This window comes from Palaemon carinicauda, chromosome 37 (assembly GCF_036898095.1).
Source record: "Palaemon carinicauda isolate YSFRI2023 chromosome 37, ASM3689809v2, whole genome shotgun sequence".
Classification (NCBI taxonomy): domain Eukaryota; kingdom Metazoa; phylum Arthropoda; class Malacostraca; order Decapoda; family Palaemonidae; genus Palaemon; species Palaemon carinicauda.
In genome coordinates this window covers 31,342,129-31,414,039 of record NC_090761.1, presented here as the reverse complement: position 1 = coordinate 31,414,039, position 71,911 = coordinate 31,342,129, and the positions used below count along the sequence as shown (strand labels likewise).

General features: G+C 43.0%; 1 long non-coding RNA gene across 1 annotated transcript; it reads left to right on the top strand.

Annotated features, from left to right (window-relative positions):
* The first annotated feature begins 12,559 nt into the window (after window positions 1–12,559).
* Window positions 12,560–59,092, top strand: LOC137629551 (uncharacterized). The gene is made up of 3 exons (XR_011041534.1): window positions 12,560–12,751; window positions 41,564–41,732; window positions 56,460–59,092. It is a non-coding gene; the product is annotated as an uncharacterized lncRNA (long non-coding RNA).
* Window positions 59,093–71,911: the final 12,819 nt, after the last annotated feature.

Below are 71,911 nucleotides of genomic sequence, written 5' to 3'. Positions count from 1 at the left end.
GTTTTTTTTGTTGGTGCAACTTGGACAGTTTAATTTAACTTGATTTTCAAGATGGCTCCTCTGTTGTTAGATTTTGTATGTAGGGCTGTCAAGACTGGCTTCCAAAAGCTGCTCTTGATCCCCACACAGTATGTATAAATGCAGAGGGCATGTGTGTATTCTTCTTTTAAAATATGATCACTATGTTCGTAAGCTTGAAATGGATAGGATCAAGGAATTTTTCCCCCTACTTTAAAAAACTAACGAACGACTCTTAAAGTTATGATGGTGGAAGGAAAAATACTATGACGTCACAATCATGTGACGTAAACTCTTAGCAGGGTGAGATCTGAATACCTTGAAGGAAATCAGTCCGCCATAGCTATGACGTCACAATCATGTGACTAGAGCGGGGTGAGATCTGAATACCTTGAAGGAAATCAGTCCGCCATAGCTATGACGTCACAATCATGTGACGTAAACTACGTAGTATGACTTGCAATTATGTAAATTCTTTTCTTTTTCTTGCAAGAAATGTAAAAAATACCAACTTACTAAGCATAAGTATTTTAATTTTATAATGTAGGGAAATATATTTTTAAGTAAATATTTGTCCTATAAGTATACTTCCTTTAGTTTTTCATCGATTTATTTAGAGATTTCACTAGCGTACAGTCAATTTACGCTATGTAGTACTCTTGACGATCGTTAAAGTTTCACAATACAGTATAGTACTTTGTATCGTTATTTAATATTTCGATATTGAGAATACTGATATTAATCGTATAGCCTATTGTATTTTTTTTCTAGCCCTTGGAGTAAGAGTATACAGTGAACCCTCGTTTATCGCGGTAGATAGGTTCCAAACCCGGCCGCGATAGCTGAAAATCCGCGAAGTAGGGACACCATATTTACGTATTTAATTAACATGTATATTCAGACTTTTAAAACCTTCCCTTTACGTAGTACTGTTAACAAACTACCCTTTAATGTACAGAACACTTAATGCATGTACTACAGTACCCTAAACTAAAACAGGCTTTGGAATCTGTCGGGAGAACAGTCAATAGACCTCTTTGCGACGCAGAGAACAGGAGGTTACCCGTTTACTGCTTTCCAGTCCCAGATCAGGAAGCAGTGGCAGTGGATGCCTTCTTCATGGAGTGGGAAGGACTAGACACGTACGCCTTTCCCCCATTCAGGACCCTAGACAGGGTCATGAAGGAGTTCAGGGAGTCGAACAACGCCCGCATGACCATGATAGCTCCGTTTTTTGGGCCCATGAGACCCTAGATCACAGAAGTGATGGAGTGGCTAGTTGACATCTCCAGGTTGTTATCCTGTTGGAACGATCTTCTCAGACAGGCACATATAGAGAGATTCCTTCAAATCTCCTCGCTCTCATCTAACTGCCTTTCGACTATCGGAAAAACTGGCAAGAGCGAAGGGCGTTTCGAGGAAAGCTACAAGAGCAATCGCGGGATCGAGGAGAACGCCCACAATCAAGGTGTACCAATCTAGTGGGATGTGTTCAGAGAACCATCAAGGGATACCGCAGCATGCTAGCCTCCGTTTCCGTCATAGACATATTGATGTGTCAGGAGACAAGGATCTCTCAGACCTTATAAGATCCTTTGAGACCGCTTAGAGGAAGGACAACCCAACCCCATCTTGGAATTTGGATGTAGTCCTGATGTTTTTAACCTTGAGCAGGTTTGAACCTCTTGACAAGGCTCCATGGAAGGATCTTACTAAGAAGAGCCTATTCCTGGTTGCGTTGGCGACAGCCAAGGGAATAGAAGAATTGCAAGCCATTAGCAAAAAGATGGGCTTCAATGGAGAGAATGCAATCTGCTCTCTACGACAAGGTTTTCTCCCCAAGAATGAGAATCCTTCGCAACCATGGCTCAGATCCTTTACCATTCCAGGGTTATCTCATTTAGTAGGATAGGAAAAGGAGAGAGACCTTTGTCCAGTCAGAGCCCTAAAAGATTTTATCTGCAGAGCACCAGAAACCTGAGAGGACAGGCAGATAACCTCTGGTGCTCGGTAAAGAAGCCTTCACTACCCTTCTCAAAGAATGCACTGGCGTTCTTTATCAAGGATTTGATAAGGGAAGCTCACCAGAGTTGTGACGAGAAAAGCTTCCCATTCCTCAAAGTCAAAGCACACGAAGTAAAAGCTGTGGCAACTTCGATGGCTTATAGACACAAGTCTATGAAAACAATTTTGGAAGCGATATTCTGGCGAAGCAAATCAATCTTCGCAGATTGTTACCTAAATAGGTATAGACCCAATATGAGGATTGTTGTTCCCTGGGTCCGTACGTTGCCTCCGGCGCCGTACTTGGAGAAGGTACTATTGCCTCTAACCTATAACCTTGTTTTTTTACCCTTATCTTTTCTTGAACTTGTTCTCATAGGTCGTCTGTGAAGGTGTTGCAACCTTCCACGGCCTGGGATGCAAGTCTAGGTTAGGTTTTATGGAATGTGTTTTTTAGTGTGTTAATGAGTCAGGTGGTCAGATCATTGTCCATGGCTATGCCAGGATGGCAAGGTTGGTGGTCTAGTCATGTTAAGGTCAAGGACTGTGTGACAGCCCCACAGAGACTTTCTACAGCCCCCTGGGTGGATCCCCGGGTCGCTCAAGGAATGCAGGCAAATGAGGCATAAAAACCTATGAAGCCAGCTTCCTTATCAGGTATGCCAGGATAACAAGGGTGGAGGTCTAGCCACGTTAAGGTCGAAGACCTTGTGGCAGCCCCACAGAGACTTTTACAGCCCCCTGGGTGGATCGCTGAGTCTTAAGGAATGCAGGCAATGAGGCAGGATAACTATGAAGCCAGCTTCCTTATCAGTTACGAACCAGATTATTAGTACAGCTAATTTGTAGCTATTAATAATTATACGAATTCCCGACGGGGTTGAGGTTTTCTAACCCGCCACCAATGGTGTCAATCAGCTATATATATGTAACTACCAGGGAAGTTACATATTTAAAAATGATATTTTTATTTTAAAATAAATTTTTTAATATACTTACCTGGTACAGTAGTTACATATATAAAAGGTCCCTCCCTCCTCCCCTCTGAAAACAGGGGCATGAAATTTCTGAGGACTTATGGGAATGGTTCCGGTTACCTAGTTAGAGGGCACACAGGTATGACCACCTGGCCACCTGGTTGGCGATTGCCGCGAAATTTGAATTTCTGCCGTGCGCGCGACGAATCGGCGGGATTAAGCTATATATATGTAACTACCAGGTAAGTATATTTAAAAATTTATTTTAAAGTAAAAATATCATTTTGGTCTTCATTGCTAGGAATTAATTATATTATGCTGATAGTATTAGTGTTAGTTTCGGCAATTCAGGTAACCGAACCTTGTTTATGCTAGGCTTCCTAGCCTAGGCGTTTTAGTTTACTTCATGCATGATATAATAAGCACTCCTAGTATTATTAAATTTAAATGAAGCTATTAGGCAATTTATACATGTAAGATATGTCGATTGCATATAAGTATTTCCTCTTCTAAGATAGTATATGAGAGAGCTTCGATGATTTAGGTAGTCGATTCTCGCTGTCACTGGGCTAGTAGCCTAATCAATTCAGGCGGGGATAGATATCTCCTAGAATTATTATTTAAAGCGATACTCGCCTCCAGTGGAGATCTAAGGGTACAGTAATCCCTCCTTCCCTCTGAGTGTAGCCTTAGGCTACAACCCTAGTTGGTCGTGCCTCGAGTTGTCATTCAGGCAGGACGAGGCTAGGGTTTTTCTGCCCCTTCCCTTAGCTGCAGATGGCAAGCTTTGGGTTTAGGTCAGAACCTCAGAGTACATAGTCGTGTGCTGGCAGCTGGTTGGCAGGGTGAATAGTTATTCCCCTGTCGGATTACGCTGCCGGCATAGGAGGCTAGACCTCCCTAGACTGCACTTGAAAAGGTTACATGATTTTACCCCCTTCTCCCTGTGGTCTAGTAGACTAGTCCTGTGCTTGCAGACCCTAGGCTGAAGAATAGATATTCTTCTGCCGCCTAGGATGGCGCCAGCACTGGAACTCTGTTTCTCTCTTCTTTAGGGGTGGCAGCTAGATGGCTGCCGGCCCCTTAACTGTATTGGCAGACCCTAGGCTGGAGAATAGATTCTCTCCTACCGCCTAGGATGGCGCCGATACCGAAAAAGAGTTTCCTTAGGGTGTGATAGGACCGGCAACCAGCCGGCTCCTCTCGCACCTTATACAGGACCCTTTTCCCTCCCCCCTCTGTCCTTTAGTGATAGCCTAGCCATCACAACCCTTTGGCCATCGTCCTACAATCTTACCGCTTGCCGGCAGGATGTAGGGCCAGTTTGGGCTTCTGCTTGTAGTAGCCTAGTCGCTCAGCTTTCCCTTATGGACGCAAGGCTCCGGGAGAGCTGTGCCGGCTGGACCAGCTGCCAGCAGAAGATCCCTTTGCTATAGAGTGTTCTTCAGTCCTCTCTTGGACTGCCATTTACAACCTGTGTCCAACAGAGACCGACAATGGTGGTGGATGGGTGGAAGCCTGAATATCTTATATTCTCCCCTTCCATTTGAACCCTCATTCCGGAGGAAGGAAGTGAAACAGAGCTCTTACATCATCCTTGCTTTTTCTCTCTCTATCGGCTAGTGCCGGCAAGATGCTGGCTGGACTTGTGCGCAGCAGCCAATGAGCCGCTGGCACAAGTGACTTGGCCGGCAAGAGCCGGCCGAGTTTTGCTTACCGGCCACTACCCTGTCTGGTAAGATGCCGACGGAACTAGTGCGCCAACAGCCGGGGACCCGCCGGAACTGGCAAGCCGCCGGCCACCATCCCAGTCGATGATGTGCCTGCTGAACTGTGCCCTAGTTGCTAGCCTTGCCGGCAACATGCCGGCTAGAACTACAGTATATGACTATACAGTAGCCAGTATATTTGCAGTTTAGATTATACTGCAAACAGAAAACTATGGTATGAAAGTACTGTATACAGTTGTTAAATTTCCAACATACTCTGTGTCCAGGCGCAGTCTATTGTTGAGACCATACTCGATAAGGAAAGTATTTCTCTTTCCATATACTGATAGATGATCAGTTACGAATGACCCTCATTATTAATCCTTTTGGAAGTTGGTGTTAAGTTACACTTATCTATCCTTATAGGTTAGAACTCTTCCAATGGGCCTCTTGAAGAGGATAACCCTAGGCTCTAATCTTGAGTGAGGTCACAGCAATTGGCTGGGCAGGAAACACACGTATGTGTCTTTCCTAATTCATTTCTAGCTTACCTATCCTAAGCTATATGCAATAAAGTAAAATGAAAAATATTATTAATAATATTAGTTTATCTAGTGAGATTAACTACCTTATACTCATTTTGTTTTCCTCTCTTTACAGGAGGACCATGTGAAGTGCCGTAGTGTCTTCTGCAACGTCCGGAACAAGGACTTCTACGGCTACGAGGAGTGCAGGACGCACTCCCACTGTTCCATCGCCAAGGGACCTCTCAAGTATTGGGACCCCCAGGTATGTAATGTGTGCAAAGCCTTGGTTACTGAGGCCTTTACCCCAAGACAACGGAGTCAAGGGATGCAGCTCGGAGTAAGCTGCGTAGATGGGTTCGTGGCTTCCAGAAAAATGCCACGGGGCCTTACCTCCCGAATGAGCGAATGAGGGCCTGTCTATTCCCTAAAGCATCTGCGGATGCTGTTATACCACAGCCTCACCCTGAGATCCCTTGTGTCCAGATTTCCGTAGATACAGATGTCTCGGATGCGATGAAGGACATCCATCTAGATGAGAGGATGTCAGAGGTGTCAGAAGACACCAAAAAGGACCTTCTTGCGGAAGGTCAGGAAGAGGAGTCTACATTGGCTCTGGAAACGGAAAAGGATGAAGTCGAAACGGTGTCTGTTTCGTCGGTTCCAGCCTCAGAACCAGTGCCCTCTACATCCTCTGCTCCTCCATCTGATGAAACAGGGAAGACCCTGTCTACCCTTATGTCTATGATGGAGAGGTTCCAAATGCAGAGCGAAGAAAGGGAAGCTACATTTGAGAAAGGAAATTCATCAGCTTGCAGCGTCCTGTGGGTCTCATAGGAGACTCAATGTAAAAGATCTTCCCCCGTGCTCTGAGGTAAACCCATAGAGGCATGCAGAGTACATGCCAATCACGAATGGGAAGATTTTCATCTCAGAAAAGCTGAGAGCTGTCCTTATCGAGGACATCGAATTCTGGCTCAGCTTTGAGTCTTATCCAGAGTGCTTCGTCCGTCTAAAGGCGGAACCCGTATCCAAAGAGGAGACAGAGCCAAAAGAGGTCATAGTGCTTGAGCATGCAAAGGCTCAAGCTTTATTGGCTAGCAGTCTGAAGGACAGGGACTTCACTAATTCTAAGGTGCCAGCCCTGAGTAAGAAACACCCTTCCTTTCTTGCTCCAGTTACAATGGCCTTTCCCTTTGCGGAAAAAGGGTTCAAGGCGGTGATGAAGGCAGTGGAAGCTGGGAAACCTTGTCCTACACTTGAGGAGTGTAGGCCCCTTTCCCTAGCCCTGCCTACAGATCACAAGGACTGGAAGGATATACAGCTTACTTTCTCTGTCGGGAAGTTGGAGGCAGATATTGCTGGACGTGAGTTTAGTGAAAACCTCCCTAAGTTGTCTGACTTTCTCCTGCGCAGGGAGCAGGAGACAAAGGAAAGGCTTGCTTGCTGCCTCTCTGTCCCTCCAGACCACCTTGGAAGCAATAGCTAGTGAACATAGATCCCCAGATATATTTATGGTCGTGGTCAAAACACATTTGGCAACCCTGATCAAAGACTTCTATGGTTTTGTTAAGGCTAGGAGGGCTTGCAGGGAGTTCGTGTTTGCTTCGGCTGCGGTAAAACACGAACCTAGGAAGCTGATATCTTCCAATATCTGGGGAAAGGACCTCTTCCTGAGTGAAGTGGTCAAGGAGATAGTCGACAAGGCCGCCACGGAGAACAGGACCCTTCTCCAAAATTGGGGTATGTCGGCTAAAAGGAAGTCTTCCCTGGATGAGGGTCCCCAACCGAAAAGAAAGACAAAGAGGCCAAGGTTGCCCTCTCACCCCGCAACACAACAACAACTACTTCCCATGATCGCGGTGCCCTAGATGGTGGCACAGCCCCAACCCACCTACCAGATAGTACCCCAGCAGGTGGTGACTCAATCACCAGCCTTCACTCCCGCCTATGAGAGGCAGACCACTACCTTTCGCCCTAAAGGTAGAGGGTCAAGTAGAGGTTCCTCTAGACGTCCCTCAAGAGGAATAGGGGTTAGGGAAGGACGCGGTCAAGGAGGCAAGCCCTCCGGACACCAGAAGCAATGAGATGCTTCCGGTAGGAGGAAGACTCCGACTATTCCGGGATCGCTGGACCTTCGATCCCTGGGCCCACAGCCTGATCAAGAACGGACTACGTTGGAGCTGGAAGACAGCTCCACCATCATTTCCTCAATTCTTCCAACACTCCACCCTGTTCTGGAAGAATATACCCGAGAACTCTTGAGCAAACGGGTGATAAGGAGGGCAAAGTCCATCAAATTCCAAAGATGGCTGTTTTGTGTTCCCAAGAAGGACTCAGACAAACTCAGAGTTATTCTGGACTTGTTGCCACTCAACAAGTTCATAGAAAACGACAAGTTCAGGATGCTGACCCTTCAACACATAAGGACCCTATTACCCAATAGGGCAGATGCCTATTGGCCAATTCCGATCAATCGCCAACTCTCCTCCTACCTAGGATTCAGGCTACAAAAAAGAAAGTACGCTTTCAGAACCATGCCCTTCGGACTAAACGTAGCCCCAAGGATCTTCACGAAGCTTGCAGATGCAGTAGTTCGTTCAACAACTATGCCTAGAAGGTGTCCAGGTGATGACCTACCTGGACAGTTGGCTAGTGTGGGCAGCATCCGAGACGGAATGCATGCAAGCATCCAAGAAAGTGATCCAGTTCCTGGAACTTCTGGGATTCAAAATTAATATAAAAAAGTCTCGACCAACTCCAGCTCATTAGTTTCAATGGCTAGGTATACATTGGAACTTACAGTCACATCGCCTCTCCATTCCATTAAAGAAGAGGAGAGAGATAGCGGGATCTGTCAAGAGACTAATAAAATCTGACAGGATATCAAGACGCCAACAGGAGAGAGTGCTGGGCTCCCTTCAGTTTGCATCAGTGACAGACCCAGTGCTAAGAGCGCAGCTAAAAGATGCATCAGGAGTCTGGAGAAGATACGCATCAAACGCTCGAGAGATCTAAGAAGACCGATACCGACTCGACTCGACTACGATCACTTCTCAAGCCATGGTCGAAGGCCAAGAACCTGAAGAGGTCGGTGCCTGTGTAACCGCCTCCACCCTCAGTCATCATCCACACGGATGCATCAATGGAAGGATGGGGAGGTCACTCTCATCAACGAAAAGTCCAGGGAACTTGGTCCTCTCTATTCAAGACCTTCCACATCAACATTTTGGAGGCCATGGCAGTCTTCCTTACATTGAAGAAATTGTCCCCTCGCCCTTCAGTCCGCATAAGACTGATTCTGGACAGCGAGGTGATAATGAGATGTTTGAATCGTCAAGTTTCGAGATCACCTCAACTCAACCAAGTGATGTTAGCCATCTTCCGCTTAGCGGAAAAGAAGAGATGGCACCTATCAGCAGTTCACCTTCAAGGTTTCCGCACTGTGATGGCGGACGCTCTATTCAGAATAACGCCGATAGAGTCAGATTGGTCCCTAGACGCAAGATCATTCTCCTTCATCGTACATCAAGTCCCAGAACTGCATATTGACCTCTTCGCGACAAGCGACAACAAGAAACTACCTCGTTATGTGGCCCCATACGAGGACCCTCTAGCGGAAGCGGTGGACGCCATGTCCCTCGACTGAAACAGATGGACCAGGATTTACCTGTTCCCTCCAACCAACTTGCTGATGAAGGTCCTGAACAAGCTGAGATCTTTTCAAGTAACAGCAGCCCTAATGGCTCCCAAGTGTCCGAAGAGCAATTGGTTCCCTCTGGTATTGGAATTGCAGCTGAGGCTGATTCCTCTGCCGGACCCAGTTCTGACTCAATAAGTACAGAAGTCGACTGTCTTCGCTTCATTACGGAAAACCCAATACCTTCATCTCATGATTTTCTCTCCTTAGCAGTAAGGTAAAGGTTTGGGATCTCGAAAGAAAGTATAGACTTCTTAGAGGAATATGTCTAAATCTACCAGAAGGCAATATGAGTCGTCTTGGAAGAAGTGGGTTGCTTTTGTCAAGGCAAGAAAACCAAAAGAAATCTCAACAGATTTCTGTTTATCTTTTTTTATTCACCTTCATGAACAAGGTTTAGCAGCCAACACGATAACTATGTGTAAATCTGCCTTGACTAGACCATTGCTTTACGCTTTCCAATTAGACATTTCTAATGAAATCTTTAACAAGATTCCCAAGGCCTGTGCTAGGCTTAGGCCTGCAGCACCTCCAAAGCCCATCTCATAGTCCTTGGATAAGGCTCTACACTTTGCCTCAATGTTGGACAATGAGAACTGCTCTCTGAAAGATTTGACTCAAAAAGTTGTTCTTGTTTGCTCTAGCCTCGGAGGCTAGAGTTAGTGAGATAGTGGCCTTTTCTCGGGAAGAAGGCCATACTCAGTTTACGGAAGTGGGAGAACTGAATCTCTTTCCTAACCCAACGTTTCTCGCCAAGAACGAGCTACCCACCTGGAGGTGGGGTCCCTGGAAAATCTGCCCCCTGAAGGAAGATGTCTCACTGTGTCCAATGGAGTGTGTAAAGGTCTATCCTCGTAGAACTTCAGACTTCAGGGGAGGACAGCTCTTTAAAGAGGAAACATCGGGCTCAAACTTATCCCTGAAACAACTAAGGGCGAAGATCACCTACTTCATTCGCAGAGCGGATCCTGACAGTACACCCGCAGGTCATGATCCTAGGAAAATTGCTTCGTCATTGAATTTTTTCCAATTCATGGATTTCGAGCGTCTTCGCTTGTATACTGGATGGAAGTCATCCAGAGTGTTTTTCAAGCACTACGCGAAGCAAGTGCAAGAATTTAAAAGATACGTGGTGGCGGCAGGTAGTGTTCTAAAACCTGTCGCTTAGTGCTGCGAGGAACAGTGAATTAATTGGGACTATATTCTATAGGGTGTACATGTTAGCACCTTACAGTGCAACATGGTGAGTGAAATGTCACCAAGGTGACATTATGGACTGTTCCAGTGAGTAAAGGTGAAGTAACATAGACTTAACACGAGTACCATGTGTTTTTACGCAGTGTAAAAGACAGACTTTCTCAGAAATGTATTAGAAAATTATTGAATTTTCAATTGAGAGGCATGAACAATTGTTTTCTTTCAGATGAAACAAGTATTTCTGGTCTGGCCTGCATTTTCTATGTTTATTATTATTCACTTGCATTTTTGTGTTATTATGAAATGTATGCTGAATTACTATCTATTGATTGCCAATAAAAAACTGATTGATATTTGCGTCTTATTTCGCCCCAAACCTATATAAATAAAATGTACGAGCATTACTTTTTTATTCCTTATTATTCTGCATAATAACATAGAACAACTGAAGTAACTTGTTCCTAAATGTATACAAACCTTTTCTGCCCATGCATACCTTGTTTCGACTTGGATATAAATTTGTCTGTTGGGGTATACAGCTGAGCCGGTATACCTTGGATGCTACGGTGGCTTATGTAAACCTTTGTTCGTTTTGAAAATACAAACTTCGACTGGTTGGGTATACAGAGAGACCTGTATGCCCTTTTGTTGCTAGGTTGGTCATATGAAATATGCAAGCTTTGAGACTTTTCCTGAGTCTAGTATGACTCTTCCCAGTAGGGGGCAGGAAGCACTAACATAATTCATGATTACAGTAGAAGCAATGACGTAAAACAGTAACGTCATAGGTCTCTAAGGTCTAAAGCGACCAAGGAAATATTGTCTTGAGGTTAAGGTACAATTGGAAAATCCACAGATACATTAATGCTCTGGTAAACTTCCATCAGGACGACATGGCCTGAGCCCAAAAAACGGATTTTGAGTGAAGCGAAAAATCTATTTTTGGGTGAGATAGCCATGTCGTCCTGATGGACCCGCCCTCCTTTTCTATAGAAAAGGCCTAGGCAGGATCCCTCCCGAAACAACTGTATCTGTAGCACCTGCTCAACACTACAAGGAATAAAGATGGCGGCGATGATGGCGCCATCTAGGTACTCAAACAGTAATGGAGCCTTAATGACGGCTAATCTTTTATTCTTGCCACTTTTCCCCCTTGAAGCGTAAATGCTATGGGTGAAAATTACTATGTGGCTTGTCAAGAATACATCCCCTGATATTATGCGATGTCCTTAAAGGAAACTTTAAGAATATTTGCGCCAGGAGTTAGAATTCTGGAGTCCTTAAGTTAAATTCTCTGGGAATATCACTGTAGTCAAATATACCCTAGGAAGCTACTTAAAAGAACCTTCCATCAGGACGACGTGGCTATCCCACCCAAAAAGATTTTTCGCTTCGCTCAAAATCCTTTTTTCTTTGTGGTCATTTTAGACCTTGTTATATATTGCTATCCCCACTAGGCAACTAGATCCCATCACAAGTGTCAATACCAACCAAGAGAACTTATTTTCTATTAGAATATACTATTCATAAAAGGTAGTCATGTGCTGTAGTACTTTAGTGTCTGGAACCAGCGCTTCTACAATACTAAGGGACCAATATTGTAGCAAACATCTTTATCTTGAGCAGACATTGGTAGCAGGTTTAAGGTGGATGAATGTATGGTGTTAAGGTCTAAAGCTTAAGTACCAAGGCTAGTCTGTCTGTCACATAAAGTTAATATGGCATAACTTGTTTGTTCATCCAGTAAAAAGTAGCATCAACAGCTTTCTTAATTGAAGCATCTTTCAATCTGTAATTTTCATCACAAAGTTACAAATTTTTATTGTTTATATTTTGATTTTATTTTTGTACAAGGAGTTTGAGTAGATTTATAATGTTGATATAAAATGCTTGGAGGTGTAGTATACTATTTTAACAAGGCTTCATTTATAAACTTGGGGTGTATAATATAGTAAACTTAATTGCTAGATCCAGTTAAAATACTTCACCGTTTCATTAAAATGTAATGAATTCTGTGTAAGTGTGAAAAATTCCACCTTAAATAGAAATTACTTTCTCTCACATATCAATATTCTTTTACAAGCATACTCTTGTGAATAGGAAAAAAATGCTGAGAAAATACAGTACTCGACAAGGATACTACTGTATATAGAAAATGTAAATAAAAGAAGGTTTTATTTTTATTAAAACATTAAATTAATGGAATGTCAATGATATTTTAAAATAATATGAATTTATTGTCTTGCTTCCAGGTACAGTACAGTTTTACCATTTCAAATGTTTTTTTTTATCTTAGTTCATTAATGAATGTCAAGTAAAAATAAATAAAAATTAATGAAAGCATTTCAAATTTTTTAGATTATTAGTAATAATTCATCATTTCTAAATATGGATGTTAATTTTATAATGGGAAACCACAGGCGAATAATGAAAATCAACTCTAAAATACTTTTCTACAGAATGATGAGTTGCCATTAGTTCGAACATGCTATACAGCCATACGCCACAAAGAAGGAGACATTGTTCGGGTACGAGACTGTGTTTTGTTGAGATCTGGTACAAAGAAAACTGACTTACCATTCGTTGCAAAAATTGCCTCCCTATGGGAAGATCCTGAAACTTGTAAGTATTTGCAATTTTTATCATTTTAAGTAGTTTACGTAAAAAAGAAAAGGCCTTAACGTTAGGTACAATCCCATTTACCATGCATTGTAGTATATTGTACCGAACATATAAATGCAAGTTTCACGGTCTTGGAGAATCTATTTCTTCAGTATAATTGCGTCTTTTTGGTAACTTGGATACAATCTTTGGTCCAAGAATGCAGTCTAGTGGAAGATAAACAGTAAATAGCTCAACCATTAATGTGTTCACTGATCCTCGGAAAATTATAAATTAATAAAATATATATTTAAAAGTCTGTAGGGGACATAGTTTAATAATTTTCAGGCCTTTTTTGTGGAATGCTATAAATCAGTACATTTGATAAGTCAGTCATTACAGTACTTGGATACCGAGTGATATAGAAATGATCAGTAGTTAGATGCAGCACAGAGCAAGACTTGAACACTACAGTATCTTTTTAATTATGCAAATATTCTTGAGACGAGATTTAAATTAGGTTAGCACGGGAAAAATATAATGTAGAATTTGTCTTTGTTCCTACACGAATACATGCCCTGTCATTTATATGGTGTTTACCTGTAAGTCATTTAATTACAACCAAAACTGAAGAAGTTGTGGGATTCTGGTAACATTGTATGGTTACCAACTATCCCATCCCCACTAGAGCGGAGTAGCTGAATCAGTGAGACAGCTTCACTCATCTGGTTTGTTGTAGCAGAGGTGTGTTTATGACAACTTCCACACTGTGCTTTTATGCTTGTGCTGTGCTTTGTGCTTTTCATTTTGTATGAGTGATCATGAGTGCTGTTCAAGGTAGTATGAGAACCTGTCCCAGTCTTGATTGATATTTGTGGGGCACCTTCATGAGGCAGGTTGAGGATTCCCATCCTGTTTGGCCAAGTTGTTAAGATAAGCACTTGTATTCCTTCATCCACTTGTGATTTTTGCAGGAAATGGTCATCTTCCAAGTAGGAGATATATATTGCAAGGCATAGAAAGAATGCTAAATGAGATTGTTTACCATCTGTTTCTCCCTCCTTTAGTAGTTCATGAAATCGCCCTTTTAGATCCTTCCTTTTCTGAGTACAGACAGTCCTTAAGGTCTGAACATCTAATTTGTGAATTTCAAGATTTACTAACGCAAATTAGCACAAGTTAAAAATTATGCTCAAACTCCGTGAAGTTTCAATTTTGAAATTAGCACCACTTTCGACTTGGTCCCGATATCGCTGCCATGCCACCGACCCTCTTTATTCAAAATGAATGGTGTTCACTATTGTGATTGTTGTGGCTCTTTCTGTGTGTTAACTAAGCCATATTTTTGCCTTATTTTCATAAATTACAATAGCATCAACTATGGCTGAAGATTAGTGGTAGTAGTGTAAAGTAATGTCAAGCTATTTCAATGGAAATGAAAATGGCAAATTTTGCATGTTCATATCAAGTAAATTGTTCATCAATTGGTACGATTTATAAGACAACACCGATTTATTAATGATGGAGAATTATCCTTGGTGTCGGCCAACTCGTCTCCCTTCATCATATCTCCGTCACTGCAGGAAAATGGTTTGAAAACATTTTATTGTTTTCTTTATCCAACAATTACATTTCAATTCACTGTACTATATATATGAGAGAGAGAGAGAGAGAGAGAGAGAGAGAGAGAGAGAGAGAGAGAGAGAGAGAGAGAGAGAGAGAGTGTGTGTGTGTGTGTGTGTTTGTATATTATGATCTTGTCTAATTTATTCCTGAACTCATTTTACGTGTTACTGTTTACTACATCCGCTGAAAGTCTATTCCAAGTATTTGCTATTTTGTATGTAAAGAAATTGCCACATTGAGTGTTGTATCTTTTCAATTCCAGTTTGTATCCGTCAACTCTGACTGATTTGTGATAAGTGTGAATAGATTATTGTAATTTATATTTGTTATTCCTTTAAGACTTTTGAAGGCCTCTTAACTGTCTCTATTGTAATCTCTATTTGTTATTCCTTTAAGACTTTTGAATGCCTCTTAACTGTCTCCTTAGTCGTCGTGTTTGTAGATCAAATAAGTTCAAACGTACCATCCTCCGTCTATATCCAAATTGTCTTAATGCTTAATGTTGGAACTAGTTTGGTGACCTTAGCCTGTACTGCTTCCAGTCTATCTTTATCCTTCTGAATACAGTGGAACCTCTACATACAAATTTAATCCGTTCCAGAACCAACTTCGGATGTAGAAAATGTTCGGATGTCGAAACGAATTTTCCCATAAGAATACTGTACATTGAAATAGGATTAATCCGTGGTTGAGCCCAAAAACCTATGATAACTTCTTAATAAACTACTACACATAATTTTCCCATGAGAATAATTCACACTAAATTAGATAATAGACATGTAAATAAGAAGAATTAGCAAAAAATGATAAATGAGAAACGGGTTTTTAGCGTCACTTTACCTTAGAAACTCCAGCGCAGGTGTTGTTAGTCTTGCTATGCAGAGAGGAGACGGACGGGCGGCGAGGAGGTAGAGAGGTTAACTACGATAAACGTACACTACCGTAACTTATTCTAACTTACACTAAGTGAACTTTAACATAACTTAGCTTAATTTTTTTTTTATTTTTATATTTTATATTTTTTTTTACATTTTCTTTTTTTCTTTTTGATGATTACGTAATTTTAATCACTTTCACTCTCTACACTTAAAATCGACTGAATTTCTTTCGCTTCACTCTTTTCCGTTTTCTTTGTTTCACTTTCTTCCGCTTCACTCTTTGCCGTTTTCTTCGAATCACTTAAATCCTCTTCATCACGAGTTCGCTTCGCAGTTTTTTTAAAGAAATTATCGATAGATAATTGCTTGGTACGGCTTTTCAGAATGTTTCGAAAGTGAGTTAGGCAAACATCATCGAACTGCGAAACTACACGACAAACCTGCAATTTCTTTGGATGGTATTTGTCGATGAAGTCGACCACGTCTTGATATTTTCCTAACACCTCTTTTATATGTGCCGAACGTAACACATGTTCTACCTCCTCGCTCCCTTCCTCGTCATCACTCATGTGCTCCGACATAGCATGGAGTTCCTTGAGCTCATCCGTGGTAAGTTCGTCGTGATGTTCGGCGACGAGTTCCGTAACGTCATCTGCGTCGACCTCCAGACCCATGGACTTGCCAAGGGAGACGATTTCCTTTACGGCTTCCGCTGCACCCACCACGGGATCAGGTTCGGGGTCAAAACCTTCGAAATCTCGGGAAGAAACTGCATCAGGCCACAGCTTCTTCCAGGCAGAATTGAGGGTCCGTTGAGTTAATCCCACCCAAGCCTGATCTATGATCTTCAAGCAGTGCACGATGTTGAAGTGGCCCCTCCAAAATTCACGCAAAGTTAAGTTGGTGCTTTGCGTGACATTAAAGCACTGCTTAAATAAGTGCTTGGTGTACAGCTTCTTAAAATTAGAGATGACTTGCTGGTCCATGGGCTGGAGGATAGAGGTGGTATTCGGTGGAAGATACAGCACCTTTATGAACTTAAATTCATCGAAGATATCATCTTCAAGTCCGGGGGGGTGAGCGGGTGCATTGTCAAGGCATAGCAGGCACTTTAAAGGCAATTTCTGTTCATGAAGATACTTCTTCACAGAAGGGCTGAAAACTTGGTCAACCCATTGCACAAAGAATTGCCTAGTGACCCAGGCCTTCGAGTTGGATCGCCAGAAAACATGAAGCTGATCCTTATCGACGTTGTGTGCCTTAAAGGCCCTAGGGTTCTCTGAATGGTAAACCAGTAAGGGCTTGACTTTAAAGTCCCCGCTAGCGTTGGCACATAGGGCAAGAGTCAACCGATCCTTCATTGGCTTATTCCCAGGCAATTTCTTCTCTTCGGCGGTGATGTAGGTTCGACTCGGCATTTTCTTCCAAAACAGCCCGGTTTCATCACAATTAAACACTTGCTGCTCTACATAGCCTTCTTCCTGCACGATCTTTTCGAAGTTCTTGACAAAGTCAGCTGCAGCCTTTGTGTCCGCACAAGCAGCCTCTCCGTGGCGAACAACTGAATGAATCCCGGACCGTTTCTTAAATTTCTCGAACCAGCCACGAGATGCCTTGAAATCATCTGAGGAAGGCTCGGTTGAACTCTCCCCAGCATCACCCCCAGAGCTCTCCTCCTTCAAGTCCGTAAAGAGGGCGTGCGCCTTCTCGCAGATGACGGTCTCGGTGATGGTGTCGCCAACGATCTCTCTGTCCTTAATCCACACTAGCAGAAGTCGTTCCATCTCTTCTATGATAGGGCTACGGCATTTTGAAATTATGGTGATCCCCTTAGAAGGTTTCACTGCTTTAATAGCTTCCTTCTGTTTAAGGATTGTCGAGATCGTCGACATATTACGGCCATACTGTTTAGCAATTTCACTCATGTTTTTCAATAATTTCCTGCTTAACTTCTAAAGAAAGCATTTCCTTCTTCCTTTTCTCACCACTACCACTACCACTGGCAAAACTAAGCCTTTTAGGACCCATACTTTACGTAAATTACCATTAAAGGATGCACGTAAAAAATCACGATTAAAACAGAGTTAATAGCAGAACGCACAGAGCACAACCGCAAGAAGTCGACGAGCACAGAGGGACTGACCCAAGCCGCGCTAATTGAGGGTCCCTCCGAGGTTGAAGTGCTGCCTTCTATCGGCGGAAATAAAAAACACCAGGCGCTATGAGCACCGACTACGCGTACGAGTATTGTTTACTTCGGGTGTTGAATAAAACATTCGGGTGTAGAGTAGGAACGTGTTCGAATTGTACTTCGCGTGTAGAAAAATTCGGATACAACCGGTACGACGAAAATTGCTTACAGTACTTCGTGTGTCGAAATAAAATTCGGGTGTAGAGTAAAAAATTTGCTCGAATTTTACTTCGGATGTTGGAAAATTCGGATGTAGATACGTTCGGATGTAGAGGTTCCACTGTACTTGGAGACTAGAATTGGACTCCGTATTCTTGATTGGGTCTTACTAGTGATGTATACAGCTGTATTACAGTACAGTGTCTGTTTCTGTATGTTTATTGTCTCTTTATGTAGCCTATTAGTTTCCGTGCTTACTTTTCAGCTTTTATGCTGTGTTTGGTGCGTGCTTACTTTTCAACTTTCATGCTGTGTTTGGTGAACTTCAAATCCTTGCTGATAATAATACCCAGATCTTCCTCCTGATCCACACTTTTTATTTCATTACCCAGCAGTGAGTAATCTGGTTGTGGGTTACTGTAACCTCTGTGCATGACTTTACATTTCCCACAGTTGAAAGGTATTTGCCATTTTCTGGACAATTCTCCTAGCTTCATTAGATCCTCTCTTAAGGCTTCTACGTCTTCTGAGTTCACAGCATTTATGCCCAATTTGGTATCGTTGGCAAATTTGGCTATTTTACTACAGATCTCTGTAATGCCTATGAAATCTAATTCCTCATTAGCTATCATTGCCCTGAAGTTTTCCATTTTGTTTCTAACTGACTGAGCATTGAATTGTGCCACTCTGAGGAACTTTTCTATCTTTACTTTCTCTTTCCCTGTGGCTTTGCTAGTTTCCCTGATTTACTAGTGTTTTAGTTTTACTTTTATCTGCAGTATCCAAGTTTTCTGCCAAATTTCCTCCAATTGTTAGAGGATTTTCTAAGAGTCTAGTTTGTTCCGTATACGCTCTTGCCTTCTTCACTAAAGTGTATTCTATCTCTTCTGTATAATTTTCTCTTGCCATAGAAAGTATCCCAAAGATCTATAAATTTCACACTTTTTCTGACATGTAGACTAGCCTTTGTGTGTGTGTGTTGCTCCTCAGCTGATTCATTGGGGGAGACAATTCAAAACAATGCAAATGGCATCTGATAACTTATTCCTTTTGTTCAAACAGCAAATGAAATAATTCATGAAACTATCCATCTGCATTTTAGTTAACTCTACAAAAAAAAAACATACATGAAGTAGATAAATATAGGAAGTTTTCAGCATAAAATTGGGTAACAAAACTATAAAATAAACTTTTGCACATTTATTTAAAACACTATGGGAGTATACAGACGTAGCACATTCATACGGACACTTGTATAATTCTTTTTTATAAGAACATACTGGTATACCTTGACTTACGTCGTTTCGAGTTAAGTCGGTTTCAAATTTACATTGGTTGACAAAAATAATACATGGTAAAATAAAAATCCAGTTTTGAGTCATTTTGTTTGACTTTCCGTCTGTCCACCGCAATTATTGAAGTCGTATTACTGTACTGGAGTACCGTTAAATGTACACAAAATATGTTACTTTACTGTAAATAATAATTAAAGGATATAAAATAATTTTAAACATAAACGTTCGTGTAATTAACATAACTCCTTGCGAACAAACTTAAGAAAACAGCTGTGACAGTTTATATATTAATTAGCGGTCTTTAAGAGCTTAACAGTGATGTTTTCCATGATAGTTCAACTATCAACTATTTATTGTACAATGAATAAGAATAAAAGTATAGAAAATCATATGAAAATACATTTTTGTATGCTATTTTCGTAACGTCAAGTGCACCTTAATAATCAACAATTACTGTTTTTTTTATTTATGGTTGTGATCAGCTGATCTCAAGAGTATCGCAAATAACAAAGAATTATTTTTTAGCTTATTCAATAGAATTACATTAGCACCAACTAGTAATGGAATATCATAGTTTTTATACATTTTGTTTATAGCTACTGTATTATTATTAGTTATATGAATGTCTTCTCTCTCTCTCTCTCTCTCTCTCTCTCTCTCTCTCTCTCTCTCTCTCTCTCTCTCTCTCTCTCTCTCTCTCTCTCTCTCTCTCTCTCAGAGGTATACACACACAGAACAGATATAACAGAAATCTTTGTTTCCTTAGAAAGTACCAGGTAAATACTACACATAATATAAACTTTTACTTTGCTTAAATCTAAGTTTGATTGTAGACGGATTAAAACGCCATTTGATTTTGTCAGCTTATCTGTGGCTTAAGCTGACAGTATAATGTATATTGTATGTACTGAAAGATTTTGATAGTAATCCTGGTTTTTGATGTTACCTGAAGTTTGTTTAATAATTTTTTTACTTTTCTATTTTCATACGTAATCCTGGTTTTTGATGTTACCTGAACTTTGTTTGATAATTTTTTTACTTTTCTATTTTCATACAAGGTGTAGTTTAACAAGTGCAATTACCAATTTTCTGGGCTCGAACCTGTGCCGCCCAGTGAATAAGCTCCATTTAGCACTTATTCTTAGGTAATTTACTGCTAAATATACCAGAGAAAAAATGTAAAGGAGTGCTAGGTTAACTAGCTCGCTCACCTATTGGTGTCGGTATAAAATTGGGCGTATAATCCAGAGGTCCCGCACTATTTAGATTCATCCACGACAGAAACCCCAATAGAGGAGAGCCGTTCAACCTCACTCGGTACTACTAACACTGCATCCGCTCAGAACCCAACTCCTTTTAGCACGTCTTGTGTTGTAACCCGCTTTTTTGTTGTGCTCTCGTTTTTCCACTTATTTTCATTGGATTATGGATTCTTCGTCGGTTTCCCAGGAGACACCGTCTAAGTTAAGTACCAAGCTTGGTTTTGCTGTGTTTTGAGCAACCTAGATCGTTTAATATTTGAATTATAGGAGTTTATTCTCTTCGTTCATATCGATCTTGCTTGATTCCACTTACAGTTGGTACTCCTGTTTTGAGAGCTTTTAGTTTCACTCGCGGTGTTACTATATGTTTTATTTTTATTATTAAATTTTATTTGTTATTGTGGATATTCATTATTTAGCGTTTAGAACCCTCGTGGTTCACTTTTTGGGCCGATATCATTTACGTATTGTTATGGCTGCCGACCTTCGTTGCTAGGCGGCAATGTTATTTTTTAAGCCATCAGGTGTGTCTTTTGTGATTTAATTATTATGTTGCATGCCTTGCCCAAAAATTTTTATGTGTTTATTTTATATTATCAACGCTATTACTATTATAATGAATATTGTGCTATTACTCCGTTTGATCTGTCTGGTTGGGGATCGTCAGTTGGTAGCCCTGCTGCTCCGTATCACGTGATCCTCCCCCATGCTCCCCCTCTCGCTAGGTGGGCGGCTAGGCTTCTCTCCCCCCCTCCCCTAGGGGACCGTTGCCTTCCCTCCTTTTAGAGGGGGTAGTTCAGTGTTTATGGACTTTGTCCTCCGGGTGTCCCGGCGGGTTCGTCTCTGTCTAGTCTGGTTGGCCACCGGTCAACAGAGTTGGATCCCGGTGCACCCTATTTTATATTCACTTATCACACTGGTTTATGTTATATGAAACCCTCTGGGTTCGGTTGGTGGTTCTTATCTACAGTTCCGCCCCCCTATTAATTTATAACAGTTCCTATGATGATTATATGACAGATCACTATCCCGGAGTTCCTATACGAATTGGTTTTGGATACTTTTATTTCCCGGCCCGGGGCTTAGCCTCGCCCCGGGAAATCAGACACCATGTGTCTTAATTTCTTGTTGTTGCATCCTTTTTTATGGTCCCGGCTCGACCGGAATGGATGGCTATACTTTAGTCTTAAGCTAGACTTATGTTTAGGCCCGGGTCCTCCGGACCCGCCCCTACTTAAGAATATTACAATTAAGCTCTAATCTTGTGTTAGGCTTATGTTAGGCCCGGGTCCTCCGGACCCGCCCCTACTTAAGAGAATTACAGTTTCTCATATACTATTCTTTTTATAGATGGTGCATTGTCAGACGACGGCCTGTGCAGCTGTTCTACATCAGCCCTGCGGCCATACCGTCTGTCGGTCTCACGCCCTCTGCGGAGTGCAGCTGGAGGATGTCGTGGTATGGCACCCGGATAACTGTGTGGTCTGTTTTGACCTCGTTACCACCCTTGGATCTGACTCGGTGAGTCCCGTTGGCTATGTTGCCTTCTTATTTATCTTACCTTTTTTGGCATACATACACTATTTAGTAAGATATCTATGGTCTTGAAGGACCACTGGGAGCCTTCCCTTTTTAATTCCCACTATTATTTCAGGCATCCCCGGAGCAAAAGTCTGCGGCTCGGGCCACACTGAAAGTGTGGGTTGGTGGTTTTGCCCGGAACGTGAAGTCCAAGCGGCCGTACGTTCTCTCCGAGGACTACTGTTCCTTGATTTACCCCAACGCCAAGTCTTCAGCCGCTGTGGCTAGGCATGTTGCAGCTCCCATCATTGCCCACATTGATGCCACCATAGCGGGGTTCGTTGATCCAGAGCAGGATCCGTCGGACGCCCCCGGAGATCTAGAAGACAATGTTGCCTCCATGAACCTTGACGTGGAACCCATGTTATTGGATGATCCAGATACAGGTAGGGTGGTAAGTGAGGCAGGTGTTTCCGGCGCTGAGATTCCTATCCTCAGCCCCTCTCTTTCTTCTTCATCTGATCGCTCTTCCTTTCATGGTTTATCTGGGGACCGTGATTCGTCCCAACGATCACACTCGGTTCCCCCCAAGAATAAGTCTAGAACCTTACCTAAAGCTCGTAAGCCTCATAAGGCTTCTCATGGTTCTAAACAGAATACAAACCTGTCATCTAAGGCTTCTGGCTCCTCCTCTAAGTCTCGCGACCCGGGAGTTCATTCCGCCACACCTGCTGCTAGCCCGGGCCTTTCCGAATCAGCCATGCTTCGCATCGTGTCGGAGATGCAGGCTAAGTTGGTATCAGAGATGCAGTCTAAGATGGACACGATGTTCTCTAACATCGGTCAGAGACTTGGGGCATTAGAGCAAGGTGCTCCGGAGCGAGTCCAAAGCTCTCTCATCCCGGATGCCTCTAAGCTCCCGCCGTTTGCCAAGAATAACCCTTGGCGTATGGCTCTTCATTCCCCGTTCTCAGACGGAATGTTAACTTTGGAGGGTCTTGGCACTCGTCCCCTAGAGGACTTTGAATTCTTTCCTCCTGGTCTGGCATTTCCATTTCATGGTTATGCCAGGCTTACCGAGGAAGCTTTGGTTCGGTTAGACAAGGTCCCCAAGGAGACAGTCATCTTCCCAAAAGAGCAAGCCCAATCTGTGTGGGCCAGATTCCTGAATGACATCGGCTGCACCAACACCATGTTGACGCCTTATAAGAGCTCCTTCACAATGTTCTTAATGGACAAAAACACCGTGACTCCATGTGTCAATAAGGTAGCAGAGCTTGCCTTCCAATATGCTCTGGAGGAGAAGCCCTTGCCTCCCATCCGAGAGGTGGATCCAATCTCCCTCCTTCTTCCTTCAGGCATTGAGTGTTGGGACAACGTCCATACCACTTTTACCTCTGGCAAGCTAGCAGCAGACTGTGCTTCAGTAATGTTTAGTGAGCGGCTTCCCCGTCTCCCGGAATCCCTCATTAAACAGGAGTATGATTCCCGCCTACGCGTTGGCCGTACTCTGAACTTGGCCACTTCCACGGAGTCGATAGCCTTGACTTACGATACTGAGAGTATTTTTAAGTCTCTCAACAAGGCTACGTTGCAGTCATTATACTATGACCTGTATGACTTCGCTACTGCTAAACGCAGGTGTCGCAAACATGTCCTGGCAGAGGCGACTATTAGGCATGAACCTAAGAAGCTTATCCGGTCCTCCTGTTGGGGTTCAAACCTCTTCCCTGAGGATCTTGTAGAGGAAGTCTTGGCGGAGGCCACTAGAGTCAACCAGAGCCTTAAAGCCCGTTGGGGTTTGACTCCTAAACGTAAATATGACCCTGCAAATTACCAAGCCCGGGGTAGGAAGAAGCTCCGTCCATACACCTCCACCCAGTTCAGGCAACAGCAGAGTGGTTCGTCCATTTTCCGGCTGCCTCTTCCCCCATCTCCTGTTGCCCCTGCACAGCCTTCCACCTCTCAGGCTCCTTCGGACGACTATGTCACCGTTCTGCTCCCTAAGAGCCAGCTTTCCGGTGCCTCCGCCACTTCTCCTGCCTTTAACCAGTCGTATGAGGCTCATAGCTCTTCCCAGAGTTATGGTAGAGGTAGAGGCTACCACCGTGGTTCTAACCAGAACAAAGGCAGGGGAAGAGCCTTTCGCAGAGGAAAGAACTTCCGAGGCGGACGTGGAGGCAACTCCTCAAACCAATTCTGAGGTGCAGCAGGTAGGGGGGAGGCTCTATGCCTTCCGCAACAAATGGAGGTTCAGTCCCTGGGCTTTCAGTATCATCTCCAAGGGACTGGGGTGGAGTTGGATTCAAGGACCTCCTCCTCCGAACAAATTTCGTCAACATTCCACTCCGGACCTGGTCGAATTTGTCCAGGATCTTTTACAAAAGAACGCCATACAAGAAACGAAACACCTGAAGTTTCAAGGTCGGCTGTTCAGTGTCCCGAAGAAGGATTCAGACAAGAGAAGAGTGATTCTAGACCTATCCCTTCTCAACTTGTCCATTCAATGCGACAAGTTTCGAATGCTTACCGTCTCGCAGGTGCGGACCTTACTTCCCCGTGGGGCCGTCACCACCTCTATCGATCTTACAGACGCCTATTATCACGTCCCGATAGCGAGACACTTCCGTCCGTACCTAGGCTTTCGCTTAGGGGACAAAAGTTACTCCTTCAAGGTGATGCCTTTCGGGCTCAACATCGCCCCAAGGATCTTCACAAAGTTAGCAGAAGTCGCTGTTCAGGAACTCAGAAATCAAGGGATTCAAGTAGTAGCCTATCTGGATGACTGGCTCATTTGGTCAGACACCTCCCAAAATTGCCTAAAAGCCACTCACAAAGTCATCCATTATCTTCAATCTCTAGGCTTCCAGATCAACTTCAAGAAGTCCCGTCTTCTTCCAAAATCGAAGTTCCAATGGCTCGGCCTGCAATGGGATCTTATATCTCATACTCTGTGTCTTCCCAAACCCAAGAGGTTAGAGATTGCAAGGAACACCAAACGCTTTCTCAAAGACAAAGTAAGTTCCAGACGACTCCAAGAGAGGATTCTGGGGTCCCTTCAGTTTGCCTCAGTGACGGATCTTCTTCTGAAGGCAAAATTGAAAGATATCAATCGTGTCTGGCGTTCGAGGGCGAACCGGAAGCTCCGGGACAGGAAAGTCCGCCTTCCTCCCATTCTACGGGAAAGATTTCTTCCTTGGACAAGAGCAAACAGTCTGTCAAAGTCAGTTCCCCTTCGATTTCCGCCTCCGAAATTAATCATTCACACGGACGCATCCTTATCAGGTTGGGGCGGCTATTCTCAGCTCAAGAAAGTTCAAGGTCTTTGGTCTCCCTTGTTCCGCCAATTTCACATCAATGTGCTGGAGGCCATGGCAGTTCTTCTAACCCTGAAACGTCTCGCTCTTCCCAAGAAACAACACCTTCGTCTGGTCCTCGACAGCGAAGTGGTGGTCCGCTGCCTCAACAGAGGCGGGTCAAAGTCAGGGCCTCTGAACCATGTTCTAGTAGCCATATTCTCCCTAGCAGCCTTGAACCGTTGGCATCTTTCAGCTGTCCACCTGGCGGGAGTCCGGAATGTAGTGGCAGACGCCCTGTCCCGGACCTCCCCTCTAGAATCGGAATGGTCACTCGATCTAAAGTCATTTCGGTGGATTCTCTCTCAGGTTCCCGGTCTCCAAGTGGACCTCTTCGCCACGGAGTCCAACCACAAATTGAGAGTATATGTGGCTCCCAATCTAGACCCTCAGGCTTACGCCACAGACGCCATGTCACAGAATTGGGACACCTGGGAAAAGATTTATCTCTTTCCCCCGGTGAATCTTTTGCTGAAAGTTCTAGACAAGCTGAGATCCTTCAAGGGACAAGTAGCCTTGGTCGCACCCAACTGGCCCAAGAGCAACTGGTATCCTCTCCTGCAAGAGTTGAGACTATACCCTCACCCGATACCCAATCCGGTTCTGTCTCAGATAGTACAAACACGCGTTGTGTACGCTTTCTCAAACATTCAGAGCGCCCTAACTTTATGGACTTTATGAAGTTTGCGGCCATGCATGGTGCCAATATTGATCCTCAAAACACCTTGTTCCTAGAATCGGATAAACGGGATTCCACCATCCGCCAGTATGACTCTGCAGTTAAAAAGTTGGCAAAATTTTTGATAGACTCAGACGTGAACTGTATGAACTTGAACCTTACAGTCACTTTCTTTAGATCTTTATTAGAATCAGGTCTGGCAGCCAATACTATCACCACTATTAAATCTGCTCTGAAAAAGATCTTCCTAGTGGGTTTTAACATAGACTTAACCGACTCTTTGTTAGCTTCAATTCCGAAAGCTTGTGCCAGACTGAAACCGGTTACTCGTCCTACCCCGGTGACCTGGTTCCTTAATGATGTACTCAAATTGGCTTCTGATACCATTAACAGTTCTTGTGATTACATTCCCCTTCTCAGGAAAACACTTTTCCTGGTGAGCTTGGCTTCCGGGGCAAGAATTTCTGAACTGGCAGCCTTGTCGAGAGACCCGGGTCATATTGAGTTCCTGCCTTCGGGAGAGGTCCTTCTTTCTCCTAACAAATTCTTTTTGGCTAAGAACGAAGACCCTCAGAACAGATGGTCCTCCTGGAAAATTGTTCCCCTCACGCAAGATCCGTCTCTGTGCCCTGTTACTACTCTTAGGTCTTATTTATCCCGGACCTCCTCTAACTCCTCGGGGCCTCTATTCGTTAGAGAACAAGGCGGTACCATTACTATTAAAGGGATCAGGCAACAAATTTTGTATTTTATTAAACAAGCTAACCCTGACTCTTTTCCTCTTGCACATGATATCAGAGCGGTTGCTACTTCGGTGAACTTTTTTCACCACATGAATTTTACGGACCTTTCCAGGTATACAGGGTGGAAATCACCGTCAGTGTTCAAGAAACACTACCTTAAACATTTGGAAGCCCTAAAATTTTCTACAGTAGCCGCAGGGAGCGTAGTTACTCCCAGGTAACTCACAGGTTAATGCCTTGTCCCTTCAACTCTCCCTCTTACCTGCCTCATTTATACCCTATTGTATTCGTTGGTCTCGCACCTGAATACTGTTATTATATTTGTAAATTTTTAAACTCCTGAGTATCTGTATATATTATCACTCACGGCGTTATTATACCTACCTTATGGGATTTATGTTCATATTTAAGATACCCTTATAATTGTTTTTTGGTACTCATCTCTGATTAAAGCATCCTGTATTTCCCTTACGCTTATGTTTTTTCCTTTATTTTGCAAGTTTGGTGACATTTCTCTTGTATAGATTCACTGGGCGGCACAGGTTCGAGCCCAGAAAAGGGATTTTGACGTAGGAAAAATCTATTTCTGGGCGAGGGACCTGTGCCGCCCAGTGAACCCTCCCAGCTCCTCTCCCTTGGAGTCCCCAAACTTTGGGTGCTAAGGAGTTGGGTTCTGAGCGGATGCAGTGTTAGTAGTACCGAGTGAGGTTGAACGGCTCTCCTCTATTGGGGTTTCTGTCGTGGATGAATCTAAATAGTGCGGGACCTCTGGATTATACGCCCAATTTTATACCGACACCAATAGGTGAGCGAGCTAGTTAACCTAGCACTCCTTTACATTTTTTCTCTGGTATATTTAGCAGTAAATTACCTAAGAATAAGTGCTAAATGGAGCTTATTCACTGGGCGGCACAGGTCCCTCGCCCAGAAATAGATTTTTCCTACGTCAAAATCCCTTTTTTATTTTGGTTTTGTGTCGGCTGTTTTCAAGGTCACGAAGGTATCACGATTATACTCAGATATAGTTAACAGTTTATTGTTGATATGATGTAGCTTGCTATCACGTAATCCTTGAAGAAAAGAGGAGTGCAGTTCAACGAACTATCGACCAGTTTATTAGAATGCGCATCGAACAACAACAACGAGACAAATCAGTTGTTGGTGCTGACGATCTGCAGCCATCTACGTACGCGATGTAAACAGAGATATTGAATGAAAATATTAATAATTGTAACAAAGTTTATTTTATACTATCTAAAATAATGTTTTGGGCTCGGCCATGTCGTCCTGATGGAAGGTTCCTTTAGGTAGCCTTTCTAAGGGATATTTGCTACAGTGATATTCCCAGAGAAATAAACCGAAGGTCTCCAGAATTCTAACTCCTGCCGCGAGTATCCTTAATATAACGATATTGCATAAAATCGGGACGTATTTTTAGATACGACACATAGCAATCTTACCCCGAATAGATTTAACTCTTTGAGGGGGAAGAGTGGGGAAAGAAGGGGTTGCCGATCTAGCCACCTGGTGGACCTCCTATCCGCACTACTAACGGCCGCCATTCCTTTACTTGTAGCCGATATGACTAAGTGTTTTCCCAATGTTATCTTGGTTTTATCGCAAGTTATCGAAATATTAATCATGCAATCTCCGGCATCTTCATTTTTTGGAAGTTGAGTATTAACTCTTTCCTATGTATAAATTTTGCCTCCCGTCTCACAGTTAAATTCCAATAATTTAAGTGTGTTAGGTTGAGCATTGCCACGACCTAGGTGGCCATTTTTACTACCGCCGTCGCCATTATTATTGCATTTTATTTAGCTAGTCCCCTCTGATGGTCCAGCACTTTGCTGCAGTAGAGGGGCTTGAGTGTCTTAATGATGGGCTGGGCAATGGTGGTGGGGTAGTTTATCCACCCTGGCAGGCTCAACCATACCGCTAAGGCCAGTTCTGAGAGACCAGACCAAGACTGGACCCCTATAGGCCTTCTCCTTTATTTCAGATAGGCAAAGGCTAGGAGAAGGAAAACTCCAAAATCAAACCAAACAAGACCCCAACGGCGGAGCTACCCAGCGCCGCCGGAAGAGGGCAATGCCTGTCGGGCAGGCAACAAGGCGGGCCTTGACATAACAAGAACCCGGCAGCCCGATGCAACCAACATCGGAGAAGCCGCCTGTCTCATATGTCTTGAGCCGCGGTGAAAACGATGTGGGCCAAGTGTGTGTGCGTGGCCGTTGCAAAGCCACGACCACCCAAAACAATATACCCAGCTACTGGCATTCTGTCGTTTCCTCCACCCTTCTTCTGATAGGAGGCTGATGGCTAACGACAGAACCCAATACTCGGACACGAGCGGGCGCTGACGACGACGATTTAGCTAGTAGGGCGACTTTCCCGGTATTTAGCTATAATAATAGCTAATTAGGCAAATTATACAAGTGAAGATTGTGCATACAAATAGATTATTATTCCTCTTCCTATATGTAACTTTACTTTTCTTATACGGTGGGGGCCCCGGCGGTAACAACCATGGCCGTGGTTCCTACCGAAGTTAGACTAAGAAGTTAGACTAACCTAACTCGTATATGTATACGTTAGTAAAGTAATTCCCCATGTTTAACCTCACCCTATCATTCCTTATTAATTCGTATGGGGACATACATCCCCTAGAATTTATGGATAAGGTTCGATTTATATTCTCTTTTCGAGAAAAGAGGCTAAACCCTCCCTCCCTCCCTGAGCCGCCGCCATTACAGGCAGCAACCTCTACCTTTCATCATTTGCCGTTGAGTAGAACTTCGGCTTGACTTAGATAGTTGTACACCGTCTGTCTTCTTTGCCGCTGAGTATCCCGGCTTTGAAATAAAAGATGGTAACTCAGGGTGTACTGTCTTGCAGCCGACTGGGGAATCTTTGTTCCTCTGCCGCCCACGACGTCATCGGCACAGGAAGCCATGCTTCCTTAGTTCATGGCCGAAAGTAGGCAGCATACCTGCCGCCGCCTTTCTCCCCTGTGAACTATAAGACCCTTTCCCCTCCCCCCTCTACCCTTTAGTGTCGGCCTAGCCGACACAACATTCTTTCGCCGGTACTCAGACTGCGTTGTCGGCCGGGACCCTACCAGCGCGGTTAGGTTGCCGCCTCAGTCAATTCCTCCTTATGTCCTTCCTTCACCGGAAGTGAATGCCCCGGGGAGAAAGACTGAGCCGGCCCTGACGGCTGCCGGTGGGAAACCCAACATACTGTTGAGAATTCTTCAGTCCTCTCTTGGCCTGCCATCCACAAACCTTGCTACCGGCAGTACAGCCGGCGGCAAAATTTTGTGGATGGATGGAAGCTAGAATCAGATGGATTCTTATCCCTTCCATTAGAATTCTTATTCTGGCAAGGAGACAGTAGGCGGCCTGACAGTCCTACACTTCCAATTGTTGTGCTAAACTATAACAATAGGAAACTCTCCTGCCTTAATACTCTCTCTCTCTCTCTCTCTATCAGTTAGTGCCGCCAGGTACTAACCTAACCCCGGTAGTGTGCCGGCTGGACTACAGTATATAAAATCTACAGTAGTACATTTAATTTCTAACATATTCTACGTTTCCTATCAGAGTCTATTGTTGGGACCACGATATCATGTTGAGGTTGAGTAATCCCTCAACACCCAGATAAATCCTTTGATCATCGGGACCCTAATAAATCACCGCTCAATATTAATATATTACAGGTGGATATAGTTTGTATAAACACTTACTAATCCTAACTCTAAGGACTAGAGTTTCCTCCACCCTGTACTCTTGAACTAAACTTTTTTATACTTATTCACTTAAACAATACTTAGGAAAGTTATTTAAACAGCCTTAACACACACATTAATATAATTATTAACACCTTACAATTAACAACAAACACGCTCAAGGTAGCAAGCCAAATAGTACATTCGTATGTTAGACCGCTTTATAGTTAAATGGAATTCCTGTCGACGAAAGGACCTCATCCAAAATGTAGAAGAAGCGAGAAAGTCCTATTCAGTGAATATGTTTAGCTCGTAACCACTCTGTCCTAAAAATATGAACAATATCACTATTAGTGACATGGAAACAGTAAGTCAAATTAAATTTCCCCAGAATTACTCAGAATTAAGCTGCAAATATTTTTACAGGGCTTCGCAAAAAATAAAATTATCCAAAGCCATAAACTTCATAATAATGCAATCTTTGATGCAAATAACCTGTTAATATTATATGAATAAATTGACTCAAAAGGACCAAGAATATTTATTTAATAATTAACCCTTAACCCCCAGGTGTTTTTTTTTTTTTTTTTCAAACACATTTTCCAGTATATTTTTTTTTAAATTGGTCTAACAGCCTTAATTTTTGTCATAGAGAGGTCAGGTTGGTCTCATTCTTTTGGAAAATGCCTGAAATTTCTCAAAAAATTATCAAAAATATGCAAAAAAAAAAAAAAAAAAAATTAAATAGCAGTTTTTTTTTTTTTTTTTTTGCATATTTTTGATAATTTTTTGAGAAATTTCAGGCATTTTCCAAAAGAATGAGACCAACCTGACCTCTCTATGACGAAAATTAAGGCTGTTAGACCAATTTAAAATAAATATACTGGAAAATGTGCTTGGAAAAAAAAACAAAAAACACCTGGGGGTTAAGGGATGAGTTTTGTGAAACGTACCAGTACGTCCATGGGGGGGTAAAAAGGTTAAGGATTTAGCAAGACCTTTACTTAAATATAAATAAAAGTACTGGCAATAGCAAGGAATCGAACTAAAACCTGCTTCCTTCAGTTGAACCCCATACCTGTTATTGTCCAGAGAGGCATATAAGTGGAAGTGACGACGACGTTCACCACAAGAGCAAGTTGCAGATAAAGGAGCCAATTATGCGACACATCAAGCTAGGACTCCACTTGGGCTCAATCACACACAACGATGCTGAATACTTCAAAGTAAACCCTTGGTCATAACTTGCGGACGAGGACTTCAGAACTGCATACGTCTCGACGTGGCACATGGTCGTGGCAAACTAATCGAAGAAGCTATCCAGTGGTCCAGTGGGGATTTTACAACATCCACATATTGTTTATATTCCTCACTGCGAAAAATACTTGAACACGAAGATTAGTAATTTCACAGAAGGCTTAGAGGAATAGAGGAGGAGTTGCTGTCATACTGCGGACGGAGTGATGTCTCTGCTTCTGTCTTTCAGTACATAACCATATCGGCTTGTATAGTTATAACAAGGTAATAAGGGAACCAATGGAAAAGGGTTAAAAAATGAAAAACAAGCTAATTCAATACCAACTTGAAACTATCAAACAACCACTTACTCCCTTTGAGTCAAAATATGTGGTTAATACAAACAAAAGTGGAGTTACGAATTATATTCGTAATTTTCTGGACAACTCTTCCTAACAAGGAATCTAAAATATTTTTATTGACGGAGGTCTCAGTAATTGATTGGGGTGGGAAGCGTAGATGTGTGTCTTTCCTATTTCCTTTCCAGTTTACTATCCTAAGCTACCATAAACAATAGTAATTACTATTGTTGATAAAATTGTATGCTTTCATATCATGGATATAAAAAACTATACTCATTGAGCCCCTTTTCCGTTACAGGAGCAGCCAATGTAGAAGTGAGCAGCCTTAGCCTGCAACCAAAGACAGACTCTTGTGGCTACACGAAGTGCAGGACTCATGCCCCTGCAGCATCGTGTCGGGAGTCCTCAAGTATTGGGACTCGAAGGGTTGCCCCACCTGTTCGACCCTGCTGGCCAACGACTTCGGAAAAGCTCCCTCAGTCAACATGGAGACTAGAGATACAGCGAGGGAGACTCTTCGCTAATGGGTAAGTAGATTCCAAAAGAATTTTCAAGGGACCGTACTTACTTTACGACTCCCTAAGGTACCTACTGTTCCCAAGGCTCTATCTAACGCGGTGGTGCCCCAGGAACAGGTCCAGTCTCCCCTCATACAAATGAAGATAGACGTGGACATAGACAAGGCACTAGAAGAAAGGACGTCAGAAGTGTTCATTGACACTGAGAAGGCCCTATCACAAGTAGGCCATGAAGAAGCCGTGGAACATCCACAAGCGGAGGAAGTAGAATCCGTTTCAATGGCAACTGAAGACCCCCAGCTTGCCGGGACGGCATACCAACCTATGCTGTCAACCTCTTCAATCCCAACTCCATAACCACCGGCATAGGCCGTCATGAACGAAGAGATCCTCACTTCGATTCAACGGATAATGGAGTTGTTCTAAAAGGTACAAGAGACGATGAGAGAATCATTCAGACTGCAACAGATACTATTGCAAGAGAGGATGGATCGCCCAAGACCTACCAGGAGCTCTACTAAGAAGCTCCTTAAGGTGCTGAATTTCTCTCACCACTCCAAAACCAACCCCTGGAGGTATACGGAGCATATGCCCATGATGAATGGGAAACTATTGTCTCAGAGAAGTTGGGGACCAAACTGATTGAAGATCTTAAATTCTAGCCTAACTGTTCAGCTTACCCAAAATGCTACATGAGACTGCGGGATGAACATGCAACCCGTGAGGAAACGGTACCCAAAGAGGTCATTGTCCTCGAACTTGACAAGGCGCAAGCCATCATCCTGAAAACCTTGAAAGGAGCCGGGTACACCAACTCCAAAGTCTCAGCACTGAGCAAGGGACATCCCATGTTTCTTGCTCCTTCCTCCATCTCTTTCCCGTTTGGTGAAAGCACTAGACTTTGCCGTCAAGGGGAATCTGTTCCTCTGCCGCCCACAACGTCATCGGCAGAGGAAGACATGCTTCCCTAGTTCACGGCCGAATGCAAACCATTCTCTCTAGCACTACCTGCCTGCGAGGAGAAGTGGAAGGATGTCCGTCTAACCTTCTCCGTCTCTAAGTTGGATCCAGAGATAGTAGGCCAGCAGTTCAATGAGAACCTTCCGAAGTTGCCAGACCATCTTCTGAGGAGGGAACAGGAGACGAAAGAGAGACTAGCGGCCTCCCTTTCTCATCAGAACTGCCTGGAAATGAGTGCAGATCTACAGAACACCCCAGAAAGGATCAATTTCCTGGCTAAGTCCCACATGGGTACCCTTGTGAAAGACTTATATGCTTTCCTCAGAGAGAGGAGAGCCTGCAGAGTCCATTTTGACCTCAGCAACCATAAGACATGAACCAAGGAAACTGATTACCTCGAACATCTGGGGGTAAAGACCTTTTTCCCACAGGAACTGGTCCAAGAGATCATAGCCAGAACAACTACGGAGAACGGGAACCTTCTCCAAAAGTGGGGCATGAGCTCAAAGAGGAAGTCTTCCTCAGACTGAGGTCCCCAGCCTAAAAATGAAAAGGCAAGGAGACCATGCAGATCTGCACAACTTTCTGCCATGACTACGACTACGAAGCCTCAGACCACTTTCCAGATGGTCCCTCAACAACTGGTGGCTCAGTCGCCAATCTTTAACCCCAACGTTGTGAGGCAATCGACTTCATTTCACCTTAAGTCAGAAAGGAAATGGCCCTAAGAGAAGTTCACCCGGAGATAACTCCTCCCGGGTCCGAGTAGGACGTGATCATGAAAACAAATCCACAGGACCCCACACCCAAAGAGAGGTTCCAGGTAGGGGGATCGCGGGACCTTCGATCCCTGGGCCCACAGCTTATTAACGAATAGACTTGGGTGGAAATGGAACAGAATTCCACCCCGTTTTCCAAAATTCTTCTAACACTCCACCCCCTCGTGAGAAGAATAATACCTCAGAACTCTTGAACAAAAAGGTAAGAAGGAAAGCGAAGTCCATCGAATTCCAGGGAAGGCTGTTTTGTGTTCCCTAGAAAGACTCAAACAAACTCAGAGTCATTCTAAACTTGTCTCCACTCAACAAGTTCATCGAGAACAAGAAGTTCGGATGCTTACTTGGCAACACATAAGGACCCTTCTACCAAAAGGAGCAAACATGCCCTCAATAGACCCAACAGATGCTCACTGGCATCTTCTACTGAGCTGCCCTTTCTCCTCCTACCTAGGATTCATGCTACAGAAGAAGTGATTCTTCAGAGCAATGTCCTTCGGACTGAATACAGCCCCAAGGATGTTCGCGAAGCCGGCAGACACAATCATCTAGCAGCTAAACTCCGAAGGAATTCAGTTACTAGCATATCTAGACGATTGACCAGTATAGGCAGCATCCAAGACTACTTGTCTGCAGGCAGCCAACAAGGTGATCCAGTCTCTGGAACACCTGGGCTTCAACATCAATCGCAAGAAGTCTCGCCTTCCTCCAGCTCAGAAGTTCCAATGGCTAGGAATCCAATGGGACTTAGTCACACCATCTCTCCATTCTATTCAAGAAGGGAAGAGAGATAAAGGGATCTGTCAAGAGACTAATCCGGCACAAGAGGATTTCAGAACGCCAACAGGAAAGAGTATCGCACTCTCTCCAGTTTGCGGCAGTGACAGACCCAGTGCTAAAGGCACGTCTAAAAGATGTGTCAAGAGTCTGGAGAAGATACGCATCAAAAGCTCGAAGAGATCAAACAAGGCTGGCCCCGACCCTATTGCGCACGCTGTTAAGGCCGTGGTCGACAGCCAAGAGCCTAGCACGAATAATTACCCTGCAACCACCACGACCATCAATGGAGGTACACTCCTCCTCGAAAGGATAAGGTGGCCATTCTCACGAGATAAAATTGCAAAAGAATTGGTCGTACCAGTCCAAAACCTTTCATATCCATGTTTAGGAAGCTCTGACAGTTTACCTGACGTTGAAAAGACTATCCCCTCGCAGAACAATCCACATCAGATTGGCCCTGAACAACGAAGGGATAGTAAATAATGTCTAAATAGACAAGGCTCGAGATCATCTCACATAGGACATGTGATATTTGCCACCTTCCACCTGATAAGGAAGAAAGGATGGTACCTATCAGCAGTTCACCTACAAAGGTTCCGCAACGTGACAGCGGATGCTCTATACAGGCGAAAGCCCATAGAGACAGAATTGTCCCTAGACGCAAACCCTCGGAAAAAGTCCTGAAACTTCAGACTGACCTCTTCACAATGAGCGCCAACAAGAAACTACCTCGTTATGTAGCCCCTTGGATGGACCCTTAAGCCGAGGCGATGGACATCACGTCCCTTGAATGGAAAAAGTGGAACCACATTTACCCGTTTCCACCAACCATCCTCCTGCTAAGAGTCCTTAACAAGCTAAGATCCTTCAGAAGGATAGCAGCAGTAGCGGGCCCCAGCAGCCCAAAAGCAACTGGTTCCCTCTAGTTCTAGAACTAGTTCTGAAACTGAAGCTGTTCCCTCTGCCGGACCCAGCATTATCCAATCTGGTCCAGAAGTCGACTGCTTGTGCTTCATCCTTGAGAACGAACAACCTACATCTCACGATTTTCTCGCCCTAGAGGCGAACAAAAGGTTTAAGATCTCAAAGGATAAAGTTAACTTCATCGAAGCGTATAAGTCAAGTTCGACTAGGAGACAATAGGAATCATCATGGAAGAAATGGGTGTCCTTTGTGAAATCAAAGGAACCGACAGAAATATCGATAGATTTTGGTCTAGTTTTCTTCATATTCCTACTCGAACAAGGCCGGCTTCCACTACGATTACCTCGTGTAAGTCATCCCTGGCTAAACCACTTCTGTACACCTTTGGAGTGGACCTGTGAAATCTTTAATAAGATCCTAAAAGCATGCGCTAGACTCAAGCCAACAACCCCTCCAAAGCCCATCATGTGGTCTTTGGAAAAAGTCTTGCACCATGCTGCAAAACTAAACAATGAGAATTTTACTCTAAAGGATCTAACACAAAGTTATTTTTCTTTGTCATAGCCTCATGTGCTAGAGTTAGAGAAATAGTGGCCTTATCTAGAAATGAAGGCCATATTCAGTTCCTAGACAGAAGAACTGAATCTCTTTCTTGATCCTGCTTTTCTTGCCAAGAATGAGCTACCCACCAAGAGGTGGGGTCCTTGGAGAATCTGCTCACTGAAGGAAGATACCTCTCTGTGCCCAATAGAGTGTCTTAAGGTCTATCTTCGAAGAACCTCAGACTTCAAGGGAGGACAGCTCGTCAGGGGCGAAAACCTCAGGATCAAAACCTACCCCCAAGACAACTGAGAGAAAAGCTCACCTACCTTATTCGCAGAGTGGATCCTGACAGTACACTTGCAGGTCACGATCCAAGGAAAGTTGCTTCTTCATTTAAATCCTTCCAACACTAGGGCTTTGGAAGACTCCGCTCATACACTGGGTGGAGATCATCCAGAGTCTTTTACAAACACTATACAAAGCAAGTACATGAAATAAACATGTTTTGGTGGCGACGGGTAGTGTTATAAAACCCGTCGTCTAGGGCTGCAATGAACAGTGAACTGCTTTGGGACTTTCCGGTGCAGGGGGTACATTTACCCTCCAGTGCAAATCACAACGATGATTAACACACTGTTTCATATAGGTGCATATCTGACCAATAACACCAGTGCTGAGTGAACGTTGCGTCACAGTGTTCATGCATTCCCAAAATCTGTACGTCAGTCAGATTTGGTGTCACATCTCCATTGAGTGGCATCATTTCGATGAAATTACACATTTTTTCGACGAGAAAATATGGACCCTGATGTGTTTTCAATGCTGGATCAGATTCATACCCTATTGCAACTACATTTGATAATCTAGTTGCAAGGTAGAAATACTAAACGTACTCGCGTCTTATTGCTGCCATCTCAATTACAGACGAATAAAGCGTACTAGAGTTTTAATTAAACCCTAGAAGGGCCCAACTTGAAATCAGAGTACAGATTTCCAAGGTATGTAAAATTTAAGTGTTACCTTCCGTCCCTACGGAAAATCAAGCCTTGAATCCGTAATGTCATATACAGGTCTAAGAGACCAGATAAGGTAGAAGGCACTTATACAAACCCACAGATATAGTACTTTCAAGTTAATTGCCTGGTAAGCTTCCATCAGGACGACATGGCCGAGCCCAAAAAACTGATTTTGAGCAAAGTGAAAAATCTATTTTTGGGTGAGATAGCCATGTCGTCATGATGGACCCACCCTTTTTTCTGACCCCACCCGAAACTACTCTATCTGCGGCTATTCCTGCTTAAACACAAGTAAAGGAATGGCGGCCGTTAGTAGTGCGGATAGGAGGTCCACCGGGTACCTAGATCAGCACCCCCTTCTTTCCCCACTCTTTCCCCTCAAAAGAGTTAAATCTATTCGGGGTAACATTGCTATGTGTCGTATCTAAAACTACGTCCCCTGATTTTATGCGATACTGTATCCTTAAAGTCATATCAAGGATACTCGCGCCAGGAGTTAAAATTCTGGAGACCTTCAGTTTATTTCTCTGGGAATATCACTGTAGCAAATATCCCTTAGAAAGGCTATCTAAAGGAACCTTCCATCAGGACGACATAGCTATCTCACCCAAAAATAGATTTTTCCCTTTCCTCAAAATCCGTTATAACAACTTAATTTATTATCTACCCTTACAAAATCTTTCTATTCTATACTATCTATTCTATACTATCTTAGAGAAAATCACATTCACAAATAAACAGCCTGCGATGTACTGTAGGCCTACACATACTAAATTGAAAACATCTACCTTTATAAGCTTGGATGTACATTTATTCATAAAATTAGATTACTTTATCGGTACTAAATTAAAATCTAAAATTTACTTGTTTGTAAGTTTCAATAGATTTTTATTAGCCATATATTATTAAAATTGCATTAAGAAAATAAAATACAGAACTGGGAATATTTTTATTAGAGTTTTTTAGCCCAGCTATTGTCAAGTAAATTCAACTCACGTCGTTTTTCAACTTAGTCGCCTCTCCTGGAACCAATTACTGACGTCAGGTGAGGTATACCTGTACTTTATATTATTATATACAATAATGGTAATAAAGTAAGTCAAACATCATTTGTAATAACCTGATATTGATTTTATATGAAATGGGACTAGTCGTCTGACTTCTGAAAATAGGCATCTGAGTTAGGCTATGCATACCCTAAGCCTAAATTTAACCCTAGAGGTATTTGTACAGAAACGATTTACCAACAATTTGAGATACAAACGGTCTCCTGGTCCACATTGCTATTGTTGGTAGGGGACTGTCTGTACTGAAGTGATTGATGTATAGGTGTGAACTCGAGGTCATGCATAATGATTCTGATCCTTTGGCTTTGGCCCTTCTCTGCCAGAGCAAGAAACTGTGCAGGTTCCATTTATTTCAGAATATGTCTCCTATGAGCATGCTCGGTCAAGGGGGTCATATTTTTATTTCAGATATTGTCTGTCAAGGAGATTTTTCAGAATTTCAGGTAGTCTCTCAAGTGAGAACTTTGAAAATCTCACCTAAAACACTACCTCGAACATGGCATTGAGTGGCAGTAGATCAGCCTATCTCTCCAGGCACAGAGTCAGCATTGTTGGAGGGATGCTACTGTACATATCACCATTCCAAGCTCGAAGCGAGTCTGACCTTTCTATGCCAAAAGGCTCCAAAATATAGTCTTCCCCACAGAAGGAAGCCGCTGGCTTTCCTGCAAAGACTTCCTTTTCTTTTTTCAGATGAATTATGAACGTCATCCTCTAATTATAAATTACAGTTGTAACACTAATGCAAACCATTTGCTATTTATAGGGACATTACTTTCGATGAAGCTGGAAGACGAGTCATAAAACTTTAAGCGAGGTTTATCCTACACTCGCACACCTGGGCTGAGTAACTACTTTGGCTTTTGGCCCGGTGGAGAATGGGCGTTGCTGCTTTCCTCCATCTTGACTTGCCATTGTTGACCTAATTGCTCTTTGAGCTTTTCCTTTTTCCGTATGATTGTTTCTCTTTGACTGTCTTCCTGCGGACCTGCACAGGTCTTTCTTGTCCTCTATGGAGACGGAACTGTATTCATTGTGTCCATCCTGCCGAGGGCGACACTGTAATCAGAACAACTGCCCTGAATATTGGGAGTGGTCTGTCTGCCAGTGGGATAGGTTTGGGCGACGGCACAAGAAAAAGTCCAATAGAGATTCTTCGCCTTCACGGTCTTCCTCGAAATCGAAGCAACCTCCAACTTCTTCCTTGGAACCCCTGATTTCTTTCTGAAGCTCCAGCTCGATCGATCTCCCCCAGGGAACAATGGAGCAAAAGTGTAGACCGATTAACACCAGGTCAACCTTGGGGTTCGAGGGACAAGACTGCTTCTCCCTAGAAAAGCAGTTCTGCCCCTTCCCTCATGCAGAGCCTTTTCTTTCTCTGATGTATTGCAGGGATTGAGTTCCTCTCCCCTTGAAGGCAGAAACCAAAATTTCAACAGCTCCTACTAGTGTAGAAGTATACCTGGACTTACCATAGTAGGGAAGGGATGTTATAGTGCAAAAGGAATTGATAATCAGTCGAGGTCCACTTTCTGAACATTGAAGATAACATGTTCAGGACATGTGCCTCCCCTTTCCTGTTTCCCTACTTTGGTTAATCTAGACACAGCTCACTATGTAGGTGTTGAGTGGGCACCGTGTCCACTATGTAGGTGTTGAGTGGGAATTTATGGCCTTTTTAGTCCTGGTATTAGATATTCTCTTCTAGAGTATACTAATACCAAATGTGGGCAGGGGAAGATCCTGGTGCAAGCTCCCCAGTTCACCCAGCTTTATAGTAGAAGGGAGGGAATCTCTTGGATCTTTCACCTCCCACTTTTTTTTTCTTTTTAGTGTAGATTTTTTTTTTTTTTTTTTTTTGCAGATCATTGGTTACCCGAGATAGGTACCAACCGCATTCCTTACCAGGTCAACCTCAGAGTAGGACTTTAAGATTCTACCTTTCAAGAAAAAACCTATAGTTTCTAACCTATACCCCTGTCAGTACTCAAGATTGTGACAGGAAGATTAATCTCTGAAATAGAGGCCTTTTCTTCCTTATCTTGGAAGGGAGCTAGCTCAATCGGTGACGGCCAGATGTCTAGCCATAAACCGGCATCTTTTCATTTTAAACAAGAATGGTCATTTCCAAAACCAGAATTTGGATGATAGAACCCTTTCTCCTGGAAAATATTGCCCGTCCTGAGAAGCAATGTCTGCTCTAGAATCCATGGTGCAAGTGGTATTTACTGTCAGAAGACTATGAATATGCAGAACCCCTCCCCAATCAGCAGAGACTTGGCTTCATGACACCCTGAGAAGTTGAAAGTTGTCTTCCTGTTTTTCCCGTCCATTGGTTAAACAGGACTTTGGGACTTCCCTTCCAGTCTATGAAGGCTTAAAACCTCTGGAAAAGATAAATCACTTAGGGATAAGGACCTTAAGAGCAGTAAATCACCTCTGACCCTGTCAGGAAGCCTGACAAGGAGATGTATGAAGGGGCATAATCCAGGTATTTCCCCCGAGGAATCAAGACATCACTGAGCAGAAGCAGACATGACTACCCACGAGTACTAACTAGGTATCCAGGTATATACCTGTTAACGAAGCTTGGCCTTAAGGGGGCCGGCCGGCTAATGCTGATATTTAATGACAGGACTTTGACATTCATACCACTTAATAAGGTGACTTACGACATCTCCAAACTACATAGGATTTTTGCCTTTGACTTTCAGTTTTGCGATGCCAGGGTGATCTATCCTGTAAATTAGCGTTTTTCAAATTCTATCTCATCCCTTGATAATTATTACCAAGATTTGGGATTACTACCCTATATAGACCTCCAATAATATGAAGTTTTTTTCTTCTTTTTTTCTTTTTTCTGAAAGTAATGCTTTTGGCTAGATATGAATTTTATTATGGTAAAAAATTACAATCCTAAAAATCAGGGAAAAAAATAAAGAAAAAAAAATAAAACAAAAATTAAAAAACAGTTGTCATTTTATTGTTTTATAATGTATTTCTATGCATGAAGCAATGAAAACATGATTAGTACTGTAGTGACCTCTTATAAATGACTCAGTTTTGTATAGTCAAGAAAAATATAAGTTATATAGAATTTGTAGTTTTCAAAATTGTGACTAAAATAGGCTAATATTAATCTTTAGTACTCCATTGAAGGCATCATCCCTTTGTACTCATTTGAAAAATTTATTTATTTTTATTCCCACAGCAGATATGAGGATGTCCATTTTGTGGTATTACCGGCCTGAACATACCGATTCTGGAAGACGGCCGGAGGATCTCCCAGATGAAATTTTTGCTTCCAAGCATAGAGATCACCTTAGTGTAGCCTGCATAGAGGATCGTTGTTTTGTTCTCACTTTCAATGAATATTGCAGGTAAGAAGCTTATAAGATAGGTGCTGTATATTTAAGCGTTATTATTTACAAATTTTTTTTTTTTTAAATAAAGCATCAGATATTTAAAAAAAGTTCCTTTTGATGTTAGAAATTTTTTTGTTTTGACCCTCCACCATATGAACGTTGAACTTACGGACTTCTTCCAATACAAACTGCCAAAATGATAATTAAAAATTTAAATATTTGATTTTAATGACTATCCTTGGCTAAGAGCTGTCACTCAGGGTTTATGTTTTAAATGAAAAGGAATACTATTTCACCACGAAAAACTTTCTGGGTAAAACCCAGAAACATAAATGGTGGGCTACCCTTAAATCTGCACTCTTTGGTGTAGAGAGAGAGAGAGAGAGAGAGAGAGAGAGAGAGAGAGACCTGGGGTGCACTCCAATGACAGTCATGGTGTTGGCAAGCATGCCCATTTGTCCTCACTTGAGCATGCTAGCTGTATGGAATGTGTGCATGCTCCCTAACTCACAAGCACCTCAATAGCTCCCCCTTGCTCATCACAAGCGAGGTCGCTTGCATTCACCGGAGTGCCCTAACTCTTCGGAGCCTTATTAAGATCTGCGGTAAGCGCATGCTGTTGCTTGAGGACTCACCAAGATACCATCACGCTTGCAAAGGGGAAAGTGAGCACACGCCTGAACCCCTTAGCTCAACTGAGCCTGAACGCAAGGTTGCTTGCTGGCCTCTGCCCAATTCCTAACCTGAACCTGAGGAGCTAGCACGCCTTACAATGTGCACTCAGCCATGTGAGCTACCTAGCATGTGCCTCACTCTCTTGCATGTTGCCCATACACACCCCAATAAATAGGGCACCATTAAGGAAGACTTCACTGTGCTCATGATCCTTTTGGAAGTGCCTCATGGCCCTAGACTTCCTCCTAGGAAATACACTTCGTGCAGGAATCATCAAGTATATCCACTGTGGTAGGGGAACTTTTGCCAGTGAGAGACAGAGCACCTGCTTCCTCACTTTACAGACTAGGGCACTGTCCCAATCAGGCTAAATGACCGCCAAAGGCGCAACAGTAGGCATGAAGAAATATCTTGGGGCGACTCGTAGGCATCGAGACACTTCTCCAGGGCAGCCCGTAAGCATCAAGAAACATCTCCTCAAAGTGATGATCGCCCTTGAAGTAATATTGGTTTTCTGCCACCCAGGGAGGTAACCTTGGCCAACAACTACAGGTTGTCGCCACTTGAATTGAACTAAACTACACAACTCTTGCTCTCCCTCACCTCAGAGTTGGAGATGGGCGAGATAGACCGCTCTGAACCCACTCCAGAATGGAGTCAGCCCAGTGTTCAAGTACCCTATGGACACAAAGGAGAGGAAACTACCATCTAGTGATCTCTCCCCTTTCTCTGAGGGCTTTTGACTTGGGGAAAGAAGGAGCTTTTAAGTGTCCATAAGAACAATGGCTAACATGGTGACGGACCCTCAAGCTCGCTGAGGTGCCCAGGACTAAAGAGATATTCTAAATCGAAATCCATCTGTACATCGCCCTAATCTGCTCCCGACAGAGAAGGTCGATTAGCTGAAAAGTGGAGGAAGGTCAGCCAGGACTTGCAGCTGCACTGGGCGGTTTCCTTTAGGCAGTTACACAGCCCACCCCACTTAGGGCCATGGAAGAATGCAAGATCTTTGCCTCTAGCTAGGCAGAACTACAATCATCCTGCCCTTCCATCCTGAGGTAGGAAACAAATCAGGAGGCCTTTTAGAGCAGATAGGGTCAAGGTTGCAGCTGATGAATGGGGGAAAACGCAAGACCAACAACCCCATTAGGAGGCCTTCCTCCCACGATGCCACAGTTGGTGGGTATGCCTACAACCTAACTTGAGAACTTGAGTGATCACCAAGCTGAACGGTGGACTGTAGATGTTCTTCATTCGAGATACCTTGTCCCGCTCACCAGCTCTCCCCCTCTAATTCGACTACCAACGACATTATCATCCTATCACTGGGGATCAGTAAAGGACTTAGCCCTTAGGGGAGATCAGGTTATGCTAAAGTAGGCACTCTCCTCTCTAGGAGGTGGAAGATGTCTCCCCAGGCTTCATTAGTCAACTCTTTCTAGTAGAGAAGGCATCTGGAGGCTGGAGACTTGTCATAGACTGTCGGCCCTGAACGAGTTTGTTTCATAAACATAGCTCAAGATGAAGGCCACAACAACAATCAGGCAGGCGATCAGGCCTTTCGACTCAAGGACGCATATATCCAGATCCCAGTCCATCTTGCCTTGAGGAAATCCCTCTGCTTTGTCATGGCAAACAGTATGCCACTTCTAAGTTATTTGCTTTGGTCTTTAGACAACGCCACAAATCTTCACCAGAGTCTTTGTGCAGGTATCAGAGTGAGCACATGCCAATGATATCCATCTCTTACACTATCTAGACGATTGGTTGACCCTGGCGTACTCGGAGGAAAACATCTCCTTCACTGAGACAGACTTCTCTCATTTTGTCATGATCCAGTGATTGTGGTGAATTTGGAGAAGTGTATCTTAATGTCCAAAGGACAACTTGTTTACTTCTGAATGGACATATACTTGGCACTCAGGAAAGACTTACTATCGTGGGACAGAGTAGCATGCCTACGAGAGGCGGCACTCCCCTTCCTTTGTCAACCCCATCTAGCAACTCACCAGTGGCAGAAGTTGCTTGGATAAGTAGTCTCTGTGGAATGTCTCATTCCAAACAGTCATCTTCACATGTGGTCACTTCTGTGTGAGATGAAAAGACACTGGTCTTAGCACATCAACCTTCCTCCCTCTGTCATTCATCGTGGTAAAAGAAGCTAAACACTATATTGGAATGGTGGCTGAATGAGATGCATCACAGGAAGGTTGCAGAGCACACCTTCAACATCTGGCATCAGGACAATGGTCCGACCAAGATCGTCATTGTTATTTCAATGTGTTTGGAGCTTAGAGCATCTTCTCGCATTCCAATACTTTGCCCTCTTTTGACTAGTCACTCAATGGTGTCGACGCACACGACAACACCACAATAGTGACACGTTAGCAAGCAAGGAGGTGCAATTTCTCTACAGCTCTGCCAGCTAGCAGTAGAGATCCATAAGTAGGCAGTGCTCTAATCTATCACTTCAACAGCCCGCTTCATTCCAGGCAGAGAACATATAGTTGGCTCAGAATGGTTTTTGCATCCTCAGACAGCGAGCAAGACCCTGACTTTGTCAGGTTCACTGACAGTCGACCTGTTTGCAATCTCTCTAAACTAGAAACTACCAGTATACTGCTAACCGGTGCCAGACCTAAAAACGGATTTTGAGCAAAGCGAAAAATCTATTTTTGGGTGAGATAGCTATGTCGTCCTGATGGAAGGTTCCTTTAGGCAGCTTTCTAAGGGACATTTAGCTAGAGTGGTACTCCCAGAGAATTAACCATAGGTCTCCAGAATTCTAACTCCTGGCGCGAGTATCCTTAATATAACTTTAAGGATATCGCATAAAATCGGGACGTATTTTTTGATACGACACTTAGCAATCTTCACCCCGAATAGATTTTACTCTTTGAGGGGGAAGAGTGGTGAATGAAGAGGAGCCGTTATCAAGGTACCCGATGGACCCCCTCCCTGTACTGCTACGGCCCATCATTCCTTGTTGCATTTAAGCAGGAAAAGCCGCAGATAGAGTAGTTTCGGGTGGGGTCATTTTAAGGAAGAAGGGTGGGTACATGGACACGGCTATCTCACCCAAAAATAGAGCTCAGCCATGTCGTGCTGATGGAAGCTTACCAGAGAATTAACTTGAAAGTACTATATCTGAGGGTTTGTATGAGTGCCTTTACTTTGAATGAGTTCCTTATATGGTCTCCTAGACCTTTATATATGTCATTACCGTTATTTGTCATATACACTAAGCTTGGAACTAGCTTAGGGCTTCCTGCCCCCTGCAGGGAAAGTGTCGACTTCGACTATAAGGATTCAAAGTTTGTATCTCCATAGGGACGGACGGTAAATCTCAGAGATTACCCTTTTCATCCCTTGGAAATCTGTACTCTGATTTCAAGTTGGGCCCTTCTAGGGTTTAATTAAAACTCTAGTATGCTTTATTCGTCTGTAACTGAGATAGTAGCAATAAGACGCAAATACGTTTAGTATTTTACCTTGTAACTAGATCATCAAATGTAGTTACAATCAGGTATGAATCCGATCCAGCATTGAAAACACATCACGGTCCATATTTTCTCTTGTCGAAAAAATATGTAATTTCATCGAAATGATGCCACTCAATGGAGATGTGAAACCAAATCTGACTGATTCGTACAGATTTTGGAAATGCATGAACACCATGGCGCAACGTTCACTCGGCAATGGTGTTATCGGTCAGATATGCACCTATATGGAACAGTGTGTTAATCATCGTTGTGATTTGCACTCGAGGGTAAATGTACCCCTGCACCCGATGCATTGGAAAGTCCCAAAGCAGTTCACTGTCCGTCGCAGGCTTAGACGACGGGTTTTATAAAACTACCTGCCGCCACCACAACGTTTTATTTTATGTACTTGCTTCGTATAGTGTTGGAAGAAGTTCCGTGAAGAATGCAATTTTTTTAGGATCATGACCTGCGGGTGAGCTGTCAGGATCCACTCTGCGAATAAGTAGGTGAGCATTGCTCTCAGTTATTTTAGGGATAGATTTTGATCCTGAGGTTTCGCCTCGTAAGAGCTGTCCTTCCTTGAAGTGTGAAGTTCTACGAAGATAGACCTTAAGACACCCTAATGGGCACAGGGAGACATCTTCCTTCAGTGGGCAGATTCTCCAAGGACCCCACCTTTTGGTGGGCAGCTCGTTTTTGGCGAGAAAAGTAGGATCGGGGAAAGGATTCAGTTCTCCCTTTTCTGTGAACTGAATATGGCCTACATCCCTGATAGGGCCAATATTTCACTAACTCTAGTCCCTGAGGCTATTGCGAACAGAAGATTGACTTTCTGTGTTAGTTCCTTTAGAGTACAATCCTCATTGTTTAGGTTCGAAGCATAGTACAAGACTTTGACCAACGACCATGTAATGGGCTTTGGAGGGGTTGCCGGCTTGGGTCTAGTGCATGCTTTGGTACCTTAGAGAAGGTTTTGCTTTTGAGGTTCGTCTCAAAGGCGTATAAAAGAGGTCTAGTCAGAGCCGACTTACACTTGGTTATTGTAGTGGAAGTCAGGCTTCGTTCAAGTAGGTAAAAGAAGAGAGACAGAAACCTGTTGAAATTTCTGTTGGTCCCCCTTGTTTTCACAAGGGTTACCCCTCTCTTCTAAGACAATTCACATTGTCTCCTAGTTGGACTTCGACTTGTACTCTACAATGAAGTCGGCCATATTCTTCGAGACCCCAAACTTTTGTTCGCTGCTAGGGAGAAAAAATCATGAGATGCAGGTTGTTGGTTCTCGAGGGTGAAATGTAACAGTCGACTTCTGCACCAGTTTGGATAAAACTGAGTACGGCAGAGGAAACAACTACAGTTTCAATTCTAGAACTAGAAGAAACCAATTGTTTTTGGGCCATTTAGGGGCCACTACAGGAGCTGTTCTTTGAAGGATCTTAGCTTGTCGAGGACTTTTAGCAGGAGATTGGTTGGTGGAAACAGATAAATTCGATTCCATCCGTTCCAGTCGAGAGGCATGACGTCTATCGCTTCTACTTAAGGTTCTTGGAAAGGGGCTACATAACGAAGTAGTTTCTTGTTGTCGCTCGTTGCGAAGAGGTCGATCTGCAGTTCCGGGACTTTTATCGAAAATCAAGGAGAATGAGTCTGCGTCTAGAGACCATTCTGTCTCTATCGGCTTTCGCCTGGATAGAGCATCCGCCGTCACATCGCGGAACCCTTGAAGGTGAACTGCTTGATAAATGCCATCTTCTCTTCCTTGCCAGGCGGAAGATGGCTAACATCACGTGATTAATGTGAGGTGAACTCGAGCCTTGTCGATTTAGACATTACTATCACCTCGTTGTTGAGAGCCAGTCCGATGTGGACTGTTCTGCTAGGGGATAGTCTCCTCAACGTCAGGAGGACTGTCATAGCCTCCAAGATGTTGATGTGAAAGTTTTTTAACTGGAATGATCAATTTCTTGCCCTTTCATTTCATGCGGATGGCCTCCCCATTCTTTCAGGGAGACTTCCCTGTGTAATACCACTGGTGCTTGCTGTGGTTGCAAGAGAATTGTCTGTGCTAGGCTCTTATTCGTTGACCACGGCCTGAATAGCGTGTGCAATCGGGTCGGTGTCAACCTTGTTGATCTCTTCGAGTGTTTGATACGTATCTTCTCCAGACTCCTGATGCATCCTTTGGCTGTGCTTCTAGCACCGGGTCTGTCAGTACTGTACTGCGTACCGGAGAGAGCCCGGTACTCTTTCCTGTTAGCGTTTTGAAATCCTCTTGTGTTGGATTAGTCTCTTGACAGATGCCGCTATTTCTCTCCTCTTCTTTAATAGAATGGAGAGGTGGTGTGACTGCAAGTTCCCATGGATTCCTAACCATTGGAACTTGTGAGCTGGAGAAAGGCTTGACTTCTGGCGATTGATCTTGAGGCCCAGGTGTTCCAGGAACTGGATCACCATTCTGGCCGCATGCAGACAAGTAGTCTTGGATGCTGCCCGCACCAGCCAATCGTCCAGGTATGCTACTACCTGTACTCCTTCGGAGCGTAGGTGCTGGACAATCGTGTCCGTTAGCTTTGGGGCTATATTTAGTCCAAAGGGCTTGGCTCTGAAGACAAATTTTGTCTTCTGTAGCCTGAATCCTAGGTAGGAGGAGAGGGGCGACTGACTGGTAGGTGCCAGTAAGTATCTGCCAGGTCTATTGAGACTGTATACGCCCCTTTTTGGTAGAAGGGTCCTTATTACTCCCCTTTTTGGCAGAAGGGTCCTTATGTGTTGCACTGTAAGCATCCCGAACTTGTTGTTCTTGATGAACTTTTTGAGTGGAGACAAGTCTAGAATGACTCTAGGTTTGTCCGAGTCTTTCTTGGGAACACAAAACAGCCATCCCTTGAATTTTGATGGACTTCACTTTCCTCATTACCTTCTTGTTCAAGAGTTCTGAGGTATATTCTTCCAATAAGGGGGTGGAGTGTTGGAAGAATTTTGGAAAAGTGGTTGTGGATTTTTGTTCCATTTCCAACCAAGTCCATTTGTAATTTGGCTGTGGACCCAGGGATCGAAGGTCCAATGATCCCGAAAGTGGAGGATTTCCGGAGGATCCTTTTTTTTGGCCCTTACCTTTGAAGGGCCGAAAGGTGGTCGAGTGCCTTTCAAAGCCTGGATTAAACACAGGTGACTGGATACCAGCTGTTGAGAGACAATCTGGAAGGTGGTTTACGGCTGGGGTACCATTTGAGGCACCGTGGTCATGGTCACGGTCGGAAATTGTGCAGTTCTAATGACGATTTCCTCTTTGAGGACATGCCCCACTTTTGGAGAAGGTTCCTATTCTCCGTGGTGGCTTTGCTAATTACTTCTTGGACCACTTCCTGTGGGAAAGGGTTTTTGCCCCAGATACATGATGAAATCAGTTTTCTGGGTTCGTGTTTCACCGTTGTTGCGGCAAACACATGCTCTCTATAAGTCCTTTTTTGACCTGAGAAAAGCCTACAAATCCATCACAAGGGTGGGGCGTTATTAAAGGCCTGCACACATTTCTAAGCAGTTCTGATGAGACAGGGAGGTGGCAAGACTATCTTTCGTCTCCTGTTCCCTTCTCAAAGGATGGTTTGGCAACTTTGGAAGGTTCTCATTAAACTGCTGGCCTGCTATCTCCGGATCCAACTTCGAGACGGAGAAGGTTAGATGTACCTCTTTTCACTTCTCCTTGCAGGTGGAGATAGCTAGAGATAATGGTTTGCATTTCTCTAGGATTGGGCAGGGTTTGCCCTCTTTTACTGCTCTCATGACACAGTCTAGGGCTTTCCTCGAATGGGGGAAGGCTCAGGAGGAAGGAGCAATGAAGGTTGGACGCTTCTTGCTCAATGCTGAGACTTTGGAGTCAGTATATCCGGCCCCTTTCTGGGTCTTAGTAAGGATGTCTTGTGCCTTGTCATGTTCGAGGACAATGTCTTCCTTCGTTATAGTCTCCTCGCGGGATGTAGGTTCATCTCGCAGTCTCACGTAGCAATCTGGGTACGCTGAAAGCTGGGCCAGAATTGAAGCTCTTCAAGGGGATTGGACCCCAACTTCTCAGAGATATAAAGCTTCCCATTCAACATGGGCACGTGTTCCGTCTACCTCCAGGGGTTGGTTCGGAGCAGTGAGGGAGGTCAGATATTTTACGGGGCTTAGTGGAGTCCCTGGAAGCTCCAGGGTGTTTCCTTTCCTGTACCTCTCTCCTCATCTCTTTGAGATCTTGCTTATTCTCCTCTGGTTCCTTCCAGAACAGTGTCAGCATCTACTGGATCGACTCTAGGAGCGTTTCGCTCCTGCCGACCTGTCTAGCCAGTTGGGGAGTTGGGGCTAAAGAGGTTGACGGCACAGGTTGATATGCCAGCATAGTGAGCTGAGGGACCTCAGTCACCGTCGAAACGGATCCTTCTTCCTCCGTGGGTGGTTGAACCACTCCTTATTCAGGGCCTTCTTGCAGTAGGTCCTGCCCGGTGTCAGTGGACGCCTCTGACATCCGATCTTGGTGGATGTCCAAGCCTTGCAGTGCCTGAGGCACAAACATATTCGATTGAGCCTTAGGGAACAGTAGGCACTTCAAAGATTGTTAGGTAGGTACGGTCCCAGAAAGTTCTTCTGGAAGCCTCATACTCACCTTTGGTAGGTTTCCCATAGTGTTAGGGATATCTTTTACAAAGCAGTCGGTCAGCACGGTCAAGCGATTGGAGCGACCCTTCGGGTCCTAGAACCTCAGGGATCCAGATACGATGCAGCAGGGGCATAAAACCTGTACATCGTATGCCCACAAAAGTTCTTACTCTTGTGGTTGCAGAACACAACTGTACACTTTGCCATTGGCTCCTCCTGTAAGGGAGAAAAGGGTGAATGAGTACTAGTTTGTTTATATCATTGATATAATATATGCTTAAAATACGGGTCCCAGTACCTCAGGGATCCAGATACAGTGCAGCAGGGGGCATGAGACCTGTACATTGTAGGCGCACAAATTTCTTTCTCTTGTGGTTGCAGAACACAACTGTACCCTTCACCATTGGCTCCTCCTGTAGGGGAGAAAAATGGTGAAATGAGTACTCATTGTTTATATCTCTGATATAATTACACATGCTTAAAATAGTATAATTTACTATTACTGTATTTATAATAGCTTAGGATAGTAAGCTAGAAAAGAATTAGGAAATTCACATATCTGTGTTTCCTCTCCAGGCAATTGCTGTGACCTCCTACAATATTAATATTTTCAATTTTCTTATTAGGGAAAATACAGAGTGGAATAACTCTCGTATGTAGAGCTGGAGTCAGTGAATACTAACACTAACTCCTCCACTTGTAGAATATTAATACTGAATGGTAATCATTGGTGTCCTGATGGTCTAAGATTCATCAGGATGTTGAAGGAATACTTCACCTCAACATTTTTAATCGGTCTCAACAGTGGACTGTGAAAGGATACACAGAGTATGTTGGAAATTTCATACTACTGTATTATTAAATACTGTAGTTTTCCAACTGCCGTATTGTTATACTGCAGGAATACTGGCTACTGTATTGTCTTATACTGTACTTTTACCAGTATATTACCTGGCGGCACTAGCTGACAGGGAGAGAGAAAGATTGGTAAGAGGGCTACCGTTTTATTATAGTTTAGCACAATAATTAGGAGTGTAGGGACTATTGCCTCTACTGCCTTCTTTCCAGAATGAGAATTCTAATGGAAGGGGGAGGAATACATTGATTCTAGGTTCCATCCAGCCACAAATTCTGTTGTCGACTGTACTGCCGGTTACAGGGTTTGTGGATGGCAGTCCAAGAGAAGACTGAAGAATACTCAACAGTCTAATGGGTTTCCCACCGGCAGCCGTCAGGGCCGGCTCAACCTTTCCTGGAGCTTTGCTTCCGTTAGGGAGTTGGTCGAAGCGGCAACCTAACCGCCTTTCTAGGAACCCGGCCGGTAACCCAGTCAGCCCGGCAAGCGGGGATGATTGTAGAATACCGGCCAAAGGACATTTGTGACGGCCTAGACAGAAGGGAAAGGGTCTTATATTTTACAGAGAAAGGTGGCGGCAGGTATGCCTCCTACTTTCAGCTGTAAATCAAGGAAGCCTAGCTTCCTATACCGGCGCCATCATGGGCGGCACGGGAATGACTATTCCCTACCCTGAGACATTTAGTCCACAAGGGAGAAAGGTGGCGGCAATTATACTGCCCACTTTCGGTCGTAGACTAGGGAAGCCTAGCTTCCTATGCCTATAATGGTGTAACCTACAGAGGAATAACTATTCCACTGTCAGTAACGCTGTCGGCAACAAGACAAGATATCCTGAGTTACTGTCATATTTCAAGGCCGGGATACTCGCCGGCAAAGAAGATCGACAGTAAAACACTATCTAAGCCAAGCCGGAGTACACTACTCGATGGCGATGACGGAAGATTGGGTTGGCGGCACTCGGGGAGAGAAGGGTCTATCCTCATTTCTCTAAAAGAGAAGCGTATTGAATTAAACTAGTAATTCTAGGAGATATATATATCCCCGACCAAATTAATAAAAACTATACTCGAGGATAAACGGGGGATAACGTTACTAAAGTATACTAAAACGAGTTAGGGTAGCCTAACTCGAGTGTGGATCTCGGCTACGCTAATACCACCGAGAGCCTAGCGTATATGATAAAAACGTTTATTCAGAAGAGGAAATATTACATGTGTAAAGCTATCTTCACTAGTATAATTTTGCCTAACTAGCTAGAATTTCTTTATAGCTAAATACTGGGAACGTGGCACTACTAACTAAATAAGACATTTATTGCGTGTGACAGCGGTCTTAAAATGGCCGCCTCCGGGGATGGCAGTGCTCCACTTAACACACCTAAATTATGATAATTTAACTGTGAGAAGAGAGTTAAAAATTACACTCAGGAAAGATTAAATACTCAATTTTCCAGAGGATGGAGATGCTGGAGAATGCATGATAATATTCCTTGAAAATAGTAACAACACCGAGAAAAGCGAGGGAGAGCACCGTGCTTAAATGCTACTTTTAAAAGGAATGATGGGCCGCAGCAGTACAGGGAGGGGGTCCACTGGGTACCTTGATAACGGCTCCCCTTCATTCGCCACTCTTCCCCCTCAAAGAGTAAAATCTATTCGGGGTGAAGATTGCTATGTGTGGTACCAAAAAATACGTCCTCTGATTTTATGCGATATCCTTAAAGTTATATTAAGGATACTCGCGCCAGGAGTTAGAATTCTGGAGACCTATGGTTAATTCTCTGGGAGTACCACTCTAGCTAAATATCCCTTAGAAAGCTGCCTAAAGGAACCTTCCATCAGCACGACATGGCTGAGCCCAAAAAGAAGCATTCGAGGATGCATTTCAGCACCCTTTGGATACCATTAACGTATTCTTTTCCATCATTCTGTCTGATGAGTGTCCTAAATTGAGTCCGAATCACCCCCAACCTCAATATTATTCTAATAGCACTGAAATAGCCCAAAGTAAAATGATACCCAGAGCTTCTTCTGAGAGACTTATGAGGGAGTTGCCACCTCTTCCCAACTTTTTGTGCCAACCACAAGTTTAGATATTCCATAGCACGTTGGAGTCGCTTTAGCTTCACACATGAAGGCTATCTCAGAGAAAGACTTTTCGTATGAAGTTGCGTGAGAAATGTTTGGATACCTCCTGAAGTCTTCAACCTCTGTGTATCAAGCCAAGTGGGCCATCTTCTTTTGGTGGTGGTGTCGAGAAGGGGCATTTCTTCTTTGAGCCTCTATCCAATTAATAGCTAAATTTGTACTTTATTTACAATAGGAAAAACATGCTCAATATCAGCAGTGAAGGGCTATCACTTAACCTTGAGCCAGGTCATTACATTAGGCTGGAAAATGATGTTTCCTCTTCGGTAAACTCATGCTCATACGGAGCTTTGAACAGGCCTGCCCTCCATTAAAGGTGAAACCACCACCCTTGGACATTACCAAGATCTCATATTCCCTTAAAGAGGGCACCGTACAAACTGTACTCTCAAAACAGTTTTCTGCTCACTTTAGCCTTCGCTAAGCGGGTGCAAACTGCATGGTCTCTCCTTTAACATCTCTCATACCAGGAGATGAGGCAGGTCTCATTCTTCTTCGTCCCCGAGTTTGTTTCCAAAACCCCGAATCTGTCGGTTCCTGATTCCAAGTTTTCATCTTTATAGATCGATCCCAAGCCTGACAATGGTAACCAACGATCCTAATCAGCTACTTTTGTGTCCTGAAGTACTATTTTAAACATACAGTACACATGTAATTTGACCACACCTGCATCACCTCTTCATCAGCACTAGGAGAGTCAAAAAGGTGACCAAGAATACAATCTCTTGACTATTATTATAGGCTAAGGTATATAACCCTAGTTGGAAAAGCAAGATGCTATATAAGTCCAAGGGATCCAACAGGGAAAAATAGCCGAGTGAGGAAAGGAAACAAGGAAATAAACAAACTACAAGAGAAGTAATAAACAATAAAAATATTTTGAGAACATTAACAACATTATATTAGATCTTTCATATATAAACTATAAAAACTTGTTCAAGAGGAAGAGAAATAAGTAGAACAGCGTGGAGAATATAGCTTGAGTCAGAGCACACGATGTCAGGGGAGTTAGTGAGGTCGTAGCATTTAGAAAGAATCTCTTTGGTGTAGGTACTACAGGCAAGCATATGGAAATGTCAAACTATGTTTAAAGGTAAAGATGTCTATAGTTTCATTCCAGTATCATCAAAATAGATCAACAGAATGTCAGCTGGCAAGCCAACCCCCCACTATGGTGCCCAAACATTGCAGTGGCTTCCCCAGTAAACAACTTAAACTCATGGGCCTGGGCTGGGACGATCTGCCTGCCATGCCATGTGAATGCTAGGCGAACGTGTTACCTCTGTACTCCTCATTACGTGCAGAAATCAACCCTAAGGCCTATGTAACTACACTGCAGGTGGTATAACTACCTCGGCTCGGCTCCTCTCACAGAACCATTAGCATCGGATTAAGGACAGAGCTTACGTGGTAGTCGGGGATGAAAGCGATGAATGATTTGGCCTTTTCTTTTCCTTTCAATCCTTCCCTCCCTTGGGGCACAGCATCAAAAACCGTCTGCTGGAATCAATTTGACTGCAGGTAAGCCTCACACAGCCTGCAATTGTTCTATAATGTAATATAGAAACGTCATTCCTCACACTCCTTACTAGGGGGAGTGTGTAGTAACCAGGGAAACCCATTAGTATACATATGCCACATGGTGAGAACCCATTGGTATAAATATGCCATATGGTTGAAATCAGCCAAACTCATAGTTACACAGATATTTTTTCCTGGGTATCCTATATTGCATGGGGCGTGAACCCGGTGGTATTGTCATAGCACTAGTGCATGAGGTGTAAGGAACTGTTTCCAGCCAGTTGAAACAGAGACTTCCTCCCACCTAAGGATGAGTCTCATGTAAAGGATGAAGGTTTGTGCCAGAACAAATGACAAATTTTGAGGAAATTTGTATTTTCCCTTATTATACAAACCTGAGTCCTTTACTCTTACTCGACTGTCATCACTAACCCCTTGGAAAGTCCCTGCTGCAATGAAGGCGACTACTCCGACTACTCATTGAGCAAGCTGGGGGGGGGGGGGGGGTTCCTTACTACCAGTCGGTAACTACCGGCCACTTGTTTACACCTAAGTTATAAAATTTTAACTGCTGTGTATTCCAGCTTTCCTGTTATCTCACCTATTTAAAAGACTCAAATTTATAGTTGGGAAAAATACAAATTATCTCCTAACTTTTCATATCTTTCTATACAGCACTTCTTAAAAAAGAAAAAATAAATGCCTTTGATCACTTGTTTTGAGTTTCCAAGTTAAGTGACTTCTATACACAGATTTAATTACTATGATATACAGCTGCCAGACATCTTAGCTCCCATGAAGTGTAACAAAATTAAGCCATCTGTACCTTCATTTAAACCATCTTTTAGTAATAATAATAATATACAAGTTTAATGAATATTACTCTACAGTACACTATATCAGGATAACCAAAATTACCTGAAGATGGTTATAATATAAATACTAAGAGAACTTACATTGCTTCTTTTGGAATTTATGTACATTGTACATATTTATCAATACTTCCAACTAAACTACAAAAGTTATATCTTAACCATTTTAATTGGATACTATAATACTGGTCATTTTTTAAGTGGTTTTGAGTAATACTAATTAGTATTACTCAAAACCATTGCTCAGGCATTACTTATTGAGAAGCAGTTTCATGGTAATATATTTTACAGATACAATTCATAACATTTTCAAAATATTTTCAGTTTTCAATTTAAATGCAGTGTTGTGTAGTTAAAAGTTTTTAACAAAGTTCTAATTTGATAAAATGCAATGAAATAATTATGCAAGAGTACTGTATAAGGCAAAATACTTAAAATTTAGATGACTACACTTCAACATAGTTAAGTTATAAATTTAAAAATTTTGATGGCTAAACTTAAAATAGTTTAGTTTTAAATTGAGAAATTTTAACCCTGGTTTATTATTTCAGATACAGACGGTTTTTACGACTCTTCCAAGAAGGTGTTTGCCCTGTAACAACTCCAGTCCCTGGACCTGAAGAAGGTTACTGCCGCAAGGATCGCCAGCCGCCAGGTTGTGTTGTACCAGAATTACTATTCTTCTGTCGAAGAGTATATGATTACCGCCAGAAACGTTTATTAAAAAATCCTTACTGAGGGTGTGTGGAGGGGAAGGGCTGGGAGGATGGGGAGGAACCACAGAACTGCACTAATGAATGCCCTCAGAGAAACGAGGAGTTTTTTGAAAATAGTGATCGTGATGGTGATGATGATGATGGCTCTCCGTGCATTATGAGAGTCAGTGCACTGTTAATCTTCTGGCCAATAAACTGTTAAACCTGAACCTGTGTGCATGTTAACTGGATGTCTCAAACATTTGGAAGTGTAAGATATTCCAGACAGAGTTATTGAACTACATTTTTTTTTCTCTAAAAGAATAAGTGCTAAAAGATATTTAATATTAAAATATATAGATATATATATTATTTATAAACTATATATCCGAGCGAGTAGTTGTGAACTGAAAATCAAATGTTAAAAGTGAAATATTGAGGAATTATGCTATGTCATCCGTTTTAAATACTGCCAATACTTTAAAAGTCACAAGAAGTATTTTGTCATATGATAACGTCTGTACAAAGCACAGAATCTTTTGTAATTACTGTACCTTATACACTCGATGACTGCTTATGAAGATAATCTACTGTCACCACTATGGTGTATTAGTCTCGTATTTATAAAGCAACACTGTAAAGATATTTATTTTATTGTTACCAGTGTATAGATTATTTCTTGGCTAAGTCAGATATTTAAGTAATTACTCCCACATTTTGTTTGAAACCAAAGTTTTTATGTTATCTTTGATTATGTACTGTATTCCTATAATTTTCACAGAACCATATAGTTTCCATAAAGCTAACATCTCTCTCAGCTATTTTGACAAAATGCATTTGGATATGTATTACTGTGGCCCAAATCATACCATCAATCTCCATCTGTGCTATTAATGAAATATCTATATATGCTTACATATACAGGCGCAGATGTTTGTTTGAAACTGTATTGGTGTGTATTAAATTGTAGATATATTCACACTTGCAAAAACGATCAATACAAAATCCTTATATATTTTATTGACATTCACAAAAAATGAGGATTATGTACAACTAAATGGAACAAAAAGTCTTCATTACAGCAGGTTGTCTGCAAGGATTAGATAATTCATTGGTCAGTCATTTAATATTTAATTACATTTTTACACTGAGAATGAAAAACTTAAAACTCATTTCTCAATATTTTAATGAAGCCACTAATATAGACAATCATTTTAGTTGTCATTACTGATTTTGTCACTTGTGATTTAAAGTAATTTTTGTAATTTATATTTTGTTAATTATGTAGTTAATTTATATTCTATATACTTCAGAATATTTACATGTTCTACATTTCACAGGGCTTTTCTTCAACAGTATTGTTTGTACATTTTGTTAAAACATGTTTAGTGTTGCATTTTTCATATCTTTCTTCTCACAAAAGTCTTTCTTCTAATCTCCATTCCAATACTGAACCTTTGAAGCAGCTGCAGAAAAGTCTGTAGGTTAGATCTCTTAAGTATTCTATGGTAAAAAAAAAAAAGATGGAAAAAAATTGGAAAAAGATGAAAAGGTGTTGAAGAGCATAATTGAGCATTTTTCACTGGGCCCCTTTGTACGGTTTAAGATGTTAATGGTATTGTTCATACTGAAGTTTTATAAATTAAGAATAATTAAAAGTCTTAAACGTGAACATTTTTCCTCACGTTGCACAATTACTTATTGCAGAAATGAAAAAGATATCAGTGATGAGTGTGCCTACTACAAGATTTTAGTACTATAATTATAAGGGACACTGCACAAATATATACAGTATTTAGATGGAACATACAGATAGGTTGAAAAATTTGTGCTGAGCCTAGTCAAAATGAACACTAAATTCTTAGTGGTAGTTCCCATTTCGCAATCCTGTCATATCTTTTAATATTTTTTTCTGCACATTTTGATAAGTATCCAAGACTAATAATTACAGTACAAGTTACTGGGTTTTAATTTGAAGTGAAACACATCCGAGTGCTACTCATTTCAGTGGAGAAAAATGGACACATGCAATAAAGAAAAGGAATTCAGTGTTGTAGTTTATGCACAGCTTAGTTTTAGATTTTATAGTTTTTCTTATTTTGTATTAATGTAACAAAACTTCAGTATATTGAATTTTTTTTTGTTTCTGTTGCCAGAAGCACACTTTCTTTACCATTATCTGTTATTAAATTCATTTTAAGGTATGCGTATGCAAGATAGGAAGTGATTAGCCATGCATTTTCACCGAGTCTGTTATTATCTGTCCCCATAGTGTTTAGATAAGAGACCTTTCTTCATAGTTGTTATCTAGAGCAGAGCTTTTTTAGTGAGCCTTCATTGGCAAGTCTTCACTGTTAGTTTGTGTCGTGCTAGTGAGTAGATGATAGTATTTGGGTAATTTGTTATGGCAAGGAGTCTATATTATTACATCAGACTAAAGTGTAAATAAAACAGATTTATGTTTAAATGAAATAAAATGATAAATCTTGGTTCTTATTTGTTACATTTTTCTGATATCACAAATTTTGCCTACCCATAAAAATCTCAGACCTTTATATGGGGTTATGACTTCAGCAAAGTTGGAACAGACATGAAGCTTTCATCTAGGTAAACTCGGCTGGCTTCCTTACCTTTGACTTACGACTTGTGAGGTGGTTGAGGCCGACAGTGAAACTTCAAAGATATGACAAACTCGTAGATAATTTGTATTTTTCCTAACGATACAAACCTTAGCTATTTATTTAGGAATATTACTTTCTGCAAAGCTGAAATGACAAGCCATTAAAATTTAGCGAGGGTTAACTACCCACACCGCTCCTACTCGCACACTGGTGATTTAGCTCACTTAGCTTGGAGGTAGGACTTCAAGGGGGATAGGGGCTGGCGGGCAAGTTTGTATAAATAGCTAAGGTTTGTATCGTTAGGAAAAATACAAATTATCTACGACTTTGTCATTTGTTCCGTAACTGGAATACGAACCTACGCAAGACTTTCAGAATACCACCTCGCCAGGTTATGGGGACGCAACAGTATTGTCTTAATACTAGGTACACAAGGGAGCATGGTTTACCTGCAGTGGTTTGAGGTCAGCTTATGCAGAGAACCCAGGATGCTGCTTTCCCCAAGAGAGGGGAGGATGAAGAAAACAATAAGAGCCAGTCAAATCTTTTCATTCACGTAGACTAAAACCGGGTAACAGTGCCCTCAACCTTCTGCTACTTGTCCAATAAGGAGCTTGAGGTATACAATCGGCTGTTGTGCAGCCACCACAGGACCGATAGAGATTGTATTGAGTTCCTGTGGGTCACGTCTTGCAGGAGAAAGGTTGTGAAAGTCACCTGGAGCATTCACACCCTTGCTTGTAAAACCTGCATCACAGAGTAATCTGCTTAGAATGACCAGGGGCATAGCTATGCCTCCGACATCGTGAGTCGATGTGTTGGATGAGGATCTGGATTCAGGGTGTAATTGATGACTCTGAATCCAGCAGAGATGATGTTTTGGTGATCCTCAGTGCTGATGACAAGAGAAGGGACCCGGATGGGCTGTTGCCATTCTCTTGAGGTAGAGCCTCATACCTTACCCCGGGTACAGTAACATGATCTGGATCGTCAGTTACCAAGTCGAGACTTGTGTAGGATCTGTCACCTCTGGAGACTATGTCTGGCAACATACTCGGGGACAAAACTGAAGGTTGACTTTCACCCTTCTCATTAATGAGCGATGTCGAAAGAGACCATAAAGTTTCTGGACTCGTTTGGCCGATGTCAAAGTGGGACGTAAGGTCTCCTTAGAGACCAGAGAACTTGAACCATGTTCCGAGAGGGGGGGTCTCAATTCTGACTGGGAAAAGGCAAGTTGTAAGTCCGCATGAGTTAGGAAAGATCTAGCGATGAGGGGATGTCCCTTCCTTTCAGTTTGAAGGCGAGGCTCAAGGTCGAGTGATCGTCTTTACCTGTTGAAACTGAAAAGGGGGGGTGTCTTTTCCTCTTACATATACTCGTGGATTCCGCCATTGCTGAAATATAGAGATATTGAGTGGAGAGAGACGCTTTCCCATGACACCAACCACAGAAGACTTTATACTTTGCCTGGTAGACTGATGCTGAGGAATTCCTCAGATATCTAGACAACCTCTTCGCAACTTATTGCGAAAAGCCTCTGTGAGAGAGAAGGTACTTTGTGGTAGATGTCGAAGTGTGGTTGTCTGTGACGTGGAGAGGATTCTCTTGGAAGCTCTATCAGGAGCTGCAGAAGGTTTGGAAACCGTTGTGTGTAATGCCATAGCGTAGCTATGAGAGCCCTTGAGAGGCTGACCGATGGCCTAGCCTTCTTGAGTACCCTTCTCCAGACAAAACAGGGATGGGATGTAAACGTCGTTGTTGTACCCACCGTTGTTGGCATGCTTCTTGCCAGAGAGCCTTGGGGTCTAGGACTGGGGAGCAGTAGTTCAGGGGTGTTGCGAATAGATTCCTAGTTAGAGAACCCCATAAAGTCGGGACTTTGTCGGCTACAAGGTGATCCAAAGATCATTCGGTACACATTATACGAGATGCTGAGCACAGATTGTCGGCGAGCACATTCCTCTAGTCTGGAATGAAGCGGGCTGATAGCGGTACCAAACGGACTTTGGCCCTTCTCAGTATTTATATTGTTAGATGGGAAGAGGCTGCGAGCAAGTTCCTTCTTGCTTGTTGATGTAAGCCTCTATGTGGTGTGTGGTGTTGTCACTCATCACATCACCGAGTGGCCCGTTAGGATTGATTGATTGATTGATTGAAAGTTTTCTGGCATCCTGACATCTAAGGTAATTGACGCCGATACCATTTACTGTATATGAAAATTAAAAGAGAATTCAATTAAAACCATAAGAATTAAGAAGTCATCACAATAGTTAAATAGTTTTCAGAAGACCTGCTTCTGAAATAAATCTAAAAATTCCGCTCGAATAGTAAGACACATCATGTCCAAGAATCTTGGCAAGGATAAACCTGCCATCCTCACCTCGAGCCTCAAACAGATATCTATTTCTTAAGTTAGTAAAATTAAGGCATTCGGTCAACAAATGCCTCACTGTTAAAGGTACTTAGCAGTCCTCGCAATACGGTTGGTGTTGGTCCTTCAGCAGAAACTCGTGTGTTAACCGTGTGTGACCAATACGGAGATGACAAAGAGTCTTCTCCCATTTTCGGGGAATCATGTTATACCTCCAAGGTGATATGATATTTGTTACTTCCCTCATTTTATTGCCATCTTGACTGTCCCAGTGCTGTTGCCATTTATCACAAACCAATTTCTTGATGTAAGGTAGGAGATCATTACATGGAATGGGATACCTCCTTGGTAGCAACTCGGATGCCGCATTCTTCGCCAGTAAATCTGCCTTCTCATTCCCAGACACACCTACATGTGCTGGAACCCAACAAAATCGAACAGTTATAACTTTCCGTCCAATAATAAAAAGCCATTCTAAAATCTTTAAAACTAGAGGGTTACTAGAATTAAAAACTTCTAAAGCTTGAAGAACACTCCTTGCATCACTAAAAATTGTAAAATTACCCTCCTTTTCCAAAGCTATTTTCTCAATAGCGGTTAATATGCCATACAGTTCGGCAGTAAATATGGAAGCTGTTAGAGGAAGTGCACCTCTACAATTAAAATCATTACTATGTACTCCAAATCCAACGCCAGCATCAGATTTGGAGCCATCAGTATATATAAAAGTCGATCCCCTATGTTCTTCGACATGTTCCATAAAAAGAGACCTGGATTCTAAGTCAGTCATATTCTTCTTAACTCCAATAAAGTATTTACAAAAAGATATGTCACGTAATTTCCATGGAGGCGTTGATGATACCTTGAATGGAAGTACCTTATTTCTAATTATATCCAGATTGTTTAATAATTGGTTAACCCGAAACCCAAAAGGTTGAGGAGATTTTGGGTGCAACTCAAAGTAGGTTGAGTGCCTTACAAGGCTTGCAGTCTGAAAGGCTGAAGAATTAGGGAGTCTTTGCAATCTAAACCAATACCGAATAATAGAGGACATCCGGTAAAGGTCCAGAGGCAACTCCCCAGCATCAACAAGGAGACTTGTAATAGGGGAGGTTCTAAAGGCTCCTGTGGACAATCTAATGCTAGCATAATGTATTGAATCTAGTATTTTTAACCGGCTTAGGGTGGCTGAAGAATATACCTCACAACCATAACTAATTTTGGAAAATATCAAGGCCTTGTATAATTTTAAAATTGTATTGCGGTCTGCCCCCCATGACGTATGGGACAAGACTTTTAAAAGATTCATAGCTTCAACACATTTAGCTTTTAATGCTTTTAAGTGAGAAACCCATGTAAGCCTACAATCAAATATCAACCCTAAAAATTTTGCTTCACTTGCACATGGGATCTGTTGACCTTTGATATATATATCCGGGTCTGGATGTACTCCCCATATACGACAGAAATGGACAATTGTAGTTTTACTTGTTGAGAACTTAAATCCATTCATATCGGCCCAATGGATAATTTTATCAATAGAGTGTTGGATTTTTCTCTCAACCATTGCCATTCTGGCCCCAGCAAATGATATGGAGAGATCATCCACAAATAATGTTGCGAGAACATCCCGGGGAATGACTGAGGATATCCCATTAATTGCTAGTGCAAAAAGGGTTACACTCAGCACACTCCCCTGAGGAACTCCTTCTTCCTGGCACTTACTCTGTGATAGAGCTTCCCCAACTCTCACTTGGAAAACTCTATGTGAAAGAAATGACTGGATGAATAGTGGTAGCTCACCTCTCAATCCGCACTCATGGATTCTTTTAAGTATACCGTATCTCCATGTGGTATCATATGCCTTTTCAAGATAAAAAAAAACTGTCACATGGTGCTGTTTGGAAACAAAGGCTTCACAAATGGAGGACTCAAGTTGTATCAGCACATCAGTCGTTGAGTGCATTTTCCTGAATCCACATTGAATGGGTGATAAAATATTCTTCTTTTCAAGGTACCAAATCAGTCTTGCGTTGACCATCTTCTCCATGATTTTACATAAACAAGATGTCAATACAATAGGTCGGTAGTTTGCTGCTAAAAACTTGTCCTTACCGGGTTTTAAAAAGGCTAAAATAATGGCTAGTTCCCAAACACTTGGATAACTATGATCATGCCATATTCTATTAAAAATGCTTAAAATAAATAACTTTGTATTAAAAGGTACATGTTTAATCATTGCATATGGAATTCCATCGGGTCCAGGGGCTGTATCGTTACAAGTAGCAAGAGCAGAATCAAATTCTCTTTCAGTAAAAGGAGAATTGTATGACTCCTGCTTTCTTGTTGCGAAGTTTAAAACTTTCTCTTCTTCATTGCTCCTATACTGGTGACCAGGAGCTGCTTCACACTTGCACGATACATTTGAGAAATGGTCTGCCAGGGCATTGCTAACTTCGGTTGCTCCAGTCATATACTTTGCCATTTATCTTTAACACTGGTGGTGGGGTTGGGGTGAATTTGCCTGCTATCTTTTTGACTTTCCTCCACACAGATGATGTTGGTGTTCTACTGTTAATGGAGGAAACAAAGGACATCCAAGACTGGCGCCTAGCTTCTTTCATGGCACGGCGGAACTGTGCTCTACATTTCTTGTATATGACTAAATTCTCCTCATTACGGCGCATGCGCAATCGAGTTAAAGACTTTCTTGTGGCTCTATGCAGGGCAGTTAGTTCTGATGACCACCAGGGGACTGGTCGTCGTCTGAATATCCCAGTTGTTTTGGGAATGGAATTCACTCCTGCTGTGTGAAGAGTTCCATTAAGTAAGTCTATGGCATCATCAACACTTTCAAACTGTTCTGCATTTCCTTCAATTTCACTTAACTCCCGAAATCTATTCCAGTCCGCCTTATCAAGATTCCATCGAGGTGATCTTTGTAAAGGTGGACCATTGTTGGTGTTTATAATGATTGGTGCATGATCACTAGTATGCCAATCATCTAATGTTCTCCAATTAAAATCGAGAAGACAGTTAGAGCTTGCGACTGATAGGTCAATGCAGGACAAGGTACCTGTCTGTACATGAAAATGTGTGGGCTCTCCTGTATTGAGGAGTCCGACATCTTCATTCTCCAAAATTGACGATATATTACCCCTTGCATTTGCTAAAACATCACCCCATAAAGGATGTCTACTATTAAGGTCTCCTAGTAAGAGAAAGGGTTGTGGGAGTTGTTTAATCACCTCTACTATATTATCATATGAGATGTTATCATTTGGAGGCAAGTAAAGAGAACAGATTGTGTATTTTCTCCCTATATCAATCTGTACAGCCACTGCCTGCAGAGGGGTACAGATAGACAAAGATATTTGGGGAACATCTCGACGAATGTATATAAGACTTCCCCCATGGCTCCCTGCTCGTTGATCATATGGTGTCCTATAGCTAACATACTCTCGAGGACAAGGAGTATTAGCATCGAGCTTGCTTTCTTGTAGACATACTGTTATAGGGGAGTGCTCACGTATGAGGAGCTTAAGTTGTTCATATTTCGCCCTTAAACCCTGGCAATTCCATTGCAGAATGGAGGAAAAAACTATGTTTTATTTTTTGGAAGACACCTTAGATGAAGTCTTCCTATTGGCAATATTTGATCTAACAATATTTCCCGGAGGTAACTCTAGAGAGGATCTTGATATAGTGGGTTTTGTGTTTCTCTTTTTCTTTGTGTCCTTTTGATCTAATTGTTGAGGAGGATGGTGGACCTCAACTTGAATTTCTGATTGGTTCAATTTACCTTCTAGTTGTTCAGAAACATCAGCAGACAAGATATCATATTTATTGGAAGTCGTGACTTTAATGTTTCTTATGGTAGGAGGAGAGAGGGAGGGAGGTCTCTCTCTTTTCCGATTAAAAGGTTGTGATCTGTCAGGTTTTTGCACCTTCCCCACTACGGGTTCACCAGGTAAATTGGTTTCGAGTGCAACCTCCATCAGATCAGGCAAGGACACGGCCTGTGAGAGGTTTGTACTATTGTTTAAAATCGGAGTAGTTGGCTTTTGAATAATTTTCAGATCTTTAAGTATCCGTTTTGATTTTTCTACAATTTCTGGATATAGATTTTCGATGGGACTTTCAACCTCTTTAACTACTTTCATTTGTTTCTTTATCTTAGAAGTAGAGATATAATTTTCGTCTGTGTGGTTTGGCAAGTTTTTCTTCAGAACCATTGAAAAAGGTTGCCCTGGTCTTATTTGCTTTTCAAGAGCTCTTTTACGAGCCTCTTTAAAAGTAACCCTTTCCATGGTCCTAATGGCCTGGATTTCTTTTTCAAAAATAAACTTTACACAGCTTTTAGATGTAGCTGGGTGTGCTTCCCCACAATGTATGCAATTAGGGTTTTCTATGCATACTCCATGACTACTTTTTCCACAGTTGGCACAAATAGCTGGCTTATTGTTTAGTTTTTCTTTACATTTCTGGCTTAAATGGCCATACATTTGGCAATGATAACATCGCAATGGTGACGGGATATATGGTTTTACCTTCAAAGATAGCCATCCAGCTTTTATAACATTTGGTAATCGGCATTGATCAAATGTTATAATCAGAGTAGCAAGAGGGATACGTTGTTCTCCAACTCTCTTTCTCATTCTGATTACTTTAACTACTTGATTTTTCAGTTCATCCTCTATTTCTTTCTCCTCTATATCCAACAATTCTGGAGCATATATCACACCTCTACTCTGGTTGAAAGTAGGGTGCGAAACGCATTTTACGCTATGACCACTCAATGTTGTAAGTGTTTTTAACCTTTCACCTTGTAATGGGGACAGTGTCTCTATCAAGAGACTTCCATTTCCCTGGGGTAAAATTTTTGGCTGCCCTCCACATAAAGTAACTATTTCTCTATTAGCTTTAAAAACATTTATACGCTCATTTCTTCCGTTTTCAAATTCCAAGATAAAAAAATTTTCATAATTCACTACTTCATAGTGACCAGGTAATACTTCTACTTTTCTATATCTTTCTGTACTGTCATCATTTTTCACTCTCTCTCTCTTCTTCTCTAGCGTTTTATTATTCACATGACGTGAATAAGGTTCTAACGTTACAATGTTAGAACCCGAGTTGGAGCTGTCTGTACCGAGGTCCATGTTTGTATTTTCCAGGTCGTCAACAGAGGTGTTGGGTTTTTTTGAAAAAGCAAGCCGGGTTATCCACCTCTTATCGGAGGATGTCAGTCCTCCTATCCCATGTGGCCCAACACGAGAAGAGGCTTCAGCGGGGACCAGTCCTCTATTAGAGAGGGGCTGCCTCTCTTAAGGTGGGCGTACACTGGTCAGTGGGGGTAGTTAGCCCCTCCCACCGTCGACTCCAATGCCTGGCGTCAACCATTACCCGCAAATATGGGTGACTTAAGACCGGATCACTGGAGCCCGACTCTTAACAGACTTGGTCTGCACCCAATGGGGTCTGCCAGAGGGTGATGGCGTCTAAATTGGCACAGGTTGAGATGGAATGCAGTCCATCCCACACTCTGCCAAATCCAAAGCAGCATCCAAAGTAAAATCGAACATGCCAAAGTCGTCAACAATATCGAGCCCAAAAGGAAGAGATGGGAGAAAAAAGGAAATTATCAAAAGTAAAAGAGAAAGTGCTGACTGATTTAGTTGGATCGACAGCTGGGCACCGAGGTCCAATGGGAAGTAGTTCCCACTGTTCATTCGAGCCCAGCTGCTAATCCCTAAGCCCCCCATCCTCATCAAGGCTTCAGCATCTGGGGGGTGGCCCGTTAGGAACTGATGATGCTGTTGAAGGACCGGAAAGTTGGCCTTCATCTCTTAAGAGATTTGAGTGAAGGTACTTGAGGCCTGAGGTTGTGTGGTGCAGCACTATAGTCCCTCCTCCCTTCTTTTGATGTGTCTAAACACAGTATCAAGTCCGAGGGGTGGGGAAAGATGGGAAGGTTATACCACTCCATAGATTCTAGACTGACACCCCTCCCTTGAGGTTCATCCAAACTTCTGGTCCTATGGAGGTCAGAATATCAGGGGAATCAAAGGCCTGATTCCAATCTGACTCAAGCCGCCCCTGGAGAGAATAATTATTGAGGCGGCAGTTGGAGGCTAGACAGGCCAGAGATGATATGTGATATACTGAAAAAAGTTCAGTAATGAAGCAATTTTTCTTGGATCATGACCTGCGGGTGTACTGTCAGGATCCGCTCTGCGAATAAAGTAGGTGAGCTTCGTCCTTATTTGTTTTAGGGATAAGTTTGATCCTGAAGTTTCTCCTTTAAAGAGCTGTCCTCCCCTGAAGCCTGAAGTTCTTCAAAGATAGACCTTTGGACATTCTACTGGACACAGAGAGACATCTTCTTTCAGTGGGCAGATTCTCCAGGGACCCCATCTCTTAGTGGGTAGCTCGTTTTTGGCGAGAAAGGTTGGATCAGGAAAGAGATTCAGTTCTCCCACTTCTGTGAACTCAATATGGCCCTCGTTTCTAGATAGGGCCATTATTTCACTAACTCTAGCCCCTGAGGCTATGGCGAACAGGAAAATAACTTTTTGAGATAGATCCTTGAGAGAGCAATCTTCATTGTTCACTGTTGAAGTGTAATGTAGGACCTTGTCCAAGGACCATGAAATGGGCTTCGGAGGAGCTGCAGGCCTGAGTCTAGCACATGCCTTCGGGATCTTGTTAAAGATTTCGTTCGACAGGTCTACTTGAAAGGCGTATAGAAGAGGTCTAGTCATCGCCGACTTACACGTAGTTATCGTGTTGGCTGCCAGGCCTTCTTCATGAAGGTGGATAAAGAAGGACAGACAAAAGTCTATTGAGATTTCTTTTGGTCCTTTTGCTTTGATGAAAGCAACCCACTTTTTCCAAGAAGATTCATATTGTCTTCTGGTTGACTTGGACTTGTATTCTTCTAAGAAGTCTATACTGCCTTTTGAGATCCCAAATCTTTTCTTAACTGCTAGGGCGAGAAAATCATGAGATGAAGGTTTTGGGTTCTCTGTGATAAAGCGAAGAAAGTCGACTTCTGCACTCGTTGATATAGTGCTGGGTTCGGTAGAGGGACCAGCCTCGGCTTCAGTTCTATTACAAGAGGGAACCAGTTGCTCTTGGGCCACTTGGGAGCCACTAGAGCTGCCGTTCCTCGGAAGGATCTCAGCCTGTTGAGGACCTTCAGTAGGAGATTGGTCGGAGGGAACCGGTAAATCTGGTTCCATCTGTTCCAGTCGAGGGACATGGCGTCCGTCGCCTCCCCTAGAGGGTCCTCGTATGGGGCTACATATCGAGGTAGTTTTTTGTCGCTCGTGGCGAAGAGGTCAATCGGCAGTTCCGGGACTTGTTGTAAGATGAAGGAGAATGAGGCTGCGTCTAAGGACCATTCTGACTATCGGCTTGAGCCTGGATAGAGCATCCGCCGTCACATTGCGGAACCCTTGAAGGTGAACTGCTGATAGGTGCCATCTCTTCTTTTCCGCTAGATGGAAGATGGCTAATATGAAATGGTTGATATGGGGCGATCTCGAGCCTTGTCGATTCAGACACCTCATTATCACTTCGCTGTCCAGGATCAGCCTGATGTGGGCTGATCTGCGAGGAGAGAGTCTTTTCAATGTCAAAAGGACTGCCCTGGCCTCCAAAATGTTGATGTGAAAGATCTTGAACAGAGAAGACCAAGTCCCTTGGACTTTCCTTTGATGGGAGTGACCTCCTCATCCTTCCGTCGAGGCATCCGTGTGGATGGTTATCGATGGTGGAGATGGTTGTAAGGGCACAGTCCTCTTTAGGTTTTTGGACTTCGACCATGGCTTGAGAAGTGATCGTAGTAAGGTTGGTATCGGTCTTCTTTGATCTCTTCGAGCGTTTGATGCGTATCTTCTCCAAACTCCTGACGCATCTTCTAATTGTACTTTTAGCACTGGGTCTGTCACTGCTGCAAACTGGAGAGAGCCCAGTACTCTTTCCTGTTGGCATCTTGAGATCCTGTCGGATTTCAGTAGTCTCTTGACAGATCCTGCAATCTCTCTCCTCTTCCCTGGGGGAATGGGGAGACGGTGTGACTTCAAGTTCCAATGGATTCCCAGCCATTGAAACTCCTAAGCTGGAGAAAGTCGAGACTTCTTGATGTTGATCATGAATCCCAGATGTTCCAGGAAATGGATCACTTTCTTGGATCCTTGCAAACAAGCATTCCTGGATGCTGCCCACACCAGCCAGTTGTCCAGGTACGCTGCTACCTGAACGTAATTGTTGAACGACTGCATCTGCAAATTTCGTGAAGATCCTTGGGGCTATGTTTAGTCCGAAGGGCATGGCTCTGAAGACGTACTTTTTCTTCTGTAGCCTGAATCATAGGTAGGAGGAGAGGGGGCGGTTGACTGGAATATGCCAGTAAGCATCTACCAGGTCTATTGAGACTGTGTACGCCCCTTTGGGTAACAGGGTCCTTATGTGCTGAAGGGTTAACATCCTGAACTTGCTGTTCTCGATGAACTTGTTGAGTGGCGACAAGTCCAGAATGACTCTGACTTTGTCTGAGTCCTTCTCGGGAACACAAAACAGCCTTCCCTGGAATTTGATGGACTTTGTCCCCCTTATTACCCGTTTGCTCAATAGTTCTAGGGTATATTCTTCTAGTAAGGGGGTGGCGTGTTGGAAGAATTGAGGAAATGATGGTGGAGCCTCGCTCCAGCTCCATCCAAGTCCGTTCTTGATTAGGCTGTGGGCCCAAGGATCGAAGGTCCAACGATCCTGAAATTGTTGGAGCCTCCCTCCTACCTGAAGCATCTCATTGCTTCTTTTGTCCGGAGGATTTACCTCCCTGACCGCGTCCTCCCCTACCTCGTGAGGGGTGTTTTGAGGAGCCCCGTCTGGCGCCTCTACCTTTGAGACGAAAGGTAGTGGTCTGCCTCTCGAACCCAGGGTTGAATGCTGGTGACTGGGTAACCAGCTGTTGAGGCACCATCTGGAAAGTGGTTTGCGGTTGAGCAACCACTTGGGGCACCGCGGTCATGGTGACTATGGGATGTTGTTGCTGGGCAGGCTGAGAAGGTAGTCTAGGTCTCTTGGTCTTCCTCTTAGGTTGGGGACCTGCATCCGGGGAAGACTTCCGTTTAAATGACATGCCCCACTTCTGGAGAAGGTTCATATTCTCCGTGGCGGCTCTGTCAACTACCTCCTTGACCACTTCATTTGGGAAGAGGTCTTTGCCCCAGATATTGGAAGCTATCAGCTTCCTGGGTTCGTGTTTTACCGTTGCTGAAGCAAACACGAACTCTCTGCATACTCTTCTGGCTTTCATAAAGCCTTACAGGTCCTTTACCAAGGTAGCCATGTGCATCTTGGCCATGACCATGTTCATGTCTGGGGTGCTCTTTAAGCCTGCGCACATCTCCATACAGTTCTGTAGGGATAGGGATGCCGCTAGTCTTTCTTTCGTCTCTTGCTCCCTACACAAGAGAAAGTCTGACAGCTTTGGGAGATTCTCATTGAACTGTCGTCCAGCGCTATCTGCCTCCAACTTCCCAACTGAGAAGGTAAGGTGGACTTCTTTCCAATCCTTATTCTCCATGGGCAAGGCTAACAACAGGGGTCTACACTCTTCCAGTGTAGGACAAGGTTTGCCTACCTCTATTGCCTTGACAATGGCTTTAAAACCTTTCAATGTAAAGGGGAAGGCTATTGAAGCTGGAGCAAGAAAGGTAGGACGTTTCTTGCTCAGGGCAGACACCTTTGAGTTCGTGTAGCCCACCTTCTTTAGGCTGCTCGACAAGAGAGCCTGTGCCTTGTCATGGTCAAATACCATGATCTCCTTGGGTTCCGTCTCTTCCTTCGACGCTGGCTCCTGCTTCAGTCGAATGAAACGGTCTGGGTAAGCATTAAAGCATGGCCAGAACTGAATGTCATCAAGAAGGACAGCTCCCATCTTCTCCGAAATGTAGAGTTTGCCGTTGGTGATCCTTAAGAAGATCCTTTACGGTGTCCGTGGACACCTAAGACATCCTATCCTCCTGGTGGATGTCCATGCCCTGTAGTGCGTCACTGACTTCCGTCTCGACGGCAATCTGAACGTAGGGTATTTCAGGTCGTGCCTGGAGTATGACAGCTTCAATACCCGCCTTAGGGAACAGCAAGATGCGCATCCTTTCATTAGGAAGGTACGGTCCCGTAGAGTTCTTTTGGAACCCTCGTACCCATGTACGCAGCTTTGCTCGTGCTGCATCCCTCGACTCAGCTGACTTGGGGTCGTCGAAACCATCGGTCACCAAGGTCCGGCATATGCTGCAGTC